General features: G+C 37.9%; 1 protein-coding gene across 4 annotated transcripts; it reads right to left on the bottom strand.

The window, feature by feature from the left end:
• Positions 1-16,835: 16,835 nt before the first annotated feature.
• On the bottom strand, positions 16,836-49,091 carry chst10 (carbohydrate sulfotransferase 10). Of its 4 annotated transcripts, none has more exons than XM_079863405.1 (7): positions 48,806-49,091; positions 35,317-35,496; positions 24,781-24,915; positions 24,527-24,633; positions 24,155-24,389; positions 23,881-23,986; positions 16,842-17,983 (listed from the first exon to the last, which is right to left on the bottom strand). In XM_079863405.1, exons 3-7 carry the CDS (start codon positions 24,878-24,880, stop codon positions 17,434-17,436), a joined length of 1,098 nt encoding a protein of 365 aa, XP_079719531.1. In that variant the 5' UTR covers positions 24,881-24,915; positions 35,317-35,496; positions 48,806-49,091; the 3' UTR covers positions 16,842-17,433. The 4 variants fall into 4 exon arrangements, with proteins under 4 accessions (XP_079719530.1, XP_079719531.1, XP_079719532.1 ...); XM_079863406.1 differs by having other exon boundaries at positions 24,784-24,915; positions 48,806-49,080; XM_079863404.1 differs by lacking the exon at positions 35,317-35,496 and having other exon boundaries at positions 16,836-17,983; positions 48,806-49,086.
• Positions 49,092-72,089: the final 22,998 nt, after the last annotated feature.

The following is a 72,089-nucleotide window of genomic DNA, read 5'->3' on the forward strand; positions in this document are numbered from 1 at the left end:
AATAATCCTTACGAAAACAATAGGGCCTTCGCCCTTTCAGGGCTTGGGCCCTAATAAATAATCCTACCGGAAACAATAGGGCCTTCGCCCTTTCAGGGCTTGGGCCCTAATAATAAAAATAATCCTAACGAAAACAATAGGGCCTTCGCCCTTTCAGGGCTTGGGCCCTAATAAATAATCCTAACGAAAACAATAGGGCCTTCGTCCTTTCAGGGCTTGGGCCCTAATAATCCTACCGAAAACAATAGGGCCTTCGCCCTTTCAGGGCTTGGGCCCTATTAATAATAATCCTTACGAAAACAATAGGGCCTTCGTCCTTTCAGGGCGAGGGCCCTAATAATCCTTATGAAAACAATAGGGCCTTCGCCCTTTCAGGGCTTGGGCCCTAATAATCCTTACGAAAACAATAGGGCCTTCGCCCTTTCAGGGCTTGGGCCTTAATAATAAAAATAATCCTTACGAAAACAATAGGGCCTTCGCCCTTTCAGGGCTTGGGCCTTAATAATAAAAATAATCCTTACGAAAACAATAGGGCCTTCGCCCTTTCAGGGCTTGGGCCCTAATAAATAATCCTACCGGAAACAATAGGGCCTTCGCCCTTTCAGGGCTTGGGCCCTAATAATAAAAATAATCCTAACGAAAACAATAGGGCCTTCGCCCTTTCAGGGCTTGGGCCCTAATAAATAATCCTAACGAAAACAATAGGGCCTTCGTCCTTTCAGGGCTTGGGCCCTAATAATCCTACCGAAAACAATAGGGCCTTCGCCCTTTCAGGGCTTGGGCCCTATTAATAATAATCCTTACGAAAACAATAGGGCCTTCGTCCTTTCAGGGCGAGGGCCCTAATAATCCTTATGAAAACAATAGGGCCTTCGCCCTTTCAGGGCTTGGGCCCTAATAAATAATCCTACCGGAAACAATAGGGCCTTCGCCCTTTCAGGGCTTGGGCCCTAATAATAAAAATAATCCTAACGAAAACAATAGGGCCTTCGCCCTTTCAGGGCTTGGGCCCTAATAATCCTACCGAAAACAATAGGGCCTTCGACCTTTCAGGGCTTGGGCCCTATTAATAATCCTTAGGAAAACAATAGGGCCTTCGCCCTTTCAGGGCTTGGGCCCTAATAAAAAAAAAAAAAAAAATCCTTCCGGAAACAATAGGGCCTTCGCCCTTTCAGGGCTTGGGCCCTAATAAACTAGAATATTTATGGAATAAACAACTTCATTAGTTAGTATACCATGATTGACAAGGTGTGGTATGATACCTTGTAGTTTTTGAAACCATTTTGTAAAATGAATTTTTCATGAAAATTGTCACTGGTGTTACTGTCACTGGTGTCTCTTTTTCTTATGGGAGAACCCCAGTGACACTATTATTATTTTCTGTAACTCTGACTACATATGCTGAAAAAATTAGAAATAATATTTCATAAAAACCTTTAATATTGCCAAAGAAGTATGGTAACAAGCGTCAAAATGGTAGGCCTACATGCAGTCTTTAAATAAACGCACAGAATATAAAAAATAATTAAGATGTAATTTTTGTGTATTCATAAAGTCAAAGGGTGTTCTAATACTGTGTTCTAAGTTTAAATGTTAGAAAAATATATCTGATCTTCAAAAGGCGTCAGAATTGAAGTGTAATTTTTGGGTTTCATCTTTCTTTCACGCGTTCTCCAAGAACAACAGGATGGGGGACAGCACCCCCAGGAAAGAAGGATTTAACCTGTCAGAACAATCACTGGATAAGAGTAGGCTATATCCTGGCTCTTTTGTTTTGATCCCCTGACTTTTTTCCTGAAGACACAGGTATAAACATCTAATTATATTGATCTTACAGCCTGGTCAGTGTAGAGGTGTCAGAATGGGCACATTTTGGGTCTCCCTGCCAGACAGGAAGGCTTCAGATAGGGGATTTTATGATAAGAGTCTGTGGCATCTTTGATTGTAAAACACCAGGTGACCAGCCTATCTTTTAATTGCTTGATGTTTTCTGAAACAAACTGCATATGCTAATACATAGCAACTACACAGAGAGGAAGGGGAGGGCCTGTGCCCCTGCCATGATGGAAACAATCTTCATTTTCAATTTAGCAAACGGAGAGCAACCATCTCTTCTGCTCAAGGATTCTAAATTCAAGGATCTATGATTTTAACCAGTGACAAAAAGACCTCCTAATTTCACAGATGGTAAGTTCACTTCAACATGTTTAAACCTACCTTTAAAATACTTGATAATTTAACGTCTTATTTCAAACAAAACAAACTATTATTTACTATTTTATGTTTTATTTGTCTATGCAAGTCAGTATATTGTGGTGTCTGCATGATGACTCTATATCACTGATGTAATGGATTAAAATACTTATACTTGATAATTTTACATCTTTAGTTTATTTTATGTTTTGTTTATCTGTGTAAAACGGTATATTGCAGCGTCCACATGATGATCCTAGATCACTGATGTAATTAGATTAAAATGCTTATACTTGATAATTCAACATATTATTTCAAATAATATGAACTAATATTCACTATTTCATGTTTTATTTATCTGCGTAAGTCAGTATATTGTGGCGTCCACATGATGACTCTATATCACTGATGTATTGGATTAAAATACTTATACTTGATAATTTAACATCTTATTTATTTTATTTTATATGTTTTGTCTATCTATTCGAGGCTTTTGGTCATACCTAGGATATCCAGATCCACCAAAGGAGGGAGAGCATTTTCACATTTAGCTCCAAAACTCTGGAATAGCCTTCTAGTCCATGAGCCAGGGGGGTCCATCGGTATCAACGGGGGGGCAAATGCTATCATTGTTTTTTGGCAAGGTATACACCCCTAGTATTAGAAAAATCACGATAGCAGTGCAGCGGTGGTAGCGAAATCACTTTTTTGAGCTCATGAAGTTACTAACCCCCTAAAATAAATTCCGTTTTTGAAATCTGGTGTATATCTGGTTTAGGCTCATGCTAGGGATATTATCAATATTCTATAATATGGTGCTTGGTATCGTTGGAAAGGGGACCTTTTAGGCTTTCATTTAAGCCCAGTACTGAATCTGTCTGACAAACACAGAGGTCACAAGACTTCTTTAAACCAGAAATAACACACATTTTTTCACAATTTCCGCCTAAATTGTATGCTTTCTTTTATCCCTGTGGCATGAAAGAACAACATGGACACAAAACTCAACAACTTCAATACTCAAGGCACTCTGATGACTCAGAAAATGTATAATATACCCATACTATTTATTTGTGAGAGCCTTAAATTAGACTTGTGCAGCCAGCACAAGTCTTCAAAATAGAATAGAGCCAATAGAATGGACAAATAGAATACCCTATTAGTCCAGGGCCAAATGGCCTATTTATTCATGTACAGTTGTAATAAAAAGTAATTGTTTCAATAGTGTAGTGGTCAATGGTGTTGTAAACATAACACTTGTAAATGGTTTAACAAAATGTTTCTATCATGTATTTTGATATTCAGATATGATGTCAGAAAGTAGCTCGTGCACGGAATGTTGATGGATTTTGACAGTTTGACGAGGTTTTGTCAGTTTTGTGAAAAGCTTGTTGGTTCAGTTGACTGGTTATAACAACACTACCAACTATGTCATCTTCAAACAACTTCCATTGAGTTCCAGGGGTATTAAATGTAAGTACAAAATACTTTTTCTCTTGTGCTTGTGAATTGGTGGGGAATAGTAGCAGTAGCTAATGTAAGCTTGGTGTTTTTAGCAGGCTAGCTATCTAGCAGGCTAGCTAGCTTGCAGGTTAAACAGTGTAACAGTAACTGCTACAGTGCAGTCAGGGCTCTCAAGTGTCACGTGACAGTCACTCATTTCGGTCTTTTGTCACGCCCTCTCGCCACACATTGTATTTCTAACGCGGAAAAACTATTTATAATATATTTAATATGCCGCAGTGCCCAAAATGTCTCTGGCCACGCCAGTCTCATTATGGAACCGGCAGGAATCAATCGCTGTAAAAATCTATTATTGTCTATCCATTATAAAAGTGCATCTATCCATTATCCATTATAAAAGTGCATCTATCCACTATAAAAGTGCATCTATCCATTATAAAAGTGCATCTATCCATTATAAAAGAGCATCTATCAATCATAAAAGTGCATCTATCCATCATAAAAGAGCATCTATCCATTATAAAAGAGCATGTATCCATTATAAAAGTGCATCTATCCATTATAAAAGTGCATCTATCCATTATAAAAGTCCATCTATCCATTATAAAAGTGCATCTATCATTATAAAAGTCCATCTATCCATTATAAAAGTGCATGTATCCATTATAAAAGTGCATCTATCCATTATAAAAGTGCATGTATCCATTATAAAAGTGCATCTATCCATTATAAAAGTCCATCTATCCATTATAAAAGTCCATCTATCCATTATAAAAGTCCATCTATCCATTATAAAAGTGCATCTATCCATTATAAAAGTGCATCTATCCATTATAAAAGTCCATCTATCCATTATAAAAGTCCATCTATCCATTATAAAAGTCCATCTATCCATTATAAAAGTGCATCTATCATTATAAAAGTCCATCTATCCATTATAAAAGTGCATGTATCCATTATAAAAGTGCATCTATCCATTATAAAAGTGCATCTATCCATCATAAGTGTATCTATCCATTATAAAAGAGCATCTGTCCATCATAAAAGTGCATCTATCCATTATAAAAGAGCATCTATCCGTCAAAAAAGGGCATCTATCCATCATAAAAGTGCATCTATCTATTATAAAAGAGCATCTATCCATCAAAAAAGGGCATCTATCCATCATAACAGTGCATCTATCCATTATAAAAGTGCATCTGTCCATCATAAAAGTACATCTGTCCATCATAAATGTGCATCTATCCATCATAAAAGTGCATCTATCCATCATAAGTGCATCTATCCATCATAAAAGTGCATGTCTTCATGTTCATTTTATGAAGTATACTTAAGTAATTTTCAAGTATATTTTTTAAGTATACTTTATGTTGTAAGTATACTAATAATGTGTACTTGTAGTAAACGTGTGTACTATTTCAATACTGCTTGGGACTAAATTGGCCCACTTTTAGTATTTTTAGTATTTGTAAGAGTAAACTAAGTACACAACTAGTTTTCTCATTTGTAATGCATCTGTACTACAAGTGAACTTATAAGTATACTAGTAGTTTACTATTTTAATACAAGTAGTACATTTTTTAGTTTATGAAAGTACAAACTGATGTGTGCTCTCAGTAAACTACTAGTTTCGTAGTTTATACTACAAGTATACTTGTAAGTTTTCTTTAATTGAACATAACATTATACTTATAGTTTACTATTTATATATTATTTTTGCACTTGAAAAATACCTTTAACTGTTCTTTAATTTTAAAAACATTTTATTAGCTTCATGCATCCTTTTTTAATCAACACTTGAATGTCAGTAAGTTTCATAAAGAAAGGCAACATTTTAAACAAAAAAGTAGAATTAGAGTAAATTGCTATACACTACCAGTGGACTAGCCTACACAAAAATTCAGATATGCAGAATTAGAAACATATCTGTTTTATATCAATATTCTAATCAATATTTTCAAACAATGTAAGTTTCATAAGACTGTATATGAAAAACTATGTAAAAAAAGTATATTTAATTGACTACTCAATCAAAAGAGTTAACACAACTACAAGACAAGTATACTTTGAATTCTTAATTATTCTTTTAAGTATATCTGGATCAAAAGATTGAGTTCAAGTACAGGCCAAATATACCTGGGCCCGTATTCATAAATAATCTAATGCAAAGAGTAGCTCCTAGTGACAAAATTCTAAGAAAATTCTTAGAAATGTGGGCGTTTACTCTTAAAATTAAAGAAAAAATCCCAGTAAAGAAAAAAGTAATTCAGAAAGCATCTTAACCCTTAAAAGAAGTCTTAAGGTCAAAATTGTAAGGAGTACGGACGAGGACTTTTCAGAGGCTGAAGAGATTCTTTAGCAGAGGAGAACATGGCAGAAAGACGAAGAGGGAGAAAAAATGTGTTGCAGACAATGGATGACAGTGAGTTAATAAGACGCTATAGATTAGATCGTGCAGGGATCATGTTTGTGACTGATCTTAGAGACGCGCTAACATCTCCGACACAGTGCAGAAATGCCATAGCGCCAGAAATGAAAGTAATCACTACATTACGATATTTGGCAACTGGGAAAATGCAACAATGCAGCAGTGTGTAATGTACACAGTCACATGTCATTTCAAAGTGAAGGCTTAGAATAGACCCTATACTTTTCACTCTTTTTTTCCTTCTTGGACAACCAGCCAATCACAGTCTTCAAAAGATTGTGTCATACATAGCAACGGGGTCAGCCCCGCCTCCTCACTAAGATGAAAGTTTTTGTCTTTTCCTTGCTCAGAGTTGCTCTCAGATTGGCCCCGAATCGCTCTTAAGCTAAGACTCTTATGTAAAAGTTTTTAAGCTAAATTAAAGGACAAGTTCGGTATTTTACACTTAAAGCCCTGTTTTCAGATCGTTTCTGATGAAATAGAACAGTTAAGATTTCGGTTTAAAATTTTAAAATGTAAAATTTTCGGTTTCTGGGGTAGCACCCCCCCACCTCCACAATGGCTGCATAGGTTCACTGGAACAATCCTTCCTAAAACGCATTAAACAAAAATTGCAGCAAAAGATGCATAGTGCACCTATGCAGCCATTGTGGAGGTGGGGGGGTGCTACCATAGAAACCGAAAATTCTCGGGACAGCAACATGTGTCCAAATTTCAATCTTAACCATTCTATTTCATCAGAAACGATCTGTAAACAGGGCTTTAAGTGTAAAATACCAAACTTGTCCTTTAAGAGTTTTCTGAGAGGATTCTTAGAATCTTTATGAATACAGGCCCTGGACTTTTCTCTCAGTATAAATCAAGTAGGCCTACACTGAGGTGTAATTTTAAGTCTATTTCTGAGAAGTACATAAAAAGTAGACTGAAAGTATACTTTCTTATTTTAAGTTTAAAAGAAGTATACTAAGTGTGAAAAACACCAAGCTTACATTAGCTACTTCTACTATTCCCCACCAATTCACAAGCACAAGAGAAAAAGTATTTTGTACTTACATTTAATACCCCTGGAACTCAATGGAAGTTGTTTGAAGATCATAGTTGGTAGTGTTGTCATAACCAGTCAACTGAACCAACAATCTTTTCACAAAACTGACAAAACCTCGTCAAACTGTCAAAATCCATCAACATTCCGTGCATGAGCTACTTTCTGACATCATATCTGAATATCAAAATACATGATAGAAACATTTTGTTAAACCACTTACAAGTGTTATGTTTACTACACCATTGACTACACTATTGAAACAATTACTTTTTATTACAACTGTACATGAATAAATAGGCCATTTGGCCCTGGACTAATAGGGTATTCTATTTGTCCATTCTATTGGCTCTATTCTATTTTGAAGACTTGTACTGGCTGCACAAGTCTAATTTAAGGCTCTCACAAATAAATAGTATGGGTATATTATACATTTTCTGAGTCATCAGAGTGCCTTGAGTATTGAAGTTGTTGAGTTTTGTGTCCATGTTGTTCTTTCTTGCCACAGGGATAAAAGAAAGCATACAGTTTAGGCGGAAATTGTGAAAAAATGTGTGTTATTTCTGGTTTAAAGAAGTCTTGTGACCTCTGTGTTTGTCAGACAGATTCAGTACTGGGCTTAAATGAAAGCCTAAAAGGTCCCCTTTCCAACGATACCAAGCACCATATTATAGAATATTGATAATATCCTTAGCATGAGCCTAAACCAGATATACACCAGATTTCAAAAACGGAATTTATTTTAGGGGGTTAGTAACTTCATGAGCTCAAAAAAGTGATTTCGCTACCACCGCTGCACTGCTATCGTGATTTTTCTAATACTAGGGGTGTATACCTTGCCAAAAAACAATGATAGCATTTGCCCCCCCGTTGATACCGATGGACCAAATTTGGGGCCCTGGCTCATGGACTATTCCTGATACTGTTCGTTGCTCAGACTCGCTCTCCCAGTTTAAAACTAGATTAAAGACGCATCTCTTCAGCCAGGCATTCATATAATACTTTTAATCTTACAGTTAAATCCGACCTCTAGTTCATAAACGCCAGAGGAGAACTGGCCCCCGACTGAGCCCGGGTTCTCCCAAGGTTTTTTTTTCTCCATTAGGTCACCTGATGGAGTTTTTCGGTTCCTTGCCACTGTTGCCTTTGGCTTGCTCAGTTGGGGATATTTGGGAATATTTAATTTAATTAATCAATCAACGATACTATTGATCAGCATTACCAAACGTGGACGTTCCACTAGAAACAAACATTGATGTATTGTTTTATTACTGTGAAGCTGCTTTGATACAACCTATGTTGTGAAAAGCGCTATATAAATAAACTTGACTTGACTTGACTATCTGTGTAAAACAGTATATTGTGGTGCCCTCATGATGACCCTATATCACTGATGTATTAGATTAAAATGCTTATACTTGATAATTTAACATTTCAAATAATATGAGCTATTATTCACTATTTTATGTTTTATTTATCTGCGTAAGACAGTATATTGTGGCGCCCACATGATGACCCTATATCACTGATGTATTAGGTTAAAATGCTTATACTTGATAATTTAACATTTCAAATAATATGAACTATTATTCACTATTTTATGTTTTATTTATCTGCGTAAGACAGTATATTGTGGCATCCACATGATGACCCTATATCACTGATGTAGTAGATTAAAATGCTTATACTTGATAATTTAACATTTCAAATAGTATGAACTATTATTCACTATTTTATGTTTTATTTATCTGCGTAAGACAGTATATTGTGGCATCCACATGATGACCCTATATCACTGATGTAGTAGATTAAAATGCTTATACTTGATAATTTAACATTTCAAATAGTATGAACTATTATTCACTATTTTATGTTTTATTTATTCATGTAAGTCAGTATTTCGTTGTGTATTAGATTAAAATACTTATACATGATAATTTAACATTTCAAATAATATGAACTATTATTCACTATTTTGTTTTATCTATGTAAGTCAGTGTTTTGCTGTGTATTAGATTAAAATGCTTATACTTGATCATTTAACATTTTAAAAATATGTACTATTATTCACTATTTTATGTTTTATTTATCTATGTAAGTCAGTATTTTGTTGTGTATTAGATTAAAATACTTATACATGATAATTTAACATTTCAAATAATATGAACTATTATTCACTATTTTGTTTTATCTATGTAAGTCAGTGTTTTGCTGTGTATTAGATTAAAATGCTTATACTTGATCATTTAACATTTTAAAAATATGTACTATTATTCACTATTTTATGTTTTATTTATCTATGTAAGTCAGTATTTTGTTGTGTATTAGATTAAAATACTTATACTTGATAATTTAACATTTCAAATAATATGCACTATTATTCACTATTTTATGTTTTAACTATTTCTTTGTGTATTAGATTAAATACTTATACTTGATAATTTAACATTACAAATAATATGAACTAATATTCACTATTTTATGTTTTATCTATGTAAGTCAGTGTTTTGTTGTGTATTAGATTAAAATACTTATACTTGATAATTTAACATCTTGTTTCATATAATCTCTATTGTTTATTTATGGACATGACTGTGTAATCTGAAAACAATCCACTCTAACATATTTCTTCGATGCAGAAAAAAATCCACGATCGGCTATTTATACGCTCCTGAGAGACTATCAGACAGACATTTGTATTCTTAACTCATATAATGTGGTGTTTAAAATGTTAAAACTTACTTTTAGAAATAGTTATACTTAAATAAATTTCATCTTATTTCACATATCTGTTATTTTATATGCTTTTTAATTTGTCAACGCTATTTCTTAATTTCATTCACCCCGTTTTTTATTCTCCCACAGACATTATGGACGCTGCATCGTCATCTGAAAAACAAATCCATGACAGATTTCTTCATGTTCATAATTTCACCAATCTGTGGACTTTATTATTAATTCCACCAATAATAAAAACATCCCTAAAAAAAAAATTCACCTTGTCACACCAAGCAGCTTACAGTCATAAAACACACACCCATAAACCCCCGGAACCACACAGGGTCAAATTTCACATACCATAGGGGCATCATAAAACCCCCATATATGGACATATCCTGTCATAAACATATGCCATAAAACTATAAATCAAGGGTCATAAATTAAAAGTGACAATGTCCCTTATATAGCTACTGATCTTCATTTGTGTTCCAAAGATGAACAAAAGTCTTACGGTTTTGGAACGATATGAGGGTGAGTAATTAATGAAAGAATTTTCATTTTTGGGTGAACTAACCCTTCAACATGTTCAAGCTAAAATTGTAGCAAAATGATAATTTAAATTAGGGGTGAAACGGTACATTTATTCATATTGAACTGAAACGGTATGGGCATCACGGTTCGGTGCATGAATATACACAGAGAATACACGGTATAAAATTAAATAAAACTTGCGTGCAAATTAATTAATGTAATGCAGAACTACTGTTAGATACGCGGGTACTTTAGGGACACCTAATCTGTAGCTCCGCCTTAGCTCTGAAGCTCCGTGGCATGAACAGGCTGCGATGTCAAGATTGCAATGCTGGAATATGTTGTGTGTGTTTGTGTGAGAGAGAGAGAGAGGCGCGGGCATGATCGAACAGTGGAAACATAAAAACATACTCCGTCATTTTGTTCATACAGGACATCATTCAAACTGCAAAGTGTTTACTTATATTTGTGTAGACTCGCAATAAAATATGGGAAGCCGGATGAGACGAAACACATTGAAACTCTCGCGCATGTGAAACACTTCCATGTACATGTGAAACATTTGCGCATACATGTGAAACACTCGGGCATACATGTGAAACGTCTCTGGTTACTCACGTAACCGTAGTTCCCTTTCAGTCGAGAACGTCAGACGTAGTCAACGTCAGACGTAGTCGATGTCGACTGAATGGGATCACACTAGGGAGCCAATTGTCTTCGAGCATGCGATCACAAGCAAATGAAATTTTGCGTGCGTGATTTGCATCTCACACACTCCGCCCCGCGGAGCGGGTATAAATACGGAAGTGGATGCACGCACTAGTTGCTTTTTGCTTCGGAGCCATTCGAATGTGTCTCTGAAGAGTGTTAAGTTTCAACGAGCGAGTGTGTCTGTGCTTCTTCAAGGAAGACTCTCCCAGCTGCTGGTCATTCTACAGCGTGAGTGCAGCAGTGATCGCGAGCTTTGAGCTCTCAACTGCTGTTTTAACAGCAACCAAATTTATCTTTGTGTTTGTTTGTCTGACGGCTGGTTAGAGGGCGGAAAAGTGAGTGCTTCACTGTTTCAGTTCCAGTTCACTGTTCAGTGTTGCCGCGGTCATTCCCCTGTGTTCTCCGGCACTGGTGAGATTTTTTCACTTCCTGAAAGAACAACACGGGTGTGTTTGCTTCTTTTTCAAGATGCCTTTCCACCCGTGGGTTTCTGGATGCGATCGTTTCCTGTCCCCCCATATGGACGGTCCTAATGTAGACGGCACCTTTCTCTGCCAGAAACTGCCTGAATAAGCTTTTCCCCCCTCACTACCCTTGACGGAGGAGCGGTGAAGGGTTGCGAGGCTGTCCCTCCAGTGGAGCGGTCTGGTGCGACACAGGTGCACCTGTGTCCGGCGGCCGCTGCTTTTTGGATGCGGCCCCTCGTCTCCCCCTAAGGCCTGTGAGTTCTCGCCCATTCCGACGTGCAGAGCTTAGAAAGCCTGTGGGCAAGCCGCCTCCTCTTTGCGTGCCATGGCGCTGCCATGGCGTGCCATGGCGCATCAGGCCAGGGCACTCATGGACATGCACGAGAGTATTCCAGACCGTGCGCTCATAGGTGAGCTCCGCACCGCATCTGACCTCGCCTTCCGGGGCATGAGTGTCGTGGCGTGCGTGATCGGTCTGGCGATGTCCACGTTAGTGGTCCAGGAGCGCCATCGTTGGCTTAGCCTGGTCGTATGGCGGATAAGGTTTGGTTCCTGGTCTCCCCAATTTCCCAGGTTGGGCTGCTCGGCGATGCGGTGGAGAGCTGCGCCCAGCAGTTTTCTGGCGCCCAAGCACAGACGGAGGTCATCTGGCACATCCTGCCCCGGCGGCCCGCTGCTTTCACCCCGCCACCAGTGGCAGTTTCTCGGCCTGCTCGTCGCCGAGGGTGTTCCCCTGCCGCCGCAATACTGGGCCTCCGCAGCAGTCTCCAATCAGGCCTCAGCATAGAGCCGACCGCAGTAGGGACGCCCAGCCCGCTCTAGGTGCTGCCAAACTAGGTGGCAAGCAACAGCAAAAGCGTTCCTGAGCGACCCGCTCAGGGATGGAGAAAGGGTGCTTTGGAGTTGGTCATCCACTCCCTCCCCCCCGTTGAGGGCCGGGTGGAGTCTTTGTGTGTGTGCCTGTTCCACCACTGGCTCCCAAAACGGAGCAGGCAGTACCCACACTTCAAAGAAGAGTAAATTCCTCTGTTCCTGGGCCCCAAGAGAGCTAGTCTGACGGTGTGTGACCCTGTAAAGCCTTACATCCCTCAGCCCCCTCTTGTTCGCCAGCTGGCAGCTGGGTGCATTTGAGGACTTAGTCATCCGCCTTCTTATGCTTCCCCTGCCACCCAGTGGAGTCAGGTAAGTGTTGCACCGCACACTCAGATCCCGCTTCGGGCTGCCTTCGGGCCTCTCGAGCTGGATTCCTGTCCTCCACCTCGCTGCTCCACCTCGGGTACGTCTGTGGTTCCTGGCCCTGGTCCGGTTTTGTTGAAGTCTAAAACGCTTCCAACCGATTCCCAGCCTGGCCTCATTTGGTACCTTCAGCTTGCAATTAATTTCACTTGGCTTCCGTCCGGGCTCAGTGATATTCATCATACCTAGGTGTTGAGCAGAAATGCTCCTAAAAGATTTTTAGTGAGATCCATCACACCTAGGTGTTGAGCAGAGCTCCTGTCGTGTGTGTGTGCGCCACAGTCCTACTGGCGGTATGGAGTTTGGCTTCAGAGCCTGTACTTCATTGTACCCTTATTATGTGGTGGGCTACGACCATCTTGGTTCTGTGTCAACTAAACGAGCCCTTTTTTGAAAGCCTCCATTCACCTGTAAACACAGAGTTGCATTCTCAATGCCCCGTCCCCAAGCTTGGTCTGCAGCGTTCCACCTGAAAGACGTGTACTTCAGATCTCTATCCTTCTGCTCCACAGGCTTACTGTGTTCTTGCGTTTGAAGATACGACGTATCAGTACATGGTCCTACCCTTCGAGTGCTCCATAGCCAGTTGGGTCTTCAGGTCAACTGGGAAAGAGTAATCTCGCCCCAATTCCGAGTTTCTCTTTTCAAGTATGGAAATTGTCTTGGTCTAGCGCATCTCTCAAGTGAGGTGTGCCAGCTCAGTGCTATTTAGAAGTGAGAAAGGGTCCCACTGAAACTTTCAGAGGCTCCTGGGGCATATGACAAATGCAGCCGCACGGCTTCCTCCATATGAGACCGCTTCAGCACTGGCTTGATGACCGAGTTCCTAAGGTGGCAGTGGCAGAGCGACACGCTCCACTGGCCTGTCGCCAATCCCTCAGCCCATAAGCAGACCTTCGTTTCCCCGGGCTAGTCACTCTGACTGCATTGGCATTCGTTGCCTCAAGTTGCGTACAGTCCCTCGCTTCGAGACACCGCTGCTCAGCGAGCTTGTACTGTTCTGACAACATTGCGACCGTCGAGCCGCGCTCCCCTCGCATGTTGCAACTCGCCCACCACCTCCTCCTTGGAGTCAGAAGCTTCTAAGGTCGCTTCATTCCACCTATTTTTTTCTGGCCTGCTCACTCGTGCTGCTCACAAACCTCACGACAGCCTCCGGTCCGGATATAGTGGAGACTCCATCCCCAGCTGGCCAGCTCTTCGGACCACTTCGGGGCCCCACAGCCACGTCTGCTGCCCCTCCAAACCCGTCCTACGCCAGTTGTTTCTTCTCTTGTATGAGCGGATATCCCTCGACAAAGACTCTGGCCACAGCTGGCCCTGGGCCCCGCAGAAATGCGTTCCCCAGTGAGCCTTCTTGCACTATGGTGCTTAAATCAGGAAGAGAACAAGTTCAGTGATCTTCATCACATCAGGTGTTGAGTAGAAATGATCCTGAAGCTCAGTGAATTCCATCACACTCACGTGTTGAGCAGAGATGCTCCTGATGCTCAGTGATCCCCTTTCACATCTGGTGTTGAGCATTGCTCCTGTCTTGTGCAATGGAGCAGGTCTTGTTAGTTGCCCCTTATTAGCCAACCAACCTCCTCCTCTCGACAGCCTTCCTAACACCTTCCTCTGAGCACATTCTCAGGGATTGGGCACGATGGCACCCGCGTCTAGACCTTGGAAAGTTCCAGGTCTGGGTCTAGTAAGAACGGGACGCGGAGGTTCTGGTCTACCACAAGAATTGTTATGCAGTAGAGACCATCACTTCTGTGAGCACGCTTGCTCCTCTAATAGAAGTCGAACCTGTTCGTTGAATTGAGTCTTCTCTCCGTGAGGAGATCCCGAAGGTGTTCAATCACTTCAGTGCTCCCTTAAAAAAAAAAAAAAAAAAAAACACTGCTTGTGGTTGGAGTTGGGCTGTCCCCTCCACCTCAAAATGTTGTGGCGTTTACTTTGGCGCACATCATGAGGCAGTGGATTCAAATCCAAGCAGAGTGCGATTTTATCGTAAGGTCCCTGAGGCAAGAGATAATTTTTTACAATGAGTGTTTTTAGGATTCAAGAGAGGCAACTTGCCTTTCTGAGGGTGACAGCCTCAGCACTTCATTGTTGTGTGCCGTTATGTACCGTTTCGTCACGTTACAACAAAGAAGTCAGCTTTCATGCTTTCCCCGTTGATGCTGCGGTACGGGCTGAGTGGATGCAGAAGATCCGGAGGGATGACTTCAACCCGACCAAATTTTTAAATGCATATAATTTTCAGTGTATTTCACCTGTGCGTTTCTATGCTTTCTATTATTGCATTTATTTTGTGCAAGTGAGATGAGTAAAGACCATCTGTTTTATAAATCATTATCTGTCTGGTGTTTATAAGCAGCACATACAGTATTTTACTACATGTAAAATATACACAAACTTATCTATATTAAATTATTTGTGGTACCTACAGTTAAAAATGTGTGATGATAATATTGATCGAGCAATTGATTTAAGTAAGTGAAAATATATGCGCAAATTTGAGAAAATAGTATTTATGGAGATAAATTGTAGCCTATCACAGGGCAAACGTGAATTTATCTGAGAATATTCTTAAATAAGGAAATCTATTCAGTGATTGGTCCATGCCTATGTCGACCTCCAAAATCCTGTTTGTGGCACAACAAAGTGTTGTGAATCATCAGCCTGACACTTAAGATTTAGTCCTACACTTCACTTAAATTACGACTGAGATGTTTGATAACTAACTTTTAAGTGCAGCTTTGAGGCAAGAATTTTTTTTACTCCATTCTTAGCAGTGTTCTTGTGAGTAATTCTCAGAGGCTTGATAAATACGGGCACAGGGCCCGTATTTAACAAGCTTCTCAAAGACTAAAATGGTTTAGTCTTAAGTGCTGAGAATTCATGAAATTTACCTCCTACTTTCAAACTTAAATATAAAAACAAGTTAGCAAATTTCTTAAAGCTAAGAATCACTCTTACTCCCCCAGTTATTTAAAGGGATAGTTCACTTTGAAATTAAATTTTGGCATGTTTTAGCTTACCTCAAGGGCATCCAAGATGTAGGTGTCTTTTTTTTCCGCAGTAGTTTCAATTTTGATATTTTTAGGTCAAACCGTTCTTGTCTGTCAGTCATTTCATGCAGGTCTGTGGTCACTGTCTCAAAGAGCATGCACAGAGTCGAAATTAAAACCATTCCCCATCGTAAGTACACATTGATGGCCTAAGACACGAAACGAGCGGCTTGTGTGAGAAAACGAACAGTATTTATATCGTTTTTACCACTTGTAACACAGCCACGTAGGGGAACTATAAGTTGTGTAAAGTTGAAGGCTTGATTTTGAAGCTGTAAAAAAATGTAAAGTTCCATTCTTGTGCATGATCAACATGTTGACCACAGGCCTCAGATAATTACAAAATCCATCTCTACAGTCAATTTTAAAAAAGGTTCATAAAGGAACCTTGACAGTATAGGCCAGGTTCTAATATGAAACCTTTTGACCACAAGAAAGGTTTTTTTTTTTTTTTTTTTAACTGCCAAATACCAAGGGATTTTTATAGAACCTGTAAGTTCAACTTTTACCTTTTATTGATAGGCAAAAGTTCATTAAAGTGCACTTTAAAATTATTTTTTCTTCTAAGATCACTATATCCCAAATCATAATGTATTGAACCTAGAATATTTGTCTAGTATCACTATATGCAAATATCGAGCACAAAATTCTCCACAGCAACAGTGCATTCCTATGGATCTACATATTCATACTGGGGATAAACATTTGCCCACCAAAAATTACTTTTATCATGGCGTTGAGCTATTCTGCAAGTCATAATCTGATTTAAAGGTAGCTTTGTAAAATAGAAACATATTGGAAGAGTATATTCCAACACTGATAGTGTATATAAGGTTAGTTTCTAGATAAAGGCTGATCTATTATAGAGAATGAAAATGAAACTGAACATTAAGATCAAAATTATAAAATTATAAGTACTACCATACTTTAAGAATAAAAAGGTTTGAACATTCTTGATGTTATTATTAATGATTATTCTTATTAATGGAGAAGTGATAGAGAGGACACTTTATTTTGGTATGTGAGTCCATAGGTAAACTGGTATTAAAAAAGAAAAAGAAAAAACTCACAAGTTGTCCAAAAATATGGTCAACATTTTAACTTAACTTTTTTAAATTCTATTTTATAATATAATAGTATATATTTTGTCTGAAATCAGTTAAAGAAATCCATAAAACTTTTCTGATTAATATTATGGCACTTAATTATATGGCAAATACAGAAATTACCATCAAGTTTAGACTCTAAAACCAGTGACAAGTAGTAAAAACATAAACTAAAGACAAAACAGAACAATAAACTTTACGGTTGCACTGTTGGATCCTAGTAATTTATGGTTGAAGTTACCCACTAGTGCAGATCCCTGACCAAGCCAAATCCAAACATCATGTAAATACATATATATTTGTATGTGTAAAGTAACCAATTATGTCTCAGATAAGTGCAAAAGAATAATATATACTCCATCATGTAGGGCAGGCAATTGAGTTCTATTTTTGAGGCAACCACATTTTTATCAGTAAGCTAAAAGGTCCAAGAGATCCATAAAAAATAGGCTTAAAATATCAGGACATCTCTACATCAGTCCAATAAGAAGGCAGGTCTCTGGTAATCAAACAGGCTGAAATCTCCCTGGTAGTGAGCATAGAGGCGATGAACATCTCGTTGGCTGATTCCAGTAAAATAGCGTTCCACCTTGGTGTGATTGTAGCGGGTTATCCCTGGTGGGATATTGGGGTATGACACCAGGTCAGCAATTCCAGCAGCTTTTAGAATATAAGGAGCATCAAACTCCAGAGTCTCATGATGTCCCACAACATTGTAGGAAATATCACAAGGAGCACACAGCTCAGCATATGTCAACCAGTGAATAATGTGGTCACCAAACTGCCTGTCCAAGTGCTGTCTTCCTGGCTTGTCACCTAAGTACCGAACAAAGTCTTCAAACTGAAGACCCACACTTTCACCATCATCATGGTGACTTTTGCGATATTTGCGAATGATGGCTGGGGCAATGTCATGTTTGTACCAGGGTTCAAATCTTGGGTTCTTCACAAACTTGTCCTTGAATGCAGATATGAGGCGCTCAAATGGGTCTCTGACAATAAAAAACTTGAAATAGGTATTCAATCTGTGAACCAAAAAATAACACAATTTCAGGATAACAGTATCTTATCAGACATGTAACAAAACATGCCACAATATTACTTGCCACAACCAGTGGTGTAATTTTGTTTTAAAAAGTGGGTGGGACAAGTGTGTGGGAGGGAGGAGGTTGCTATAGAATGCTAAGATATACTTTGTACAGTGGGGAGAACAAGTATTTGATACACTGCCGATTTTGCAGGTTTTCCTACTTACAAAGCATGTAGAGGTCTGTAACTTTTATCATAGGTACACTTCAACTGTGAGACGGAATCTAAAACAAAAATCCAGAAAATCACATTGTATGATTTTTAAATAATTAATTTGCATTTTATTGCATCACATAAGTATTTGATCACCTACCAACCAGTAAGAATTCCGGCTCTCGCAAACCTGTTAGTTTTTCTTTAAGAAGCCCTCCTGTTCTCCACTCATTACCTGTATTAACTGCACCTGTTTGAACTTGTTACCTGTATAAAAGACACCTGTCCACACACTCAATCAAACAGACTCCAACCTCTCCACAATGGCCAAGACCAGAGAGCTGTGTACGGAAATCAGGGATAAAATTGTAGACCTGCACAAGGCTGGGATGGGCTACAAGACAATAGGCAAGCAGCTTGGTGAGAAGGCAACAACTGTTGGCGCAATTATTAGAAAATGGAAGAAGTTCAAGATGATGGTCAATCTCCCTCGGTCTGGGGCACCATGCAAGATCTCACCTCATGGGACATCAATGATCATGAGGAAGGTGAGGGATCAGCCCAGAACTACACGGCAGGACCTGGTCAATGACCTGAAGAGAGCTGGGACCACAGTCTCAAAGAAAACCATTAGTAACACACTATGCCGTCATGGATTAAAATCCTGCAGCACATGCAAGGTCCCCCTGCTCAAGCCAGCGCATGTCCAGGCCCGTGCCGTGTTTGGAGGAAGAAGAAGGATGAGTACAACCCCAAGAACACCATCCCAACCGTGAAGCATGGAGGTGGAAACATCATTCTTTGGGGATGCTTTTCTGCAAAGGGGACAGGACGACTGCACCGTATTGAGGGGAGGATGGATGGGGCCATGTATCGCAAGATCTTGGCCAACAACCTCCTTCCCTCAGTAAGAGCATTGAAGATGGGTCGTGGCTGGGTCTTCCAGCATGACAACGACCCGAAACACACAGCCAGGGCAACTAAGGAGTGGCTCTGTAAAAAGCATCTCAAGGTCCTGGAGTGGCCTAGCCAGTCTCCAGACCTGAACCCAATAGAAAATCTTTGGAGGGAGCTGAAAGTCTGTATTGCCCAGCGACAGCCCCGAAACCTGAAGGATCTGGAGATGGTCTGTATGGAGGAGTGGGCCAAAATCCCTGCTGCAGTGTGTGCAAACCTGGTCAAGAACTACAGGAAACGTATGATCTCTGTAATTGCAAACAAAGGTTTCTGTACCAGATATTAAGTTCTGCTTTTCTGATGTATCAAATACTTATGTCATGCAATAAAATGCAAATTAATTACTTAAAAATCATACAATGTGATTTTCTGGATTTTTGTTTCAGATTCCGTCACTCACATTTGAAGAGTACCTATGATAAAAATCACAGACTTCTACATGCTTTGTAAGTGGGAAAAAGTGCAAAATCAGCAGTGTATCAAATACTTGTTCTCCCCACTGTATGTGTACAATAACAATTTTCAGGAAAAAAAAAATAACATTACAATGTCCAGAAATCAATTTCAATAGTACATTGGGTTTAATTTGCCATTTAATAAGATCTACTAATATATATTGTTAGTGCCTACTGATAATGTAATGTAATTCACAGTTCTGCGCATGCAGAAATCACTGACAGTCACTGTGCTACAGTCTGCAGGGCCCTCTTCAGCAAACACTGAATCAAATTTTAACTTTAAATGTGAGCTAGTATAGCTCATTGGCTGCAGATAGGTCAGAGGCAAATCAGCTTACACCATGCAGTATTCAATATAATTGCTAGCAAATTACATGTCAAAGACCAGCTTATGCCATTTAGAGTTTCCTGACTGAATTTTTTTTATATTTTGACAAATGTCTCAGTGTATTTTTATCCATACAATGAAAGTAAATGAGGTCCAATGTTGTTTGGATCCCAAACGTTCTTCAAAATATCATCTTTTGTGTTCTTCAAAAGAAAGTCTATATCAGCCTATTGTGGACAAATTGTACAGCTGATGAAGTTGACACAAGTCTAGTCATGCCACTATATCTGGCAGTGCATAATGAGAAAAAGAACACAAATCTGTGAGAAAAAGGTAGCAGCAGGATATTGCACCAAAATGTAGGTACCGGTAATTCATTTGTAAGTACACACAATTTATGTTTGCAGACCTGTATTTTGTTTTGTACCAATTGTTTTTCTTAGTTCAGTAAAGGGTAACACTTTAGAATAATGGTCCGTCATTAATAAGTAACTATGCAGGAAGTAATGAAGGACTTATGAGTAGTTCTACATTAACACTTCAGCTACTACTATTAACTAATATGGAAACAATATTAACTAATCAGTAAGTAATATCGAATTTAGGACTAAAATAGTTCCTTATTAGGTAATCAGTAGTTACTTAATGAGATTGGCATAATTAAGAACTAATAAGTAATTATGACAACTTATAAAGAATTACTAATTAAAGGTGCCCTAGAATGGATTGTTTTATTATTTTATAATGTTTCCTGGGGTGCCCTTATGTTAGTATGTTTTTTAGATCTAAAGTTGTTATAATTTAGAAATAAAAGGCATATTTCCTAGCCTGATTTCATCCTATGTTTTGAACACTCTGTTTGAAGGGGCGTGTCTGCTGAGAGACTTCAGAGTAAACGCCCTCTGCTGTGATTGGCTGACATGCTTGCATATGAAATATCTGGCATTACATGTAGAACTATCTGGAAAACTTTTACTATTACAGCTTTTATACGTTTTTACTATTACAGCTATCGAGATTAACGAATCGTGAGAAGTTTTTTAAGTATTTAGATCTATTCCCATTACATAAAAAGTTGCAGTGATGAGCATTGAGCAGATGACAGCCTGTTGATCGCGTGAATGAAGATCTTATCACTGCAACGCAGTTTCTGCGAGAAACGACGTGAAGTTGAGCGTTTAGTCACTGGCTTGATTTACCGATGCATAAACAGTATTGAAGGACTTTGAGAGAAAGATTATCTGTCTGAACTTGAACAATTACGCATCAGAAATTCACATAACCCACTGGTTCTCCAGAGGCTCGGATGAAGGAACTAAAAAAATACTTTTGTGTTCATTTGTACATCCAAACACTGAGCAACTGCCATGCTTCGCTCGCTCGTTTGCAAGCCATGATGTCTCTCGAGGAAAAAACAATATCGCGCTGGATCTAGATAACACAGTTTAAATTATCGTTAATAAAATCACTACTTACCGCTTGCGGGAATATAACGTTAGTTGAAATTGCCCCCTTCGTCAGTATGAGACGCTGAGAGAAGCCTGGCTGCTTGATATTGTTCCAGGTTAGAAAAACAGTCCGTGGTGAAATGGGCAGATCAAACTATCAACTTCGAATTAAACTGTAGCGGTATCCGATTATAGATAGATAGATAGATAGATTATAGACAGATCTGCCATTTTCCCTATGATCCTCGCTTGTTTCTTCACCTGCAGAACTTCCGATGATTCGGCTGCGCAGTTCCGCCTGGCATTGAACATGGGCTGGCATATGCAAATTTTTGGAGGCGTACATATTAATGATCCCGACTGTTGCGTCACAGTCGGTGTTATGTGGAGATTCGCCTGTTTTTCAGGGGTGTTTTACGAGAAACGAGAAACGAGATTTAAATAAGGAGAAAACTATGGTGTTTGAGACTCACTGTATGTCATGTCCATGTACTGAACTCTTGTTATTTAACTATGCCAAGATAAATTCAATTTCACATTCTAGGGCACCTTTAACACTAGAACGGCCATGGCGGTCATTTTGACCGTTTTGAATTTTATATCTGCAATAACTTTGTTGAAAAAATAAATACAATCCTGCTGGTACCTGACTTTTCCTAAAAGTGTCTGTATTTTCATTTAAAATGTTTTTCATATAAATTACACATAAGGCAAAAAAACAAATGAACATTTTTACCTATTTCGGCCATAGACGGTCATATTGACCGCACGGAATTTCGCGGTATTATTATAGGCTATACCAATATACACATTACACAACAATAAAATGTGGTTAAAAATACACTAAACATATTCAACAACAAATCATTTAAATGTAAAGATATTCAGAACAGAACAAGAATGAAAAAATAACTATAAACAAGCCAAAATGAAATGCGTTATAAGCGAAAGTGAAAGTAAGCGGCGTTAGGCTCACGTAACTTTCTAATTAGAATCAAAATGTTTCAACATTTGCGATGTATTTGGATGGTAAACTATTTCTTTATTATAGGCTTTGTACTTCACTCACGTTCCAATATCGACGGAAAAAATCATCCTCTTCACATGCGCAAAATGGTACGAATTGTAGGCTACTATGCTACAAACAGAGCAGTGGAATTTTTATATGTTAGGTTGACTATTTTATTATTATATTTTATTGTGGCTATAATGAACAGGCTGCAATGTCAAGATTGCAATACTGGAATATGGTTGGTGTGTGTGTGTGTGTGTGTGTGTGTGCCGGCGGAAGCGGACGCGATCAAACTGTGTAAACAAATATGGGCTACTCCGTCATTTTGTTCAGGACATCTACGGATATTATTTATTTATAAATGTATAATTAAACTTGTTTAAATGTACAGTTTGGTGTTGTTTTGTTTTTTAAAGACATATTAATACAATAAATGCATTAATCTCTCAATTGGGTATTTATCATTAAAGATATAGAGTTTGGAATATAGCGGTCAAAATGACCGTTTGCGGCAGTTCTAGTAGTTATGGAATTCTGGCACTTCTAGTGTTAATTACTAATCACAACATTATCGTGTCTGAGACGTTAGCAATTATCTTTTTTTACCTTCAACGTGGTCATAAAATTCATCACTGCTTACTCAAGTGTTACCTAGTCACTCTTCAAGGACTACTTGTAATCTGGACCATTATTTTAAAGTAAATAGTGATGTATTTTATGACTATTTTCATAGTAAAAATTATGACTGATTACGTCTCAGACACACAATAATGTTCTTTATAATTTGTCAGTTAGTTAATAGTTATTAATGAAGCTAATCTCATTAAGTAATTATTGATTACCTAATAAGGAATAATCTCCTAAATTTTATATTACTTACTGATTAGTTAAGCTTGTTTCTTTATTAGTTAATAGTAGTAGCTGAAGTGTTGATGTAGAACTACTCATTAGTCCTTCATTATTTCCTGCATAGTTACTTATTAATGACGGACCATTATTATAAAGTGTTACCCGGTAAAGTTTAGTAGGGCTCAACAATAAGGACTGCCCACTGGTCTGGAGCCAGTGTAAGAAACAGACAGTTTCAGGCTAGTTGGATGCATCAGTAAAAATGTGTTAAAAAATACACAGCCTTTTTCAGAAAAAGTGTGAGAAATTTATGTGGCTACATTTTAGCCATCTTGTTGAAAATGTTCTTTTCTTAGACAACTAAAATATATTTTGTTAAATGAACAAACATTGTAATGAAAACGTAGCATAAAAATATTTCTAGAAAAAAATAGCTAAAAATGAAAACTGATGATTCTTTTTTGCCAAGCCCACTGAAAATGTTGGAATCTAAACTACTAACCCGACTGGCCAGCTAATCAGTCAATCAATAATAATGTTGATTGTTGATCCCTGTTTAGTAAAAAAAAACAAAAAAAAAACAGGGATCAAGAAACAATAATTTTTTGTAAGGTGAACTTATGTAAACCTTTGATGGATTTCTGTGTCAGTCATAGAGGACAGGCGAGGTAAGCCATTTCTTTCATGGTCATGAACCATGTTCTCTGGAATAGCTTCAACCTTCGAGAACTTTCCTGAAACACAAAAAAAAATGTTGAAGTTCAAGAAAGATATACAGTTTTTCCAATATGCCTAAAATAGGATGCTGAATTAGGGTAATTTTACAAGTCTAATTTGGTTTATTATGGTTAATTTTTGATTTATCAAATGTACAAGTTACTTAACCTGAAGACATTTCTCACCATTGAGGACAATTAGAACCTTCTTCCACTGTGTGTTTCCAACTTTCGGTGTCTGACAGAAGAGAATCTTGTGCTTGTCACACACAAAAATGCGGTCCAAGACAAACTTGCCCACAGTTGTGTGGGTGAGGTTCCAAAGAGATGAATTTCTGCAAACAGTTGTTAACAGCTCCAAACGCTTCTCATTCACTGACTGCCAGTCTATGGGCTCCACCACAGAGGGACTAACTGAGGACTAAGTCACAACACAATCAACACACATGCACATATACATGACACCCAAAAACAGATCATATATAACAATGAACAATTCAAGTTGTTTTTGAATAAAGCAAATAAGTGAACCCAATGTACACAGACAAACTGATTCACCAATATATATGGCTGTGATGCACCCTTGTCTGGCCACTGGACAGAAGGGAGTTTCGTCGTAACAGAAGGCATGGTCCAAACAAACATGTCTGTCCTCCCCGCAAAGTCTGAAAATATATTAAGGGGAAACTGTCAGAGTGCCTTATGGGCAGTGAACATAACAGTGACTTTTTAAATGACAAATGCAACAAAGGTAGACACTTTAAACCAATTTATCTACACAGAAATGCTGACATAATGTGATAAACACATACCACCTGGTATTCTGAAACTGAAGTTGATGAACTTGCTGACGAACATAAGGATGAGTAGCACCCAGCCACAAGCACCAACCAGCAACCAATGACGACGCATTATTGGCACATGGACAGGCAAAAAAAAAAAAAGTCCTACAATAAAAACATATTTCAGATGAGAAAATAATGAGTTAATATTTATGATTACTATTTGGCATTGAACATATTAAAAATAATTAACGTAATTAACACAGCATCCATCTTTTCAATTCCTAAAACATGCTAAAGTATTTTAAGTAGTGATGGGCAACGATTAACTGCATCCAAAATAAAAGTTTGTGTTTACATAATATATGTGTGTGTGTACTGTGTATAATTATATATATATATATATATATATATATATATATATATATATATATATAATTTTTTATATTATATATAAATATTTTATATATAAATAACACATTTTTCTTAAATATATACATGCATGTGTGTGTATTTATATACAAAATAATTATACACAGTACACACACATATAATGGTAAATGGTAAATGGACTGCATTTATATTCACCTCACATTCACCCATTCACTCATTCATACACCGACAGCGGTGTCAGCCATGCAAGGCGCCATCCAGCTTGTCGGGAGCAGCTGGGGTTAGGTGTCTTGCTCATGGACACCTCGACACTTGGTCAGGTGGAACCGGGGATTGAACCACCAACCTTCCGGTTTGTAGACAACCTACATGAACCACTGACTTACAGTATATCACGCTATTAACTAATTTAATAATTGATGATCTTTACAAGGAAACTGAATCAACACTGAACTGACTTCAGCTGAACAATGACACTGTTTTCTTTTAGAGCTGCTGTACAGTCAAAATGAACTGTTTTTTTATCATTGAATCATTTTCCTGTTATCACTGTAAAGCTGCTTTGAAACAATCTGTATGTATAAAGTGCTATATAAATAAAGGTGATTTGACTTTTGAATACTACAGGGAAAAGTGAACTAACATTCAAAAAGGTAGATCTGACAGAATACTGACTAAGAAAAAAGACAATAAAAGGCACAGCTTAATGTCACATTTATTATAATTAAGTTTACTTAAATTAAAAGTTGTTTTAACATTTTAATGTTCTGTAATTATTAAATGATAAAAACAATTTGACATTTTGCATTTCAGGCCTGGCTTTCAATAATACTGCAATTGTGGCTTTAATTGGCCATTTTATCTCTCTCTCTCTCTCTCTCTATATATATATATATATATATATATATATATATATATATATATATATATATATATATATATATATATATATATATATATATATATATATATATATATATATATATATATATATATAAAAAAAATTTTAATAGAAGCATTAGTATAAGTATTGGTATCAGTGATACTGCCCTTCATTCAAAGTACTTCACGGTAAAAAAAAAAAAAATGCAATTAAACATATATTTAAATGATCAAATATTTAAAATAAAAGCCCACATGTCTGAAACACTTTTATGAGTGTATCAGATTAACCATTCCTCCTTTCACATCATGGCATAAAAAACACTTCCAAAGGGCTTTTCAATCAATTAGAATTCATTTAAATTGGAGGGAGTTCGTCAGCAGATTTATCTAAAGGTTTTATGAGAATTCGGTTAACTAGAGCCAGTGATCATCAACACAAAGAAGACATGGTTATAATAAAATTAATTATTTTATTTTTTAACAATAGATATGTAAGCGTAAATATCACAACTAATAAATAAATATACACTGCTAATCAATAACTAATGCCCAAAAAGTAAGATACTAAAGAAGAGAAGAGAAGGCAACAGCAGGTGGATAATTGTTTGATTCCCTGTCCATTGTGCATGCCCTGTAGGGTTTAAGTTTTTAGACTTTTGACTTGACTTGAGGTGCAGCTATTAAAGACCGATACTCTGGGTTCTGTTTTCCGTGTACTTGTGTATAGACCTCCCAGATTTAATAAGGACTTCATCCAACAATGTTCTGATTTTCTCTCTAGACTAGTATCTCATTGTAATATAATTAAAGGTCCCGTTCTATGTGATCCCATGTTTCAAACTTTAGTTAGTGTGTAATGTTGTTGTTAGAGTATAAATAATATCTGTAAAATTATAAAGCTCAAAGTTCAATGCCAAGCGAGATATTTTATTTAACAGAAGTTGACTACAAAAAACGGCTGGATTGGACTACACCCCTCTACTTCCTTCTTTAGTGATGTCACTTGAACCGTAACCTCCGCCCACAGGAACACAGGCGTATTGATGGCGAAATGTCAACAGACGTGGTTGATGTTTATCTATAATCGGATACCGCAAAAGTTTAATTCGAAGTTGTTAGTTTGCTCTGTCCATTTCACCACGGACTGTTTTTCTAACCTGGAATAATATCAAGCAGACTTCTCTCAGCGTTTCATACTGACGAAGGGGACTATTTCAACTATATTCCAGCAAGCGGTAAGTAGTGATTTAATATGGAAGTAGCGATCACTCTTCACATCGTTCGTTTCTCTTAGTAGGATGAAAATAATCTTACTTAAACTGTGATTAATATACAGAAAGCGATCAAAGAACAATCCCTTTCCAATCGCCCAAGCTGTTAATCACACAGCGCGAGTTTATCTGGACTCTTGCCAAAACTCGTTATGAAATCAATGACGCTGTTACACTGCACAACAAAGCTCTTACTGTATTTATATGCCTCATGTTTGCATTGGTGAAATCATTAGTGAGAGTGCAGAAACTGCGTTGCAATGATAAGATCTTTCACGCGATCAACAGACTGTCATCTGCTCAATGCTCATAACTGCAACCTTTTATGTGATGGTAATAGATCTAAATACTTAAAAAACTTCTCATGATTTGTTAATCCCGATAGCTGTAATAGTAAAAACGTATAATAGCTGTAATAGTAAAAGTTTTCCAGACAGTTCCACATGTAATGCCAGATATTTCATATGCAAGCATGTCAGCCAATCACAGCAGAGGGCGTTTACACTGAAGTCTCACAGCAGACACGCCCCTTCAAACAGAGTGTTCAAACCAGGGAATGAAATCAGGCTAGGAAAAATGCCTTTTATTTCTAAATTATAACAATTTTTGATCTAAAAAACATACTAACATTATAAGGGCACCCCTGGAAACATTATAAAATAATAAAAATAATCCATGGAATGGGACCTTTAATAAAGGATATTACAATGATAATGCAAATAATGCAACGATAATGAAAATCACCCAAAAGAGACCTATGAGATCTGAGTTTTTTTATTTTTTCCTTAAAGTTGAGCAGATCAGATGTGCTATTGTACGTGTTTCATCTGCCACCAAATCCTTCACAGCCTAATTTCCTGACTCATTTTGAAACAGCCACACCAACAGTTCTGCAAACTGGATATTCTCTCTACACATTTTTGTAAAGATGTTTTTACTACAGTGAGTTCCAGTGTGTCAGATAAAATTAACAGCTCCTTGATGAACAGAGGTGTTCCAAGCAATTTTAAACATGTGATCCTTCATCCCTTATAAAAAAAAGCTCTACTCGCATTTTAATAATTTTAATACCTTAGACACATTCCATCCGTGTTTTAGAACCAGTAAGTCTCCTTACAGTAAAGTCGATCTTTAACAGTTTACACGTTTTCGTTTGTTTTTTTTCTATGGAGAACATGAAATATTATTAAAATAGTTTAAGTTGACACTAACATGAAATTTTTTTTTCCATCTGATTTAGTATAATTCGTTTTTTTGTTTTTTTTTGTTAAATAAAATATGATTTATGGTGATCGAGATTTGCCAGCAACAGCACATTTTCCCACTTGGGCGAACAATTCACGAACAGCTTTCCTTGCGCATGAAATCGCTCTCGGTTACTAACCTCACTTCTCTCTAGATGAGGGAACGAGTGTTGCTTAAGCTAGTTTACGGTACGGGAAAATCCCTTTTCTCGAGAATACTGAAGCCAAAAAATTATCCTTAATTTTTGCATTAATTTAAAATGCATTGCTGCACAGGCAGACCTACGCGAAGCAGCTCGCGCGCCTATTGGTTGTTCTGCAGCAACTGCTGCAACCTATCGAGGGACTGCTCGTGACGTAAGCACCAATGAGGGCGCGGGCGCCCGTGCACGTCACGTCCCGCCAGAATGGCTGTGGCTATGACTATATAAGCTGAGTCCAGATAGGTTGTTCTTTGGTTTTTCATACTGAAGCGAAACCAGAACGTAGCACAAGCACGGCAGGGTTACGCAACACCCGTTCCCTCATCTAGAGAGAACCGAGGTTACGTTAGTAACTGAGAGCGTTCTCTTACAAGAGTACTCTCGTGTTGCGTAAGATAACTTACGCTACGGGAACCCAATGTAAAACGCCGTGCATGCTAGTGTCGTCCACACATATATTCCCAAGGGCATGTGCCCAGGGTACACATAATAGTGGGTAATATCTAGGCCAACAGAACGTGGGCCTAGGAATATAACATAACCATCCCTGAGTTGAAGGAATGGGTGCTTAGCACAGTATAACAGTCAGGATCGACATCAGTCGGCCTGAACCTCATAAAAGAATGATTTAATAACTCTTTTGTCAGTCAGTAGACATCTGCGCCGGAGGGACAGATGTGAGTGTAGAATTACAGTCAGGAGGACCTAAGTCAACCTGATCTGTCGATCTTAGTTTTCGTGCTGGCAGCACGCTCATAATATACAGTCTGCGCAGATCTGAGTCGAGCAGAGCCGTATGTATTACGTTTAGACTGACAACAGCTTAGCCTGTAAGGCAGGAACTTCCAGGTTGTAAAGCCTCATAAATGTAGACGGAGAGGCCCAGCCTGCCGCCATACAAATATCCTGGAGTGAAACTCCACTGGACCATGCCCATGAAGAGGCCATGCCTCTGGTGGAATGAGCTCTGACGCACAGAGGACAGCGAAGGCCCTTAGACTTATAAGCTAGAGCGATAGCATCAACTATCCACCTGGAGAGGCTCTGTTTCGACGTGGCTAGCCCCTTAGTGCGGCCACCAAAAGAAACAAAGAGCTGTTCTGACTGCCTGAAAGCAGCAGACCGTTCAACATATATTCTTAACGCCCTGACCGGGCAGAGAAGATTCACATCGCCCTCACTATCAGATCTTGGGAGAGCTGACAGTGAAATGACTTGTGCTCTGAACGGAGTGGAAAGCACTTTGGGGACATAACCGTGTCTTGGTTTGAGAATGACTTTGGAGTCGTTAGGCCCAAACTCAATACATGTAGCGCTCACAGAGAGCGCGTGGAGGTCACCCACTCGCTTAACTGAGGCGAGAGCCACGAGGAAAGCGGTCTTAAATGAGAGATACCGCAGATCCACGGACTGTAGTGGTTCGAAGGGTTCGCCCTTCATAGCGTCTAGGACCGTGGAGAGGTCCCAGACCGGAACCAGAGGGGGCCGGGGAGGGTTTAGTCTCCTAGCTCCTCTCAGGAAGTGGATGATGAGATCGTTCCTTCCCAGTGACTGGCCATGCATAGGTTTAGTAAACGCTGCTATGACTGCCACATATACTTTGAGCGTGGAGGGGGACCTGCCTTCATCCAAAAGCTCCTGTAGGAAGGAGAGAATCTCCGTAACGCTACAGTGTTGTGGATTTATGTTTTGAGCCGAGCACCAGCCGGAAAACACTGACCACTTGGAAGCGTAGAGCCGTCTAGTAGCTCTAGCCTGTGTAATTGTGTTTAGCAGTCCCGCTGGGAGATCAGCGGGTACCCGTTGATGGGCCATACATGCAGGGCCCATAAGTCGGGGCGCGGGTGCCAAGTCGTGCCCCTGGCCTGGGAGAGGAGATCCTTCCTCACCGGAATCGGCCATGGGGTCGTGCTCACTAGCTGCATCAGCTCTGGGAACTAGACTTGGTTCCTCCAGAGCGGCACCACGAGGAGCACAGAGCATTCGTTCTCCCGATCGCTTGATCACCTGTGGTAACAGCGCGATCGGGGGAAACGCATAGAGCGGGCGGCTGGGCCAGTTGTGGGCCAGCGCGTCCCTGTCTTACATGAAAAATGTTGGGCAGTGCGCGTTCTCTGACGACGCAAAGAGATCGATTTCCGCTCTGCCGAAGGTGTCCCATAGTAACTGGACTACCTGAGAGTGCAGGGACCATTCCCCCGGGGGAACATTGTCTCTGGACAGCATGTCCGGACCCACATTCCGACAGCCTGGCACGTGCGCTGCTATTAGCGAGCGCAGATTGTGCTGAGACCACACAAGGAGGCGTTCTGCCAGTGTGTGGAGGCTCCGTGATCTGAGACCACCCTGGCGGTTTATGTAAGACACCACCACCATGTTGTCTGTGCGGACTAAGACATTGTGGCCCTTTAAGAAGGGGAGAAAATGTCCCAAGGCGTTCTCGACCGCTTTCATCTCCAGACAGTTCATGTGTAAGCGCCCTTCCTGGGCTGCCCACAGGCCAAAAACCGGCCTGCCCTCATAGAGGGCGCCCCAACCCGAGTTGGAGGCGTCTGTCGAGATTACTTTTCGTTTCGAGACCGTTCCACGCCTGACTGATACCAGTCTGCCACCTTCCAGGGCTCCAGTGCTGTAACACAGTTCTGAGTCACCCTGAGGCGAGTACGGCCGGAGGTCCATGCTCGAAGCGGGACCCGCGTTTTCAGCCAGATTATTTGTCCTAAAAACGTTTTAAGACATTTTTGTTATCTTGATGTCAAGAGAATTATTCCTCCAAACTGTGCTTTTCTAATAAAAAGATATATTTTCTGCCCAGTGTTTTACTTAATCTTCTCAATCTGAAATTCTGTTTCAATGAAAGTGTCACAGCCAGTATGTGTTTCTTAACTAGGCTGATTGTGCTATTAGCTGCTACTAAATCTGCAAGCAAACCTTCTCTGTGACAAACTTCAATAAATCCATGATTCTTGACCATATTGTGTGTGTAAGAATTGAGAAATTAGGAAATGCCGGACAGTCTGGTTGAAGAGCGACCAGACCCTGAGAGGACAGAGGACCTCTCTGCAAATTACCATTTGAACTCACCATTTGAGAGGCAAAGTCTCACCTCAGAACACATCTCTCCCCCTCTTCCCCACTCCCCCTCTCTCATGCTGAGACCACATGTAAATCACCCAAAAATCCATATGGTTTAATGTTTTTTTTTTTTTTTTTTTAACCTTTATTTAACCAGAAAAGAGCTCTCTGAGATTAAAAATCTCTTTCACAGGAGTGTCCTGGCCAAAATGTGCAGCAATACATTCAGTTCCATCACAGATAAACATCACACAAACAGATTAGAGAAAAAAAATAAAAAATAAAAAAAAAAACACTTAAAAGCAATTGCATAATGTTAGATCAACTTCCATTTGCCGGATAACTGATTTGAAACGGTCCAGAGTCAGCAGATTTTCTAATTTTAATTTAGATTGGAGGAGATTCCAATCAAACGGCGCTGCATACATAAAAGACTTCTTACCAAACTCAGTTCGAGTAAAAGGAACAGAAAGAGTATAAAAGTTTTGCGAACGAAGAGAATAGTTCTTGATCATTTTCTGCTGCACAAAACAACAGAGATAAGAAGGCAACAACCCCAAGATGGCTTTGTAAATAATTAAGTACCAGTGCGTTTTTCTTCTGGTAGACAAAGAAGGCCAACCTACTCTATGGTACAAGGTGCAGTGATGAGTTGAAGATTTACAATTTGATATAAACCTTAGAGCGCCATGATAAACGGCATCTAAGGAAGAAAGAAGATAATAAGGTGCAAATTGATATACAACATCACCATAATCGAGAACAGGGAGAAAAGTAGCAGAGACTAATTTCTTTTTTACATTAAAAGAGAAGCAAAACTTGTTCCTGAAATAAAACCCAAGCTTGATTTTCAACTTATTCTTCAGTTGAGTGATATGAGAACTAAAAGATAGGGCATCATCAACTATGATGCCTAGATATTTGTACTCTTTTACTGATTCAATCACTGTACCTTCAAAGGTCTGAAGAGATACTAAATTATTTTCAAGTTTTTTTGATTTGGTGAATAACATATACTTGGTTTTATCAGTATTCAGAACAAGTTTTAAACTGTGAAGCCTTAACTGAATAATATCAAAGGCTGACTGAAGCTTAGACAAGGCTTGCTGTCCAGAGGAAGCGCTGCTATACACAACAGAATCATCGGCATAGAAATGAAAGTTGGCATCCTGAATGTCATAATCAAGGCTATTTATATAAATGGTAAATAAAAGGGGCCCCAACACCGATCCTTGGGGAACACCTTTGGAAATCTCTAATATATCAGATTGTTTACCTTCGGCTTGAACACACTGGGTTCTTCCACTCAGATAATTTTTAAACCAAGGAATAACGTGACTTGATAAACCAACCACCTTCAATCTGTGCAGCAAGATTCCGTGATCCACTGTATCGAAGGCCTTTGATAAATCAATAAAAAGCGAGGCACAAAATTTACCATTATCCATTGACTCTACAATATCATTTAAAACTTTCAAAATAGCCGTTGTAGTACTATGTTTTTTGCGAAACCCTGATTGATTAATAGACAATACTTTGTTTGCGTTCAAATAGCATGTCAACTGTTCACTAATAAGGCTTTCTAATATCTTTGATAAAACGCAGAGCTTTGAGATTGGTCTGTAATTATTCATTATAGTGGGATCCCCCCCTTTTAGTAAAGGAACAACAAATGCTGATTTCCAAATTTCTGGAATAACACCAGTATTTAAAGAAAGATTAAAGATATAAGTTAAAGCAGGTATAATATAATCTGCTGCCAGTTTCAAATACACAGGCTCCACACAATCAGGACCTGAAGATTTGTTTATATCAAGCAGACAGAGTGCTTTATAAACGTCAGTGCTCTTAATTTGTTTAAATCTAAACTCTTCCTTTTCTAGATGACTTTCTGCATTAATAAAATCAGAATCAGAGCCTGTAAGATTTAGTGGTTGAAATAGAAACCCAGAGGCAACAAAATGCTTATTAAAGCAATTGAGCATATGTTCTTTATCTGATATGCTAGTGGAATTCATTTTTATACATGATGGGAAGCTAGACTTGTTTTTACTACCTGATATCAGTTTTATATTCTGCCAGAATTTCTTGGGATTATTTGAATTAATAGTGGTTTTTTCAATAAAATAATCAGCCTTTGCTTTTCTAATAGCCACTGTACATTTATTCCGGAGCTGCCTAAAACGGATCCAATCGGAGCCAACATCAGATTGTCTAGCTTTTGCCCAAGCCACATCCCGCTCACGAATTTGAACAGAAAGGGCTTCAGAAAACCAGGGATTATCCCTACCTTTAACACGGAATTTTTTAAAAGGTGCATGCCTGTTGATGATTGATAAGAATCCATTATAAAAGTAATTCCAGGCAGACTCAACATCGGGAATAAGAAAAATCCTGTCCCAATCATAGCGTGCTACATCAAAAAGAAAGGCTTGTTTATTAAAGTGCCGTGTACATCGTCTAGTGATAATACGTGGTTTGTGCTTGGGTAATTTGGTATCTCTGACTACAGCAACGACGCAGTGATCACTAACATCATTAGCAAATACAGAGGCCAAAGAGTACTTATGAGGCAAATTACTGAAAATAAGATCAATTAATGTGGACTTTTTGTGATCCTTCGAATTGGGTCTAGTAGGTGTCTCAACTAGCTGAAAGAGATTTAAAGAGTCACAAATTGCTTTGAAACAATCAGATACTGACTGTAGCCAGTTCACATTAAAATCACCGAGGAGAACAAGCTCCTTATAATTCAAAGAAGTCACAGAGTGCATCAGAGAGGAAATGGCATCAGTACTAGCTGATGGGGGTCTGTAGCAACCAACAACAGTAAGATGTAAAGTCTTGGAAACGATAAGATTTAAAGCTAATAATTCATACTTTTTAACTACTGACTCAGAGAGCAACACAGAAACTTCAAAACTGTCCTTAACATAAATTGCTATCCCCCCTCCCCTTTTTGGTCTATCAGTCCTATAAACGGTATAACCATCAATGTCTATGGCATTATCTGAAACTGTTTTTTTAAGCCATGTTTCAGATATTACTATAACATCAGCACTGGTATTTTTTGCCCAGATACGCACCAAGTCCAACTTAGGAAGCAGGCTTCTCACATTCAAATGAATAAGACCTAGTCCTGATCTAGATTTAAAATCTGCAGGAACTTTAAACGTTAGGGAAGTGTCATTAAAAGGACCAGGATTTGGTAATACATTTCCTGATATCAGTAACATAAGAATTATAAAACTCCGACGCCTTACTGTTTCACTTACATTTCCAACAGAAAGATTCAAACAAATGGAACATTTGATACTGGGCTCCTTATTTGTTTGAGCAAAAACTATGGAATCCTCGTACACAAAGTTTGAAAGTAGTGACTTCAAACGGCAGTCCGAGAGAACGTTGAAGTTTGTACATATACCAATCCCCGTCAAATTTGTCCATTTTAAAATTGAGAATGTATCGTTATGTAACGAAAAGTCTGAGTCATACCTGTAGCCGATGTTTCCCTGGTAGAGTATCACAACCAGAAATGCCACCAGAGCTGCGCGATTAGAAGAAACAAACCACATAGTCCTTTCAAAGTCCAGCTGAGCCGACAACCAAAATAAAATATGAAGGTTTCTTTGCAGACGTGTAGACTTGTGGTACTCCAACTCTTTTCACAGAGTGCTGCCCGACACCACGAAGCAGAAAGAGGGATCCACGCAACATCAAACCGCGTCCCGCACCGAGAGAAAATCAAAAACAAAACAAACAGAAAAGGATCAGTGCCAGATCAACAAACAGCGACCGATTTCTCAAAACGCTAGTTTGTGGACAAGGCCACACGCGTTAATGAAATAAGCACTTTCCTTAACGAAATAGAGCCTAATACATTAATCCAGTGGGTCGGCGTCTTCCCTCCGTTAGTAAAGAAATCGCAGCACGATCGGCAGATCAGCTCTTCTCTTCCGTTGGTGGAGGTAAAAGACCACACACGATCAATAAACAATCCCCGGCTTGTCTTAACATAAGACGGCGAACTCCATAGGTAAAAGTCGATAAACAAAAACAAATAAAATTATCTTTGACATAAAATTAAGACAAACTGAGACATGCTGCACACAAACGCGGACATGCTGCCATCTTGGAAGTGCATCTAACAATTATCATCCAGTTTTATACATGTTTGGTATCATTTAAAATGTCACAGTGCAACTGGTACAAATGTCTCATTTCCAAATAAGTAAAACAAAAGGTAATAAGGTTTTTAAGAGTTTGGGGATAACTGGCACACAAAGGAAGGTGGTCTCTAGACAAATGGTCTCCTACCCCCCCAAAAGGTGTAACTTCTGAATGTAAATTTCCATTGTTAAAAGATGTTTCCAAGTGAAAGAGGTCCTGACTATATAATGAAATGCAACAGGGGATTCTGGGTCTTTTTGTAACTGGGCCCATGATGCTAAGAGTGACTCTTACTTAAGAGTAAATTCTTAACATCATGTATCATCATGTTGGGTTTGCATCTATTCTCTTTATTCCAGAGCATTTGATGTTTTGTATCGATTATCTTTATATTGATTATGAAATTGGCATGATACATTTACCTGACATAATAAATTGTTACATTTGATTATTCTAACTGACTTTGTGATTATTTTCATTAAAGAGTTAAAAGGAATAGTCAAACATTCGCTCACATTTAATGATGCACAGATATCATTAAAACCTTTTCATTTATGGATTCAGATGAAATAATGAGAAAATACATATTCAAATGAATTACATTTAATCAAAAAATACTTTGCCTCGAGAAAAGACAGTAACACGTTAAGACCTTCCGCGCTGGTCGGATGCCGGACTTTGGGCCGATCGAGCGTGAGTTTACATGTGTGATCATTGTTGGTGAATAAATGTGGTCCATGCAACCTTCTACAATACAAAGTAAAAATTTAACAATTTGGAATTTTTGGAATTAATATTAGGAATTTCACTATTCAAGTTTCGAATTTCGCTGCGTTCCAAAGTTCAAGTTTGGTGAACTCTGACCTGCAAAATCATGTGAAGACGTGTGACCAGTAGAAGATCCTCGTCTGAATTAAAAGAACACATATTTGTAGTTGAGTAGATTGTATATTTGTACATTTTGAATGTATTACTATTTGTTATATGTTGAATTCATGTTTATAAAAAAGATGATAATTATTTTTTTATTTTTTTGGGGACTCTGTGCCAAGCTGCTGGCTTATGAGCCTTCCTAGACGAAATGCTTTAAAGAGGTGGTATAATGCCCTTTTCACAAGATATAAAATAAGTCTTTGATGCCCCCAGAGTGTGTATGTGAAGTTTTAGCTCAAAATACCCAACAGATATTTTTATATAGCATGTTAAAATTGTAACTTTTTGAGAGTGAGCAAAAACGCACCGTTTTTGTGTCTGTCCCCATAAATTCAAATGAGCTGCTGCTCCTGGCACAGAGGGCGGAGCTACAACAGCAGGTCCTTTTACCTCACACAAACAAGCACTGAAAATTTCAAAAACTTTTAGCCTTTTATGTTTAAACTGGAGTTAGACCATGATGGAGAGACTCAAGAAGACATGTAAAATGCAACAGGACATTTCTGAATGGTTAGTAGATGAATTTATGTAGCTTATGTGTATTTATCTTCTAGTCATTGATTAGCATATTCTGTCATGATAATCTATAAATCTCATTCCTGGAGGGCGGGGTTTACATAAATTTTAGGGTTAGAGATGTCACTAACCCGGGAGGAAGCTTGTGTAGCCTAGTCCTTACCAGCCGTTTGTTGTAGTCCTTAAAAAGCAATTTCTTTAAAAGCTTTGTAACTTTGCAGATCAACTCAAACAGCAACATTACACACTAACTAAGGTTAGAAAAGTAAAATCATAATCAACCACCCCTTTAAAATTACTAGTGGAGTTGTATGGCTCTCACTGAGCCTCCTTGACAAACCTATTCGGTAAATAGAATGTATACGGTCTGTTACCTTATATCAGGTGGATTGGTTCTAAGTTAGCCTCCCAGACAGAGAATGTTGCTAGGTCTCCTCTCATTTTGTTGAGAGTTACCCTAGCTGAGACCTCCGCTTTCTAGTTCCGCATGGTTAGACATTAGAATGAACTACTCCTACTATAGTTGTTTTGCTGAGGCTCATCAGAGCTTCTTCATGTGGGCCTTAACCTGAAATCACTCTGCTTGTCTGACAAAATGTATTTTTTAGAAATGATTAATTTTATATTTTAGAAATCTGAATAGGGGAAATAGTCTAAACAAATATTTTTCCATACTCTTTTCTTTTTTCTCCATACTTTTCCAGACCTGGAAATAAATCAAAATGTATACAGTGAGGAAAATAAGTATTTGAACACCCTGCTATTTTGCAAGTTCTCCCACTTGGAAATCATGGAGGGGTCTGAAATTGTCATCGTAGGTGCATGTCCACTGTGAGAGACATAATCTAAAAAAAAAAATCCAGAAATCACAATATATGATTTTTTAACTATTTATTTGTATGATACAGCTGCAACTAAGTATTTGAACACCTGTTTATCAGGTAGAATTCTGACCCTCAAAGACCTGTTATTCTGCCTTTAAAATGTCCACCTCCACTCCATTTATTATCCTAAATTAGATGCACCTGTTTGAGGTCGTTAGCTGCATAAAGACACCTGTCCACCCCATACAATCAGTAAGAATCAAACTACTAACATGGCCAAGACCAAAGAGCTGTCCAAAGACACTAGAGACAAAATTGTACACCTCCACAAGGCTAGAAAGGGCTACGGGGAAATTGCCAAGCAGCTTGGTGAAAAAAGGTCCACTGTTGGAGCAATCATTAGAAAATGGAAGAAGCTAAACATGACTGTCAATCTCCCTCGGACTGGGGCTCCATGCAAGAGCTCACCTCGTGGGGTCTCAATGATCCTAAGAAAGGTGAGAAATCAGCCCAGAACTACACGGGAGGAGCTGGTCAATGACCTGAAAAGAGCTGGGACCACCGTTTCCAAGGTTACTGTTGGTAATACACTAAGACGTCATGGTTTGAGATCATGCATTGCACGGAAGGTTCCCCTGCTTAAACCAGCACATGTCAAGGCCCGTCTTAAGTTTGCCAATGACCATTTGGATGATCCAGAGGAGTCATGGGAGAAAGTCATGTGGTCAGATGAGACCAAAATAGAACTTTTTGGTCATAATTCCACTAAACGTGTTTGGAGGAAGAAGAATGATGAGTACCATCCCAAGAACACCATCCCTACTGTGAAGCATGGGGGTGGTAGCATCATGCTTTGGGGGTGTTTTTCTGCACATGGGACAGGGCGACTGCACTGTATTAAGGAGAGGATGACCGGGGCCATGTATTGCGAGATTTTGGGGAACAACCTCCTTCCCTCAGTTAGAGCATTGAAGATGGGTCGAGGCTGGGTCTTCCAACATGACAATGACCCGAAGCACACAGCCAGTATAACCAAGGAGTGGCTCTGTAAGAAGCATATCAAGGTTCTGGCGTGGCCTAGCCAGTCTCCAGACCTAAACCCAATAGAGAATCTTTGGAGGGAGCTCAAACTCTGTGTTTCTCAGCGACAGCCCAGAAACCTGACTGATCTAGAGAAGATCTGTGTGGAGGAGTGGGCCAAAATCCCTCCTGCAGTGTGTGCAAACCTGGTGAAAAACTACAGGAAACGTTTGACCTCTGTAATTGCAAACAAAGGCTACTGTACCAAATATTAACATTGATTTTCTCAGGTGTTCAAATACTTATTTGCAGCTGTATCATACAAATAAATAGTTAAAAAATCATACATTGTGATTTCTGGATTTTTTTTTTTTAGATTATGTCTCTCACAGTGGACATGCACCTACGATGACAATTTCAGACCCTTCCATGATTTCTAAGTGGGAGAACTTGCAAAATAGCAGGGTGTTCAAATACTTATTTTCCTCACTGTATATATATATATATATATATATATATATATATATATATATATATAAATGTAACAAAAAAATATATATACATTATATTTATATATGTAAAAAAATAATAATAATAATAATAAAAAAAAATAAAAAAAAAAATAAAAAAAAATAAAAAAATATATATATATATATATAGTGTGCGTCCACGGCGAGGAACGTGCAGAGAAGAGCAAACATTTTTTAGTTCATTCCTACTTCCATAGGAATTCATTGAAAACGCTCGCTCTGCACCATTATCCATGTCAGTGCGGACGAACATATTTTACTTTCGTTTTTAAGTTAGCAATTCAAAAGCCCCCAGCGGTGTCACACGTTGATTAACCGGTGGTAAAATATTCCTCACCGTCACATACCTAGTACATTTTTATATAGATACAATAGGCCTACCTGACTTTGAACACAAGAGGGCAGTATAGCACTATGAATGATATAATGTATTTATTTTTTGGAATAAAAAACATTCTGGATGTTTTTAAACTTAAACAATTATTAAATTGAAAAAAAAAAAAAGAATAAAATGGGTTTAGTTCTGATATTTGTATAATTTTATATAGAAATAAATGGTGTATAATTCAATTTTTAGAAGATAGGAGGTTTTTAGTGTTTCCTTTTTTGACATTACTTTAATCCCTCGCCATAGCAAAACCGTTTGAGATATTTATTATCTGTTTACAATTTAGCATCTTTAATGTATTTTCATCATGTTGAAAAAGTTAGGTGGGAATAAAATAAACCACTTAAGAGGAGTGGGTAAAAATTGAGAGGCTGATTTTGCAAAGAAATCCACATTCAAACCAAAATATCTGACTTCCTGTTGCTCTGAGCTAATTACTGTAAATTAGAAAATTGTCCGGATCGATGAGACCAATATGTGTACTGATTTTTGTGACTGTACATAAAATTAATCCCCTCACTTTTGTCAAAAGCATTTAGAAAGTGACATACTTCCTGCTGCCAGTTGGTGGCGCTATAACTTTGACGCACAATAGTTACATACATGTGATCGGCCTCTTACCATGAACACACTGCTGAAGTTTCATCAAGATCAGTTAAGGTGTGCAGAAGTTATACCACTTCGTGTTTCTCGTTTCTCGCCATAAATTCATTTCCTTGTCACGGCCAAACCATTGGAGTAGGGCTGCACGTTTTCAAGTTTTTCATTAACCGTTAACCGAGGCCCTTAGCGGTTAATACTCGGTTAACCATAGTGTGCGCAGCCCCAACCCCGAGATAGGCGTAATTTGCGGGTGGGACATGTCCCCACCACTATTTTCTAAGGTCGATATTGTCCCCACCACTTTTGAAACATCTCGCGGCACATCTCCAGTTAACTAGCAGAGCATTCATTTCGTTCGGTTTTTTTTTAGGCGATCTAGCGCTGAAATGTTTTGTTTTTAAATCAAGTGATCAAAGTGCTCGTTGCCGCTGCGATCGAGAAGGGTCTTGTAAAACGTGCTGAGGTATTATTAATTCGTGGCCACGAAACAATTCACCTGAATATTCACCAATTCACAAAAAAAAAAAAAGGAATAAAAAGCTGTACGAGAATACCCGGCCTTCACTGAAGAGCTATCTTCACAGGTAAGAAAAACAGTTTAATAATTATTATTAATTCGTGGCCACGAAATAATTTACCTGAATATTCACCAATTCACAAAAAATAGGTCTTTAGCATTCACTAATTAATAGTATCAAACTGTTTTTGGCCACGTTGTAATTCGTTAAATCAAAATGAGGGAGGGAATTAGTTCAACGTGTCCACGATAAAACGAGGGAACAAATAAGTCGTCGTAACAACTAATTATTTAGATCAGTGGACAGGGCGCATAAGAACAAACAGTGAGAGAGCCCCGGCCGCGCGCGCGCGCCTTCAAAGAACACGAGCGCTGTATTGCTCTCTCTCCCTCGCGCATATCAACACAATAGTAAAAGGTCGGAAGACCGATTGTGTTTTATAGATTAGTAGTTTGTTCATACAAAGTGTTTGATTAGCAAGTACATGTTTAGGAAATGCATAATACAAATTGTATGGGTTAATGTAACGGTAAACGGACTCTGCGGGTAAAACTGTTGTGATGAAACTGCGCATGCGCGGGGTAAAACTGCTGGGGTAAAGCTGTGGCTCTGCGGCTCTGCAGACAGATATTATTGTGCTGCGATCAGTGGCGCGGATACTATGTTTGTTTCTGGCTCGCGCACAGCCTTCACTCTCGGACGCGCGCTTTCTTTGCCCGCTTCATATTAGAAAACTGGTCTAGCGGTCTCTGGTGGTGCAAAAATGTATTACAACTAAATTCAATTCACGCCATTGACGCCACTTAACCGAGCAAAATGTTTCACTCGGTTACGCAATTTTTAACGGTTAATCGGTTAATCGGTTAACCATGGACACCCCTACATTGGAGATATCAAAAATACGTCCGCAATTTAGCATCCTCAATGTCTTGACTTCATGCTGACCGAGTTTGGAGGCGATTGGATGAATTCTCTAGGAGGAGTACATCAAATTCCACAGCATGCGTTTTTCAAACAACCCATAATAGTCGACTTCCTGTTGGGCTGGCGTAAAACTTGACCATGGAAAGTTGTTCGGTCCGATGAGATCTATATGTGTACCGAGTTTCATATTAATTCATGCAAGCGTGTTTGATATATGGACCAAGTTTTCAGACCCCGTTCAAGGGGGGGCGCTATTGAGCACCCCTGCCACGCCCGTTTCTGAAACTTTTCACATGTCTACTGGCTAATAAGTGTGATGTGTCTGTTGAGTTTCATCCAATTTGAAATATGCTAAGAGTCTCAAAAGCATCTGAAAAGAATATTAAAGTTTGATGTGTTGCCACGGCAACAGTATCTAAGATATCAATTATCCTTTCACAGGTCTACATCTGCCGTGTGTTTACATTATACACATAAAGTTTGAAGCAAATCGGGTAAAAATAATTTGAGTGATTTCAAAGCATTTTGAAAGTGACAAACTTCCTGCAGCCAGTTGGTGGCGCTATAAATTTGACTCACAATAGTCACATCCATGTGATCGGCCTCTTACAACGAACATACTGCTGAAGTTTCATCAAGATCAGTTAATGTATGCAGAAGTTATAACACACTTCCTGTGTCCCATTATTCGCCATAAATTTGTTTCCTCGCCACGGCCAAACCGTTCGAGATTTTAAAAATCCGCAAGAATTCATCAATGTCTTGACTTCATTTTGTTTCTCAGTTTGCTTCTTTCAGTTTGGTGGCGATCGGATGAATTCCCTAGGAGGAGTATTTCACATTCCATTGTATGCGTTTTCCAAACAACGTATAATAACCGACTTCCTGTTGGGCTTTTGTAAAACTTAGAGCACGAAAGTTGTTCGGCCTGATGAGATCTATATGTGTACTGAGTTGCATACTGTGTACTATATGTGTACTGATCTATATGTGTACTGAGTTTTACAAGTTTTTGGACACCATTCCAGGGGGCGCTGTCGAGCCCCCCTGCCACGCCCGGGTACCAGCTTCTGACGTGTGTGCAAAATTTCAAGAGTTTTTGAGCATGTTAAGGGCCCCAAAAGTGGCAAAAAGGCAGAAAAAAAATAATGAAAAAAAAAAAAAAAAAAAAAAAAATCCTTCCGGAAACAATAGGGCCTTCGCCCTTTCAGGGCTTGGGCCATAATTAAATTCCATGCTTTTCCAAACTCTGTAGGAACTAGTACATGATGGATCGTGGTTATATCTGTGGACGCTGCGGATTAATCCACTGGTCGGGTGGGTCAAGTAATAAAACATACCATTCCATAAATTGCAGGTGGGTCATGGGTGGATGAGAGATAAATCATTATAGACCCTTTTACAGTTGGTAAACATGGTGACGTATTTGCGTGGGCGGAGCTTAGCTGGAGGCAGAAAGATCCCTCTGGCCGCTTCACTAACGCTAGTTTGCAAGTTTTGTTAGCTTGTTTTTTAACAATGACTGGAGAAAATCCGATTTTGTCTTAATGTGCAAGGTTACTCACTGTCCAGGACCGCGATTGTTATTTATTAATTTTAACGGACGGAACCAGATGACCATACACGCTCAGTCAATGGACGATCTGACAGGATTAACGTTAACGCTACCTCCGGTTGAGTGGCCTGACTTCTACACCTACCCGATAGAGAAACCGAGGGTAAAGAGAAACTGAGGGCATATATATATATATATATATATATATATATATATTTAGATGCCTATAACTATGTGCTGAATGGTCATGTAAAGACTTGTGTGGTACGATCCGCAGTTCTGCCTAGCCAGCGCCAAGAAGACGACAATGTAAAGACTAGTGACACTACGGTGCAATTTTAATGATATGAATATTTTCTAGAAATAAAAATTCCAGATACAGCATACTCATTTTTCATCGATTCTTGCACCCAACAACACAACAAGATGACATTTAATAATACAAATAATAATTTAAGCTCCTTATTATGTAACCGAATCTGTGCTGGTTTGTATTGGCCGCCTCCAGTTTTCCGTTTGTTTTGCCTCCAGCTAGCGCCGTGACGTAGCCTAACTGTGACGTCGGCGTAAAAGGGGTCTATTGTGTTGATTTTAATAGACACGGAACTCTCAATTCACGGTAAAACTCCAAAAACGTGCGTCAGTCTTTTACTTTCGTTTTCAACAATATCTCTTCAGGGAAAACCAATCAAGGAAATCATATGCCTAGAGAACATCCCAGTGGTCATTATATAGCCTAAAACACAAAGGAACCTACAAGAGACACTGCTTAATAACTTAATAACTAAAAATACAGTACATGAGCTTCAGATACATTTTGGTAACACTTTAGTTTAGGGTCCAATTCTCACTATTTAACTAGTTGATAATTAGCATGCATATTGAGTGTTTATTTGTACTTTATATAGCCTACCACATATATGCCTTATTCTGCATGACCATAATCTATAGCCTATCCTTAATGCTACCTAATTCCTACCCAATACCTAAACTTAACAACTACCTTATAACTATTAATAAGCAGTAATTAGGAGTTTATTGAGGTAAAAGTCATAGTTAGCCTAATGAGAATTGGACCCTAATCTAAAGTGTGACCAATTTTCTTCTGATAAGACCGTTTTCCAACATAATTATGGAAGCAATTTTCATGGACTTCACGTCAACGAAAGCAACAGAATAGGCTTAATTTTCTTTATCATCTGCTAATTTCAAAATCAAAGACCGCAATGGGAGAGAGAGCGGCATAAGCACTGATAATATAATTTAGTCTCACTCACTAGCCTGTTTTTAATGAAGACTACTGTGTGTTGATCTTCAGGATGCAACGCTGAACATTTAAGTTTCGTTTGCAGCAGTTTGCACGTCAGCATGCTGAAGAGATACTGAGCTACGCGAAACACATGAAGCGACCAGCAACAGAGTTTGCATATGTATCACCGTTATTGTGATGTGTGTGGAATGTTTAATTAATGTGACTTTATACTTGATATCTCCTAAATGTATACCATTAACTTTGTTTTTTCTCAGCTAAGTGCAACAAATAGAGGAACAAGCTGTAAGCTGTCAGTCAGTAACTTTTGTGTGCAATGTAAAAATTCGTAAAAGGGTCAATGACGTATAAGGATTTTCAACAGGCCAATTTTAAAATACGAAAATTAACAATATATATTGCAATTGTTCAATCATTAAGAATGTTGTGTACATATAAATTCAAATAAAAATTTTAAATTAAGTGATTTTAGTGTTTTTTCATCTAGATGAATTGTCCATAGGCTTAAAAATGAATTGTCCATAGGCTTAAAAAATGTCATGTGGGGCGACCGTGATTCATCTTAAAATGAATTAATTTCCTCAACATAAATGTATTTTTTTTATACATGTTCTCAGTAATTAAAGTTTATTAAAAACAGAGTATTTGAATTTCTTTTGAGTTTTTGTATATAATGATCTCATATTTTTTTTCTGCAATTTCAGTCGCCTTCTAAAATGCAATTAACAGACTTATTTTTCCTGTAAATCGCATAAAACTGATAGAAATGTTTTAAAAATATAATTTACAAAAGCATACTGTATCAGTGATTCATATTTCAGCCACAGAAATAAGATATTTTATTTTAAATTTAATACAGTGATAGCTTTTATTGGTCGCACCACATGATAAGTGGTCGCTCCAAATGACACGAAAACCTTATATGGTTAAAAATCTAAAGAGATCAATGAACAATACATTTTATACAATTTTTTTTATTTAAACCAGATTTTATACAAATTTCACAGAATTTTCCTGAACATAAACATTTTATAAACTCACTTTTATAAAAAAAAAAAAATCACTTCACAAACACAAGTGCACTATTTAATTTAACTTGACTTAGAATTTCTTTCTAACAAATAATAATGTTATAGATATAAATTATTTCATAAAAGTATTGTATACAGGTAACATTTGGGGTCAATAGTTTTTTAAAGTAATTAATACTTTATTAATCAAGGACACATTCAGTGTCACATTCAGGCGCAGGCTATAATGTTCCGAAAGATTCTATTTCAAATAAATGCTGTTCTTTTGAACTTTATATTCATCAAATAATCCTGACATATAAAATGTATCACAGTTTCCAAAAAAAATATGAACATTGATAATAATCAGAAATGTTTCTTGAGCAGCAAATCATTAGTGACCCTGGATCACAAAACCAGTCACAAGTCGCACAGGGTATTTGTGGCAATAGCCAACAATACATTGTATGGGTCAAAATTATCGATTTTTCTTTTATTCCAAAAAATCATTAGGATATTAAATAAAGATCATGTTTTATATTTTGTAAATGTCCTACCATAAATTTATAAACATTTATTTTTGTGAGTGAATATAGCAATATTGCAAACATAAATGGACAACTTTAAAGGCGATTTTCTCAATGTTTCGATTTTGTAGCACCCTCAGATTCCAGATTTTCAGTTGTATCGGCCAAATATTGTTCTATCTTAACAAATCATACATCAATGGAAAGCTTATTTATTCAGCTTTCATGTGATGTATAAATCTCAATTTCAAAAAATGTACCCATGTGACATTGACCCATTGAGTGGTTTTGTGGTCTAGGGTTACATATTAGAATTATTTCTGAAGGATCATGTGACACTGAAAACTGGAGTAACGATGCTGAAAATTCAGCTTTGATCATAGGAATAAATTACAGTTTACTATATATTCACATAGAAAACAGATATTTTAAAGTGTAATAATATTTCACTCTTCTCCTATCAAGGTACTCTGCTCTTGCTGCAGGGTTAGAATTTTTTCGCTTGGCAGTGGCATCTGGTAAAATAGATTAAAATAGTTTTAAATAAATAAATAGGCAATAATAAATACACTACTAATAAATGCATTACTACTAAACTGAAATTACATGCTCTAATTTTTTTTGTTGCATTTTTCTCATATTGTACAAAGAGTAAACACAAACTGTCTGAAATCTATAAAAAAGATCCCAAATTGCATAAAAATCTATTACAAATGATACTAAAGTAAAGTACTTTTTTTATATAAACCGTCAATTGAATATAAAAGCATAAAACTGCCAATCTAGGACATATATCTATCATGGAAAACAGTCTGCAGTGGTCGCACCACATGATATTTGGTCGCACCACATGATATTTTCAAATTCAGTCATAATTTACAGGCACAGAATTGGCCACCTAAACAAAACAAGCTAGCTTGCCAAAAAAGGTCACTATGAAATTTATAATAAAATATATATTTGTAGAAATAACTTCAATATTAATATTTTTTTGAGGTCATACCACATGACATTCAAATGTGGCAACTACATGCCAACCATTACAAAGGTTTTTTTTTTTTTTTCAATTTGAGAGATTTTTTTTTTTTTTTTCCAATTTGAGAGAATTACAAACCTGCTTGCTACTTCCATGGGTCCTTGGTAAATTGGTTTATGATGTAACTTCCTGTGTTTGAATAGTTTTCAACATATAAGTCCCAAAATGGTAGTTCCTTGAAGGTCGCACCACATGATATTTCATAAAATGGACATCATCGGACAAAGTTTGTTTGTATATTATGATGGAAATATAAATACAAATGCTTTGAATTTTTTTAAAGGATTACAAAACATTTTGGAAATCATGCCAAATAGTGCAGAAAATAAATTTGAATAAATTCAGAGTAATTTCAAAGACGTTTTCAAAACAGAAGTTATGGCCGGACGGTCACACCACATGATGTTTTGACACTTTAAATAACAAAAAAAAAAAAAAAAAAAATAAGTAAAGGTTTTTTAAAAGTTAAAGTGAGTACATACATGGGAGAGGTACTATAAATATGCAGTATCTTTTTATGCATTTAAACCCATTTTTGCCTGAAAAAATGCAATCGGACAGAAAATTTAGGCGTCACGTCATTGACCCAAAAACACTAACGTGATGAAATTAGGCTAATACTTGATTTTAATAAATAGAACCTTACATAGTTTATGTAAAAATACAAAATATAATTGTATGGTCTCTCTATTTATGTAATGTTTAGTTTACCAGGAATTAAGTGTAACAGTCATAAATTTACATTTGATGTGTATAAAAAATGTGAGGACTTTGCCTCCTCGTTTTAAAACACTACCACACCACTGATTTTGTTAACAATTCATAATATTTTTTAGACAGTATTCTATATAGTACATGTAAACCATGGTAAACACTTCATTCATTCATCCATCCATCCATTTATCAGCTTGAAACTTTGACAAAAACAGCTTTCATTACGAAACCCGGGCTAATGAAATGGCTAACAGCTCAAATGACTCGCTAACTAACGTTAACCATCAGTGAGTTAATGTAACTAATATCAGTGTTGTTGTTTTTTTGTTTTTTTTAGATTAAATCAGAGAAACTGAAAAAGGAACGATAAATAGGGACGCATAAGCGTCCCACCTCACACAGAGTCATTGACTGCCTGTATGTCTACACATTCTAAACAACCAAACCTTTTCAATTGCACATCTTCTGTCTTCTGTCATCTCCTGTTGTCGGGGTTCCCAGTGTAATTCGGATGCTGTATTCTGCTGAACATTAGCTGCGTCCGTAATCAGTCACTCGTTAACATTAACTGTGCTCTGTAGCAATGGCACTTAATGTCCTAAATGATGAATGAGGGAATGAAAACAAAACAGATGAGAGAATTCTGGACGCTGACGTAGTAACAGTGCGCCAGAGCGCTCTGACACGGAAACAACTTCGGCGCCGATCGATAGACTTCTTCTTCTTCTTCTTTCGTTTTTTGGCGCATTGCATTCCCAGTGCATACCGCCACCTACCTTTGCTGTTATGCAGTCATGATTTCTTATGATCAGTTTTTCCTTTTTTCCTTTTTTTTCTTTTTTCTTTTCTTTTTTCTTTTTTTTTCTTTCCTTTTTTTCATTCTCACTTGCCTCTTCCTCACATATCAATCCTTATATATAATTATTTGATGCTCCATCTCATTCTAACTCCCATATCCGATCTGGCGCTGCGTGTTCAGCTCCTCCAGACCGGCCTATGAAATCTGGAATAGACCAAAGCATCCTTATATTAAATCCTTTCACTTAATCCTGTAGTATGTATTCTATTAACATTCTGTATCCTACTCTATCTCTATTAAAATCATAACCTAACAAATATGCCAAATCCTTATTAACCTTCCCTCTTTCGTTTAAATATGATATCAACTCCTTCCTTTCCTCATCATACCTTTTACAATCATATATCACATGTTCTACTGTTTCTTTCTCCCCACAATTCTCACATAAACCAGTCTCATGAACTCCAATTATAAAGAGCGATGCGTTCAGTCTTGAGTGTCCAAGTCTCATCCTAGTCATTATAACCTCTTCTTTTCTATTTCTACCATTTATACATTTCTTACCTATCATTTTTTTTATATTATATAAATGCCGCCCCTTATTATCTGTATTCCAGTTTTCCTGCCACTCTTTAATAATATTTTCCTTAATAATAGATTTGATTTCGCATTTACTTAATGGAACATTAAAATCTATTTCTTCCCTTTTTAAAGCATTTTTTGCTAATTCATCAGCAGATTCATTACCAGCTATTCCTGCATGCGCTGGCACCCAGCAGAATCCAACTTCTATTCCTATCCTTTGTATTCTCCATAATAATGAAAATACAATAAGTAAACAGTGATGTTAAGACAGAAGCAGAGTCAGAGTATGACTACTCTGTCCGGTTTTACCTCCTCTACCCATGTTAATCCTATTATAATAGCAACCATTTCAACAGTATAAATTGACAATTTAGATGTTAATCGTTTAGTTATTGATATTTTAAACTCTGGAATATACACTCCTATTCCTGTAATTCCTGATCTTGGTTCTTTAGATCCATCAGTATAGATGTGCATACTTGCATAGAATCTTTCCTGTATGTATTTATTAACTTGGTACTTAATCATACCCATTTCCTCCCATTCCCGTTTCTTATCTAATATTCCTAAATCAATTTTAACCTCAGAAATAATCCATTTCGGAACCTCTCCCCATACAGGTGACACACTACATTCCATATTAGCAATCTGATATTTCTCTGCTAACTGATTTATCTTCCATCCACACTGAAAAAAATGATTCATTGACTTAGTTGAATTTACTAAAAAAAATTATGTTAATTGGTTCCACATAATTCATTTTAGCTACATTTAAACAAATGCATTACGTTGAACTAAGTTCAACGTAATGCATTTGAAATCAATTGTGTGGAACCACTTACGATAAAAACATTTAGTAAATTCAATGAATTTACTAAAAAAAATTATCGTAAGTGGTTCCACACAATTGATTTTAGCTACATTTAAACAAATGCATTAAGCTGAACTTAGTTCAACGTAATGCATTTGTTTAAATGTAGCTAAAATCAATTATGTGGATCCAATTAACATAATTTTTTTTAGTAAATTCAACTAGCCGACTTCTTTCCTTTCCCACTAATATTCCTTAACATATTCCATATTTTATCCATAGGAGTATCTTTTCCTATGGTAGAACAAAATTCTCTCCATCCTTCTCTCTTTGCATTCTTAATTATTCTTCTTGTTTTAGCTCTTGCTTTCTTATACTCTACCAAATTCCTCATACTCATATTTTCCCTGAGTTGTTTAAATGCTTTATTTCTTTCTTTAATTGCATTACTGCATTCTTCCTTCCACCATGAAATATTTCTGTTTTTCTGACCTGCTATTCTTTGTGGTATAAATAATGTTGCAGCTTCCATTATTAGATTTGTAACTGAATCACAAAAAGTTTCTACTGTATCTTCAGCCACTAGTCTTTATTATCTTCACAATGCTTACTAAAGGAATTCCAATCTGCCTTCTCATACAACCATTTCTTTTGTAGTAAACATTCTGGATTATTATTTACATTTATTTTACAAATAATTGGGAAATGATCACTCCCAACTGTGTTCTCGCTAATTACTTTCCTTTCACATAAATCAGCCATACCATTTGATATTAATGTTAAATCTATATTTGATACCGTATTCTCTGTTAAATTATACCTAGTTCCTTGTCCTGTGTTTAAACATACTAATGATCTATCATCCATGAGCTGTTCAATTACTTCCCCATTATAATCTATATTTTTACTTCCCCATAGCCAATTATGTGCATTAAAATCACCACACCATAATTCCTTTGTCTCTTTCCTAATCTTTTCAAACAACTTTATTGAAATCTTCTTACACGGGTTATAAAAATTATATATTACAATTGATTCTTCTCTAAAATATATTTCAACTACAACACATTCCATATCTTTAACCTCACTTAATTCCCTATAAATAGTTCCTTCTTTTATAAAAGTTACCACCCCTCCCCCTTGTTTCCCAACCCTATCCTTTCGAACAGACTTATATCCTGGTATAATGCAAATTGCAGATTTGGCTTGAACCAAAAGTCTTTAACACAAATTACACTTGGTTTATGTTCCAAATCGAGTACATATTTTTTTAATTCTTGACCATTTGCCACAAGGCTCCTTGCGTTCCATTGCATTACATTTATCACCATTGATCTACTCCGATCCCTGTGAACCTTCTACTATTGTTGCTCTAGTTAGAATTTCATGTATTGCGCTTACTGAAATCCCAGATATCCCTAGGAATTCTGATGCAGCTTCAAGAATTGTTTTAATCTTTGCCGATCTGCTTGGCAACATAGCAGTGACATTACAGTTTTTCTCGATTGCTTAAACACGTTTCTTGAAATTATGCCTCGTATTCTCAAAACAGTAAACACAAATCCATAACGTCTCACCCAGTTCCCCAAACATCCTATTTTCAGGTCAAAATGAAGCTCTACACTCAAAACCATTCACTCTTGCTGAAAAACCAAACTTTGCCCTCAGACAGGACACACAAGCTCTCAAAATCACACACACTACAACATAGTCTAACACACTGGTGCAATAAATTCAAAACAATATTTCCAAAACTGGTAAGTTATGTTGCTTGTGGTTCCCCCATCACAAACCTTTTCACATGATGAACACAACCAATGGATACATTGGCACATTTTTATTCATTCATGTACTACACAGTACAACACACACACACACACACACACACACACACACACACACACACACACAAAACAAAAAAAACATTTTTTTTCCTGTTTTACTCTTCTTCTTTTTTTTTTACTCTCTCCTCTAATTTTTTTTTTTTTTTCATATTTACTTAAGATGTGTGTGACCATCATATGACAGTAAAAGAGCACACACAAACCTTATTCTAATATGGAATTGTATTAATGGTAAAGAATGTTGGTACGTGACAGGAGGGCCTCCACTCAAGGATACAATATGATGAACAAGTCTAAGAATGTTCCACATATGGTTGAAATACCATCATTGGCCTAGAAAGATAACATTCTGGGAGTCAAGGCTATAAAGGATGAATGATGCCCTCCCTTCAATGTCACTCTCTGCAGCCACTCTGTGTGACTGTATGACTGCTGGCCTTTTCTTGCAAGAAAAAAAACCTCATCAAAAGCCGCTTTCCGACCAAGTAGTTCTAGGAACTTAGTTCTAGGAACTGTCCACTTCTAAACAGTTCTAAGAACTACTCTCCCCCAAACTCGGTTTTGCTGTTTGCGTTCGCACTGGCCAAGTGGCCATAGGAACTGGTAGGAGGGGTAAGGGAGTGACGCAAGCACGGTGACTTTTATTTTGACGGCGCAACGGACCTTTATTTTGGCGGCGCTGAGAACGCCAGAGCAAACAATGCTCGCATTCTCTGTGTTTATTAGTTAGCAATCTGTCTAACAGTACTGTTTACAGTTTTTCTCGATTGCTTAAACACATTTCTTGAAACTATGCCTCGTATTCTCAAAACTATAAACACAAATCCATAACGTCTCACCCAATTCCCCAAACATCCTATTTTCAGGTCAAAATGAAGCTCTACACTCAAAACCATTCACTCTCGCTGAAAAACCAAACTTTGCCCTCAGACAGGACACACAAGCCATCAAAATCACACACACTACAACATAGTCTAAGACACTGGTGCAATAAATTCAAAACAACATTTCCAAAACTGGTAAGTTATGTTGCGTGTGGTTCCCCCCTCACAAACCTTTTCACATGATGAACACAAAAGACACAACCAGTGGATACATTGGCACATTTTTATTCATACACAGAAAACACACACACACAAAAATAAATTTTTTTCCTGTTTTACTCTTTTTTTTTTTTACTCTCTCCTCAAATTTTTTTTTTTTTTTTATATTTACTTACAGTAAGATGTGTGTGACCAACATATGACAGTAAAAGAGCACACACAAACCATATTCTAATATGGAATTCGAATTGTATTGGAATGGTAAAGAGTGTTGGGACGTGACAGGAGGGCCTCCACTCAAGGATACAATATGATGGACACGTCTAAGAATGTTCCACATATGGTTGAAATACCATCATTTGCCTAGAAAAGATAACATTCTGGGAGTCCAGACTATAAAGGAGAAAGGATGCTCTCCCTTCACTGTCACACTCTGTGTTACTCTGTGTGACTGTACGACTGCTGGCCTTTTCTTGCAAGAAAATAAACCTCATCAAAGACTATTGGAAATGTTTGTCTCTTATTCAGTGATAGAATTTTGTTTGTCACCACACCTCCCTGAAGGCTCTCAAGGCGACGGTAAAGCGACTCAAATTTGGCCTTACTCGTAGCCCAGCCTCCCTCATAATCACACCATTGACTAACACATGGGCAACTAGAGTGGCTTGAATTTCATCTGAGACTGCTTGTCTTCTTATCCTTGCCCTTCCTCCTCCTCATTCTTATCCCTCCTCGATCTCTTCCTTCATGTCTTTCTGGATCCATTGTTCCAAAACGCAATAAACTGATTTGGGCCCTTTTATATATCTATTGAAGGTTCTAATTGATGTGTGTTAAATTTTGACTCTTAGTGTTTCCACCTGGATAATTGTGTGCTAACTGAGCTGAAGCTGTGCTGATTGAGTGAACAATTTTGAATGCTAGTGCTTTCTATATGACAACATGGTCTAAGCCAGGGGTCACCAACCTTTTTGAAACTGAGAGCTACTTCATGGTTACTGAGTCATACGAAGGGCTACCAGTTTGATACGCTCTTCTGAAATAACAAATTTGCTCAGTTTGCCTTTAGTTATACATTATTAATAATACTCATCTATGTGAAGAAACTAATCACGTAAATGATTTCTCACAATAATTAGCAACAATGACAATAAGGAGGGAAACAGATATCAATATTCAGCACTTTAATCTTAGTAATTGTTAACTTTTTAGATGATCACTTACATCACTACATTTCATAGGAAAAATGTCCCATTTTCACTAGCCACTGATATATTGATTGTCATATTTTGTACTAATGACCAAATCAGCAGCATTTTCTTAACACACTTTTAAATTGAACAATTCTTCATTATTTTAATTCAACTTTCCCATGGCACTGCCATGTTGCCACTGACAACATCTGGTATCTGTTTCTTTTTTAGTGGGAAGACTGGCATTGCATGCTGTTCACCAGTGTATTGTAATCTGGTGTGTAACTTGACACTGCAACTGTGAGTGAGTCTTTCAGATGTGCATCAGTGAGGCGTGTTCTGTGTTTGTTCTTGATGAAGTTCATGTCAGAAAACGCTGATTCGCAGAGATAGGTTGAACCAAACAGGCTAGCAACCTTCATAGCTGCTGTGCAGACTCCACTGTACTTCTCTGTGTCAACAAGGGACCAAAAGTTTGGTGCAGCCTGGTAGGCTTTGAGGTGGAGGTCATTTTGCAGTGTTATGATTTCAATCTCCACCTGTCCAGCATCCAAGTTGAACGTTGCACTTAGTTGCTCAGCAAACCATGTTGTGTCCACATTCATGAAAGGATTGGAAATGAACGATACACATGGCTCAAGCTGATGAAGGTCACAAAACCTATTCTCAAACTCTTGCCCAAGTCTGTTTATGACTTCACAGTACTTTTCTGCAACTTTGTCAAATGTCTCAGATGCAGAAGCATTGTCTTTCAGCACCGACTGCACAGAGGGAAAGTGTAGCACCTTTTTTCTCTGTAAATCCACAGAGAAAATGTTCATCTTGGTTTTAAATGTATTTAAAGCACTTATCATATCAACAACAGTCTTACCTTTGCCTTGCAGCTGGCAGTTCAAGTCGTTTAGTTTCCCAGTAATGTCCGTCAAAAATGCAAGGTCAAGTGTCCACTCTGTGTCCTCTAGCAGTGAGATGTCTTCGCCTTTGGACTGCTTGAACTCTTTTATTTCACCCAAAAGTGACAAAAAACGAAGTAAAACTCGTCCTCTGCTGAGCCATCGGATTTCTGTGTGCAGCAGCAGGTCACCATATTCAGCTGACATCTCCTCCAATAGCACCTTGAAAATCCGGTGTTGTTTTGCTTTGGAGCGGATGTCGTTTATGATTTTTACAACGGGAGTCATCACGTGTCCAAAGCCGATCACTTTTGCACATAACGCCTGCTGGTGAATGATGCAGTGATAATGCAGAAATTTTGAGAAGTCTGGGTCACTTTTACAGTGAGCAATGAAACCTGCATGTCGGCCGATCATAGCAGGAGCCCCGTCTGTAGTCACCGCTACCAGCTTTTCCAATGGTACCTTTTTCTGCACAAAAAACTCCTTCAACGTGTTATAAATGTCAACTCCCCTCGTAGTTGTCTTTAATGGCAGTAGTGTCAGCAGTTCTTCTCTTGTGGAGAAATCTTCAAACACCATCCGGATAAAAACTAACAGCTGCGCTGTACTGCTGCTGTCCACGGACTCGTCGCACTGGATGCTAAACCAGCTGCACTTTGCCAGATCCCGGTCCAGCTGATCGGCCAAATTACCAGACATATCTGACACTCGTCTAGCCATCGTAGATGCACCCAGTTGGACGTCAGAGAGAGTTGAGATTAGATCAGTTCCATTTTTCTCGTCTTTAAGTACAGTGTTAGCAATTATCATCATTGCTTCTTTGAAAACTTCTCCGTCTGAAAATGCCTTCTTCTTCTTGATCAGAAAATGTGTAGCTCTAAACGAGGCTTCGGTTGCTTTTTGTGACTTTTTCGCCGGCCTCGTGAAAAAAGACTGTTGCTTACCCAAAGCTGCCTTTAGCTCACGGGCTTTTTCTGTCCGTAGTGCACTTCCCGCTGGGTAGTTAGCATGGTAGCTTTTGTGACACGTAGTGAAGTGTCTCTCCACATTGTGCCGCTTTGCCGTCGCCACAGTCGCCCCGCAAATGAGACACACGCAGGTTTCTTTCACAGTCGTAAAAAATAATTCCTCCTCCCATTCGTTGTGAAAGTGGTAAGTTTTCTTCCTTTTTTCTGCCATGTTTTTGGGGCAAGAATCTGCATTCAGCTACCATCTTCGTCGGTCGGTCGCGCGCGCGCTAGCTTAACTTACTTCTTCTTCTTCTTCTTCTTCTTCTTCTTTGGTGTTTATTGGCGGTTGGCAAACCAACTTGTAGGTGCATTACCGCCACCGACTGGACTGGAGTAGCTTAACTTACTCTCCACGAGCACTGGTTTTGTCTCGCGTAAAACACTTTTGAAATAGAGTAGGTCAGAGTTTACCCAAACTTATCTAAACTCATGTTTAATGAACATATTTTTAAGTTATTGTCATTTTAAAATATATATAAATGCAAGTGTGATTAAAAAAGAATAGCAACAGAATAAAATTGAATTTCAGACGCAGCTCACAAGTGCTATTTTTAGAACAGGCCTGCGGGCGACTCGTGTGGTCCTTGGGGGCGACCTGGTGCCCGCGGGCACCGTGTTGGTGACCCCTGGTCTAAGCAATGAGAAATGAAGGGATTTGTGTGTAGAGTTTTGCAGTGACAGTTCAACCAATCTGACTCATGTGTCAAAACAGGGAATAGTGTTTATAGTTTAGTGAAATGGGTGTGCTTTTTGATAAATGGCATTATGGTTTTGAAATTTTAGTTCAAAAGCCTGGTTATAGTGTTTAAGCAATCGAGAAAAACTGTAATATCTTATTAGATAGAACTGTTATAGAAAGTAGACAGTATATGAAAAAAGGTTATTAGCCTATGCCGTGTGGTTGATGTCCAGTGTTGCTAGCTGGGCAGATAAACATAATCATGTTTGACTTGGTCCCCTCAAAGTTGCGTTGGATTTTCTCTTCAGCATAAAGGTTTAGAGACCCATCTTTCTCTGTTTTCCATGTTTGTATAGTTAGTTTATGGAGTAAATATATAGGCTATAATCTGTGTGTTTACATATAGCTGTTTTAAAAATGGCGGGTGCTGGTGTTTTGCGTGCGTTCGGTTATCAGCGTACACTAAACGTCACGGATAGTTCCTATAGTGCTGGTTTAGACCCTACTCTGAAGTAGGACCTAAATTAGTTCCTACAAATGGAGTTCCTAGAACTAAAATCGTTCCTAGTTCCTGCGGTGCGAACACGCCGACATCCGGGTACTTTAGCCAATAGTTCTAGGAACTGTGAAAAGGTTCCTCCGGTAGGAAAGCGGCTAAAGACTATTGGAAATGTTTGTCTCTTATTCAGTGATAGAATTTTGTTTGCCACCACACCTCCCTGAAGGCTCTCGAGGCGACGGTAAAGCAACTCAAATTTGGCCTTACGTAGCCCAGCCTCCCTCATATCATACCATTGACTAAGACATGGGCAACTAGAGTGGCTTGAATTTCATCTGAGACTGCTTGTCTTCTTGCCCTTCCTCCTCCTCCTTATCCCTCCTCGATTTCTTCCTTCATGTCTTTCTGGATCCATTGTTCCAAAACTCAATAAACTGATTTGGACCCTTTTATCTATCTATTGAAGGATCTGATTGATGTGTGTTAAATTTTGACTCTTAGTGTTTCCACTTGGGTAATTGTGTGCTAACTGAACTGAAGCTGTGCTGACTTGAGTGAACAATATTGAATGCTAGTGCTTTCTAAATGACAACATGGTCTAGGCAATGAGAAATGAAGGGATTTGTGTGTAGAGTTTTGCAGTGACAGTTCAACAAATCTGACTCATGTGTCAAAACAGGGAATAGTGTTTATAGTTTAGTGAAATGGGTATGCTTTTTGATAAATGGCATTATGGTTTTGAAATTTTAATTCAAAAGCCTGGTTATAGTGTTTACGCAATTGAGAAAAACTGTAATTACCTTAACAATAAAGGCTAGAAAGTTCTCTTTAGTCATTATTAAAGTATTTTCTTTTATATCACACTGTTGTTCTGATTCTTTAGTTTGAACCTTTCTCTTGTCCCTTGCTTCTTGGTTGAGATTATCCCTCATCTCATCCCTCCTGTCCTCCTTACCTTTACAAACCTTCACTGCTTCCGCATAAGTGACTTTATGCTCAGTCTTGTATTTTTGGACTTCTCTTGCTTTAATTTGTACCTCACATCCTCCATATGCAGCACTGTGAGCTCCTCCACAGTTGCAGCATTTTAATCCATTCACCTCTGTGCATTGATCATAATCATGCTCACCTCCGCATTTTGCACATCTTACCTTCCCCCGACACACTGCAGCCACATGTCCTATTCGTTGACATTTAAATCATCTCAATGGCATTGGTACAAACACTCTTACAGGGTAACTTATGTATCCCATTTGTACCTTTTCAGGCATTTTCCCTTCAAATGTCAACAAGACACTCAAGCTTTCCTGTCGTTGTCCTTCTATCGTCTTATACAGTCTTCTCACATAACTAATCTTACCTCCTCTTATATTTTCATGCATTTCGTCAGTGGATATTTATGTTGGAATTCCATATATTACACCTTTTTCCCCCTTTTCTACTCCAACCTCTTTGGTTGTGAACTTTTCTCCGTTCATTTCTTTTATCTTGAGTAGTTTGTTTTTCTGCCCAATATCTTTCACTATGATCAGAACTCTCCCTTGCCCCAAACACTTAGCCAAAACAACTGCCCCAATGATTTTATCGATCGCCTTGGATAGTCCTATTGGATGTAAATGTGTTCCTGTACTCTTTTCAAATGTCAGCATAATTTTGTGTCCATTTTGTAAATTTTGTTCTCTTATTATTTCTTGATTTTCTTTTGTCTTTTTTTTATTTTTTTTATCTTGCATTGATTCTATCATATCTTCACTATCCTCCTGATCCTTAGATTTCTTACGTTTAGCATTTTTTTTTTATTACTTTTCCCCGAATATATCTCCGTAAATCCTTCCCTGTCCTCCATTATCGATTCCTCAGAATCTTCCTCCATGACTGCACAACAGCAACACCAGCCTCTCCTTCTCCCCACTCGTTCATTTCTCTTCAAGAATAATCTTCAAAAGCCACAAGCGGACCTCGCTGCACCCTTCGCTAACCCGTCATCCATTCACTTCGTATCCCGGTAAGCAAATCAACCATTGGTATCAACGGCAATCTCGATCGATAGACTTGAGCATAGACTATTGTATTAATACATGTATAATTCTGGAAATATTTATTTTTATTTTTTTAACCACACGAATGATAAAAAAAAAAGGCTTGAGCATAGACATAATAAATACAGACCGCTTTGGAACGTTGCTGCGATACGTCAACGCATCCGCCATATTGCTCAGGGCAAGACTGCGCTGTAAACAAATGCAAGTAAGCGGGGGAGCTGCGGTTTTTCTGGATAAAAACAAGATAACGTTTACATTTTTCAACCGATTTCAGTGGTTTATGATGTACATGTTGTACAAAAAAGTTCAGTCTCTAGTTACTTAAAATCTCGATAGTTAGACTTATTTTAATAAGGAATTGTCAAAGCTCACGAAAAAAGCTTGTCATGTATATATTTGGCTTTTTATTATTTGATAATTATTGTGAAGACACCCATACTGAGATATTATTTAATTTTCACATTGAGTCTTCTTATTGTGGAAAAAGCTTTTTCTGTCTTTAAAGCTTTAATATGTATTTCTTTTTTCGCTGCTAGGAGTCGCTAACCTCTTACAATAACAAAGGTGTTGGTTGATGACTCAGTGATAAGCGGAATGATGGGACTTGCTGTCATGCTGATTGATCTAATAAAGTTTATGGATGAGTGATAACATTCATTAACATGACTGTGGTATGAAGCAGGTTGCGATTGGAGACAGATATCAGCGCCACACGCGAGTCCCGCGGATATAAAGGAATAATTAAGGACATTTAATTCTACCGAACTACCCGCAAGTGCTGAATTACTACTCACACAGATCAGTTTATTTGACGAATTAAACTTGTGAGGTACCACAGTGATGTCTAACATTTGTGTGCATGGTAATGCATTTGGTCTAACGATACACTATCATACCAAATGTCATTTGAGTGTGTTGAAAGTTATAATGTTATTCTGTGTGTTAGTTTGTTTGCTATATGAGACAGGCAGTAAGCTAGATCAACATTAGAATAACATACTAATCATATTCTAACATTTCATCATGTTGAGCTATAACATTGATTTGTTTTATGTACATTTGCTCACCTGTCTAAAAAAGTATACAAGAGCGGCGTCCCTGTCAAGTCGTGACTCGTGAAGCTCTGTCAAGTTCAAGTTAGTCACGGACGTGGAGCTCTCGGCATCTTGAAAACGCCATGCTGATTTTGATCCTCGTTTTAGTTCTCCTTTTGTCCCAAAGTCTGCTTGCCATGGTCCATAATGTTTGAACGAAACAACAACAGCTTGCCGCTAGACGTTATGCACTACACAGTTGTCCAGTCCACATCTGTCGCCATGTATGGCAGTACAAGCGGAAACCAGGGATAACGTGGATATTATGTCATTGACAGGCGACAAGTGAACAGGGACGGGCACTTTTTAAAATTGTGAATTTCTCTGAATTTACAAATTCTTGGAAACATTTAGGATAATGGAAGTACACAATTGAAAGAAATATATAACACTGTGCAATTGGTTTTTGGATATTTTTATATAAATTCTTACATATTGTAGGCTACCTTTAATGACGTTAGACAGTATGGGAATAAAAGGGAAAATGTATAATTGAATCTTACATTTTCTGTTTGGGAGAACAATTCAAGTAAGAGTGGGGTCTACTTATTCTCAGATTTATATAGAGAATGGTACCCCCCAAGGAAGTGTAAGTCCTGTTCTTTTTAACTTAAAGATAAATTACAGTTTTACTAATATTGATGTGGGAGTAATAGGTCATTGTATGCGGATGATGGAGCACTATGGATAAGGGGACGAAATGTTCCTTATGTAGAAAAGAAAATGCAAAAGGGTGTAAATGAGGTTAAGAAATGGGCTAAAAAATGGGGTTTTAGATTTTCCCTTTCTTCAAAAACCCCTTTCTGAATATTAAAATGTATGGGCATGAGTTGGATAAGTAAATGTAGTCAGATTTCTTGGAATGTGGATGGACTCAAAATTAAACTTCAGAATACATATTCAGAAACTGATAGAAAAATGTATAAAAACAAAAAAACAATAGGGATAATCATTAAGGTGCTTATCATGAGTTGTATGGGGGAGTAAGTAGTCAGTCTCAGAAAAGAATATATAAAGCAGGTATAAGATCTAACATTGATTATGGCAGTCTGGTGTACCTAAAGCCCCGCGAATAAAACATGTATTAAAAAGATTAAGATGATACAAACACAGGCAATGAGAATATGTTGCGGAGCAGTTAGATCATCGCCAGTGGTATCATTACAGGTTGAAAGAGGAGAAATGCCTGTATAATTTTGTAGATTTCTGTTGAGGATGAGATAATGGACTGGAGTAAAGGGTCATTTAGAATGTCATCCAGTTAAGAAATTTTTTAAAGAATGTTGGGAATATGAATAGAAAGAAATAGAAAGTTTTGGTTGAACTGTTGGAAAGGATGCACAGAGTATGGGACTGAATGATTTTGACATTGCACCCTCAGTGGTGATTCCAGCAATACCTCCCCGGTTGTTCCCAATGCCACTATTTGATCTATATATCCATAAAGAGATAAGTAACAAGAAATATTAACATACCAACAGTTACAGCAGTACAACAATATATAAATCAATCATATTATTAAGTATTGCAGATATACAAAGGTGAATCTAAAAATCCAGAATCCGGAAGAACAGCAGCAGTGGTGTATACCTATGTAAACTCGCACTCGATTGGTCCAAAGTCCGGCATCTGACCAGCGGGAAAGGTCTCTACATGTTACTGTCTTTTCTCGTGGCAAAGTATTTTTGATTAAATGCAATACATTTACTCTTATGTATTTTCGCGTTATTTCATCTGACTCCATAAATGAAAAGGTTTTAATGATATCCATGCATCATTAAATGTGAGCGAATGTTTGACTATTCTTTTTAACTCCTTAATGAAAATAATGTCAGGGTCAGTTAGAATAATCAAATGTAACAATTTATTATGTTAATAATATGAAGTACAGAATCGCGCCGAGCCCTTTGCTACATTTCATTATATAGACAGAACCACTTTCACATGGACACATCTGCTAACAATGGGAATTCACATTCAGAGTTGACACCTTTTGGGGGAAGGAGACCATTTGTCTAGAGACCACCTTCCTTTGTGTGCCAGTTATCTCTAAACTCTTAAAAACCTTATTACCTTTTGTTTTACTTATTTGGAAATGAGATGTGTACCAGTCACACTGAGACATTTCAAATGATACCAAACATGTATAATACTCGATGATAATTATTCATATTAAAACTATGGAATTTTGGGTGAATTCAGGTGATCTTAGCATGAGAGAGAAGGAGTGGGGGATGAGGAGAAGGAATGTAGATTAGGATGATTCGGAGGTGAGACTTTCGTCTCGATAGTGCACAAGGGTGAGTTCAAATGTTAATTTAATTAAAAGTTGATTTTTGGTGACTAATCTTATTTTGACACATATTTTGTGAAAATGCTTTGACATTTTTCAAAAACTCAACAGTACACTGTGGGCAAATTCACTACCCTTTCATTATGTTCGTGGCTGAAAACAGCCACTACTTTAAACTGCTGTAAAAATGTATCAGATAAATATTTTTTTCAAAATTTTCTGCATAAATCTATTAATCAACCTCAGTCCTGATCAAAACTACTAAATGTTTAAAAAAAAAATCAATCAGGATTTTAACTCTTTAATTGCCAAATTCATAAATGATGTCACTGATTTGGGAAAAAAAAAAACACACAAAATGACTTATTTTCAATATAAAATGTGATTGTGGACTGGATTTTTTTTTACCTTTTATCACAGTCTTGGACATGTCAAAGATTAGAAACAACATTGGTTTTGATGCATTGTTAGTTTTTGTGCAGCATCAGATTTGAACTTTTTCTCCCTCATTTACTGTTCGTGGCTGTTTTTGCCCCATTGACTTCCATTATAACCACATTTTTTGATTGCAAAGCCATGATACCATATAATCATGCATTTTTGATTGTTGGTGGTTTTCCCTGTTGGGAAGAGGTAAAATTTGTAATTTTTACTGTTGATAACCAGGTGGCACCATTAACCCTTTAGATAGGCCTGTGCAAAAAAAAAGCTTAGTTTCTGGCTTTTACATGGAGTTATATGGAGTATAATAGCATATTTGTGTGTGCGTGCGTGTGTGTGTGTGTGTGTGTGTGTGTGTGTGTGTGTGTGTGTGTGTGTGTGTGTGTGTGTGTGTGTGTGAGTGAGAGAGAGAGAGAGTATGAGAACTCACCTTGATGCATCTGAGAAAATCAAAATATGCACCTCAGCTCTCAGAACTACATGGAGTAAACAAAAACAAAGTAAGTGTATTTATGCATCTGCTGCCTTTTGATGGTGAGAAATGCAGACTAAACAAAGCAAGTGGATTTAAACACTTGCATGCAAGCCTGCTGGTCATTTGATGGTGAGAAGAGCAGCAAGCAACATGAGAAAGGGCTTGACTTGTAGTGAAGTTTTAGAGATGATTATGCAGCCTGACCCCTCCAGCGAGCTGCAGGATGTATCGTCTTCTCCCTCTGACACCACAGACTCAGGAGAGTCAGATCCTGATTTGGATGTGGCACCCTCATCATCCTCTCTAGCTTCCACTGAAGGCGAGGAGGATTCGGAGGATCCTGGATCTGGGTGGATTGGGAGAAACGGCAAATTGTGGTTTTCCACCAACGCGGAGACAACTCCCTTTCTTCAGCCTGCCAGAGGCGTGACTCCAGGGCCGACGCGCTATGCCATCGCAAGGGTCCAGAACATGGATTCTGTGTTCAACGGATTCTGTTTTTTACAGAGGAGATGATTGACCTCATTGTCAGCATGACCAACCTCCATGGGCGCCGCACAATGAGAAACTGGACCGGGGTGGACTCCACAGATCTCCGTGCCTACATGGGGCTACTGATTTTGGCCGGCGTCTACAGGTCCAGAGGGGAGTCCACACGTTGCCTGTGGGATCATCGCCTTCCCCTCCTATTTTTACTCCGTAAAAAACAGATTGAACACAGAATCCATGTTCTGGACCCTTGTGATGGCATAGCACGTCGGCCCTGGAGTCACGGGAGTTGGCAGGCTGAAGAAAGGGAGTTGTCTCTGCGTTGGTGGAAAACCACACTTTGCCGTTTCTCCCAATCCACCCAGATCCAGGATCCTCCGAATCCTCCTCGCCTTCAGTGGAAGCTAGAGAGGATGATGAGTGTGCCACATCCAAATCAGGATCTGAATCTCCTGAGTCTGTGGTGTCAAAGGGAGAAGACGATACATCCTGCAGCTTGCTGGAGGGGTCAGGCTGCATAATCATCTCTAAAACCTCACTACAAGCCCTTTCTCATGTTGCTTGCTGCTCTTCTCACCATCAAATGACCAGCAGGCTTGCATGCAAGTGTTTAAATCCACTTGCTTTGTTTAGTCTGCATTTCTCACCATCAAAAGGCAGCAGATGCATAAATACACTTACTTTGTTTTTGTTTACTCCATGTAGTTCTGAGAGCTGAGGTGCATATTTTGATTTTCTCAGATGCATCAAGGTGAGTTCTCATACTCTCTCTCTCTCACACACACACACACACACAGACACACACACACACACACACACACACACACACACACACACACACACACACACACACACACACACACACACACACACACACACACACACACACACACACACACACGCACACGCTATTATACTCCATATAACTCAATGTAAAAGCCAGAAACTAAGCTTTTTTTGCACAGGCCTATCTAAAGGGTTAATGGTGCCACCTGGTTATCAACAGTAAAAATTACAAATGTTACCTCTTCCCAACAGGGAAAACCACCAACAATCAAAAATGCATGATTATATGGTGTCATGGCTTTGCAATCAAAAAATGTGGTTATAATGGAAGTCAATGGGGCAAAAACAGCCACGAACAGTAAATGAGGGAGAAAAAGTTCAAATCTGATGCTGCACAAAAACTAACAATGCATCAAAACCAATGTTGTTTCTAATCTTTGACATGTCCAAGACTGTGATAAAAGGTAAAAAAAAATCCAGTCCACAATCACATTTTATATTGAAAATAAGTCATTTTGTGGTTCCCCCCCCCCCCCCCCCCCCCCAAATCAGTGACATCATTTATGAATTTGGCAATTAAAGAGTTTAAATCCTGAATATTTTTTTAACATTTAGTAGTTTTGATCAGGACTGAGGTTGATTAATAGATTTATGCAAAAAAAATTGAAAATAATATTTATCTGATACATTTTTACAGCAGTTTAATGTAGTGGCTGTTTTCAGCCACGAACATAACGAAAGGGTAGTGAATTTGAACAATGCACAAGGGTTAAGTGGTACAACCTAATACATCAGTGATATGTACAGATACCATGGCTGCCCTTACAAGTTTACAGAGTGGAAAATCTATATATATATATCAGGTTCAGGAAAATATATTAGGTTCAGAAGTGTGTTGGTGCTGAGAGAATAAGGTATGGAAATAGAAGAAAGGCTGAGAATAGGGCATACAGCATCAATTTACAGTTTTAGTATAATAGGGAAATATGAGAATGGTAATTGTGAAAAATGTGTCGGTAGAGAACATTCTTCTAAAATGTGTTGCAAATGACAGAGAAAGATTTCAGCTATCTCAAGAATTAGAAATGATGGGAATTAATAATATATCTCTGCAGATGCTATTAGGAAAGGGGTTAATGCAATCAAAAGTATATGAGGAATTGTTTAAGTATCTAAAAAAGACAGGAGTAATGGATAGAATATAAGCATTTTTTCCTCCCCCATTTCCTATTCCTCTTATCCCTTGTCATATTCTTAGATACTAGTGCAGTTCCCTTCCCGTGCTAAATCAGTTTTTGTGTGTGTTTTTAGTAATTGTTGGTTTGGTGTGTTTGAGTGCTCATTGTTACAGTTACACAGCAAAAGTTCAGTGACATTTTTATTTGTGCCTGGTAGAAAGCAAATACTGATACTGACATAATGACATACAATAAATATGGAAAATTGAACTACATGATTCAGAGAGCAGGCTACACAGTTAACTCCGAGAAAACGCTACGCTTGAGCAAACAGTTTGTGAATAGTCTACTACAAATGATGGCCGTCAAGTCAAGACCTTTATTTATATAGTGCTTTTTACAATACAGATTGTATCAAAGCAGCTTCACAGTAATAACATGAAAATAATACAACAAAGTTTGTTTCTAGAAGAAAATTGCATCATCGTCCACCTTAATAGTAGATACGGCCTGGATCCGGCGGACTGCGGTAAACCTCGGATAAACAGAGAGACTAATATTAGCGTAGACGCCATCCTTCTTATGATGTAACAAGTACAACAGGATTTACGGGGAGCGTTCCCGGTTCCATCTGACCTAAACTATGCAGCCTAACATTGAATTATAGAAGTCTATAATGTGTTATGTGTATGCTAGACCAAAAAGATGTGTTTTAGTCTAGCACACGATTTTGATATTCTAGGTGTTATCAACTGGCCGGAATTTTGAGATCTCAATAGACGTGAAGGACTATAATGCGTTAAGAGCTTGCTCAAATATTGGGTACTGCGTTTTGGACCAGCTGTAGTTTGTTTATTAAGCATGCAGTGCAACCACCCATAATAGCATTACAATAATCTAGCCTTGATGTCATGAACGCATGAACTAATTGTTCTGCATTTTTCATTGCAGAATGACGTAATTTAGATATATTTTTAAGATGGAAAAATGTGGTTTTACAGATGCTAGACACATGACTTTCAAATGAAAGAGTGGTATCAAAGAGCACACCCAGGTTCCTAACCGACGACAAAGACTTGACAGAGCAGCCATCAAGTGTTAGACAGTATTCTAGATTATTATGTGAGGAAGTTTTTTGTCCAATAATTAGAATCTCTGTTTTTTTCAGAATTAAGTAGTAGGAAGTTGCTAGTCATCAAGTTTTTTATATGAGCTATGCATTCCGTTAATTTTGTGAATTGGTAAGTTTCGTCAGGGTGTGAAGAAATATAGTTCTACCAGAAAGACTCGGGAGAATAAATACTGTGACAATTATACATTTTTTAACAGCCCAGCAAGCAATATTATGATATATAGTTCTTTGGCGTAGGCCCCGTCCGTAGCTCGCAATCCGAGGGTCCGGACTCAGCATTTCCTGCCTGAAGACGAAGGCAGGGGCGCAGCTGACCCCCTGTGAGGTGTGGGAAGGGACCATCCTGGTGGTGGTGGGGAGGATGGAGGGGAAGAACCCGTCTAGGTGGTGGTGGGGAGGATGGAGGTGAATGGAAGCGTCAGCATCTGCGAACTCAGACGTGTGTAAGTACCGATCTTTTATACCACAAGTATTAGAACACAATTGGGTAGATGAGAAGGTAATAAGTGACGTAACAATTGAGTCTTCCTGATAGAACTTATGCTAAAGTTTTCATAGCTGCGTATCATCAGCATAACAGTGAAAACTAATGCCATGCTTCCTAATGATATCTCCCAAGGGTAGCATGTACAGAGTGAACAGCAACGGTCCTAGTACTGAGCCTTGTGGTACACCATACTGAACTTGTGATCGATAAGACATCTCTTCATTTACTGCTACACACTGATAACGGTCAGATAAGTATGATTTAAACCATGCTAATGCAATTCCACTAATGCCAACATCATTTTCGAGTCTATTTAAAAGAATGTTGTGGTCGATAGTGTCAAATGCAGCACTAAGATCGAGTAACACTAATAGAGAGATACAACCACGATCGGTTGATAAGAGCAAATCATTTGTGACTCTAATGAGAGCTGTCTCAGTACTATGGTACGGTCTAAATCCTGATTGAAAATCCTCGCAGATATCATTTCTTTCTAAAAAGGAACATAGTTGTAGATTCGGGGGTGGTGTGGCGCAATGGATAAGACACTTGCCTTTGGTGTGAGAGACCCGGGTTCGAATCCACTGTGAGACACCAATGTGTCCCTGAGCAAGACACTTAACCCCTAGTTGCTCCAGAGGCGTGCGACCTCTGACATATATATAGCAATTGTAAGTCGCTTTGGATAAAAGCGTCAGCTAAATGAATAAATGTAAATGTTGTTAAGATACTGCCTTTTCTAGTATCTTTGACAGAAAAGGTAGATTCGAGATCGGCCTGTAATTGACTAATTTTGTAGGATCAAGTTGTGTTTTTTTCACAAGCGGTTTAATCATAGTCAGTTTAAAAGTTTTTGGTACGTATCCTAATGACAAAGATGAATTAATGATATTAAGAAGAGGATCTGTGACCTCTGGAAGCATCTCTTTCAGTAGCTTAGTCGGTATAGGGTCTAACATACATGTTGTCGATTTAGATGATTTAACAAATCTAGAAAATTCTTCCTCTCCTACAGTAATGAATGAATCGATTTTTTTCTTAGGGAGACTACAATGCACTCCCTGATGCGATACTGTAGTAGACAGTTGCATAGTTATTATTTTCTCCTTTGTATTATCAATCTTATAAGTGAAGAAGTTCATAAAGTCATTACTGCTGTGCTGCTTGGAAACTTCTGGGCTTGAAGCTTTATTTTTCATTAGTTTAGCCACTGTTTCAAATAAATACACAGGGTTTTGTTTATTTTCTTCTAATATGATTGAAAAATAAGCAGATCTAGCAGCTTTTAAAGCCTATCTGTATGCAATCGAGCTCTCTTTCCATGAAATGCGAAATACTTCTAATTTTGTTTTCTTCCAGTTGCGCTCAATTTTTCTGGCTGCTCTCTTAAGGGCCCGAGTGTGCTCGTTGTACCACGGCGTTGGACTATTTTCTTTAATCTTCTTTAAGAAGATCCATACAGGAATTAAAATCCAAAATGGTGCATCACATGAAACTGTTCGGTAATCAATTGATGAACGTGACAATAAAGACTACTAAACATGACTGAACTGTTAAAAAACTCCGCTCTTACTACAGAGGAAAGAGATGACGCGGAACACGATCAATTCGAATCATCCGACAACGCTGCGATGAATGATATACGCAGCATGAACATGAAATGCTTTGAGTTTACTGATCACAAAAATTATGATATGGAGAATGAAATAGATCCAGAGAACCACTTCTATACAAACAATTGCCACTGTGAGTATTATAAGAATGAACAATTCAAATCCAGTGTAAGAATGAACAATGCTTTATCAATAATACACTTCAACAGTCGAAGTCTGTATACTAACTTTGAAGAAATTAAGGACTACTTAAGACAATTTCCTAACTTTCATATCATTGCCTTATCAGAGACTTGGCTAAATGTGAATAGAGAATGTGACACCAAACTCGATGGGTATGACTTATTTAATGTGAATAGAACTAACAAAAAAGGAGGTGGTGTAGCTTTAAATGTATGTAGTGGGTTTAACTGTAAATTAGTAAAACATATGACAACCAAAATAGATAATATGATGGAATGTGTTACAGTTGAAATAATGGTTAAAAAATCACAAACGATCCTGGTAAGCTGTATACAGGGTCATGTATTGATGCATTTAACAGCAGAATTGTGGAAATGTTTGACATCTCAAAGGTAACCTTTGTTTGTGGAGACTTTAACATTGACCTATTGAATGTGCACAATTTACAAAAGCACAGAAATGTTATGGATACTATGTTTAGTTTAGGTCTTTTTCCCACTATCATAAAACCATCAAGAATCACAGCCAATCGACAATATCTTTACAAATGCAGTTGACAGCAGAATAGAAAGTGGCCTCCTTATAAACGATATAAGTGATCATCTACCTGTCTTTAGTACACTGCAACATTTTTTTCAGAATCAAAATACAAAGAAACAAGGAGTATATAGTTTAAAAAGACTCAAAACCGCAGTATCCATTAAAGCCTTTAAACAAGAATTAAGTATACAGACTTGGAATGAAGTCTATTTAATTACATTTACATTTATTCATTTAGCTGACGCTTTTATCCAAAGCGACTTACAATTGCTATATATGTCAGAGGTCGCACGCCTCTGGAGCAACTAGGGATTAAGTGTCTTGCTCAGGGACACATTGGTGTCTCACAGTGGATTCGAACCCGGGTCTCTCACACCAAAGGCATGTGTCTTATCCATTGCGCCACACCAGCCACAATTAATGATCCAAATGAATCTTATAATAAATTCTTGTCTATTTTTACCCACTTATTCAACAAACATTGTCCTATGTGCATGCAAAAACAGTCAAACTATGAAGCCAAACCCTGGATCACCAAAGGACCTCAAAATGCATGTAACAAGAAAAATCTCCTATATAAACTTTTTCTAGAAAAGAGAACAAAGGAAGCCGAACTCAAATATAAACTATATAAAAACAAGCTAGTAAATATATTAAGGAAAACTAAAAAGGCCTATTATAATAATCTACTTGAGCAACACAGAAGCAACATTAAAGAGACTTGGAAGGTATTAAATAGTGCAATCAAAGGAAACACTAAGAAAAGTGAATATCCAAAGTACTTCACAAACCAATTGAAAACTATAACCAAGACAATCGATATTGCTAATGAATTTAATAATTATTTTGTAAATGTAGGTCCTAATCTAGCAAACAATATTGTGCAACCAGAATTAAAAGTAGGTGTGGATGCTGACATAATTAAATCAAATACAAACTCAATATTTCTAAAGTCAGTAGATGAAAATGAAATAATAAATACAATAAATAAATTTAAAAATAAAAAATCAACAGATTTTAATGATATAGACATGGCACTAGTTAAGGATGTTATGACATTTGTTGTTAAACCATTAACCTATATTTTCAACTTATCTCTCCAAACTGGTGTTTTTCCGGACAACATGAAAATAGCTAAAGTCATCCCCATTTACAAAAATGGTGACAGCCATTTACTCTCAAATTATAGACCAATTTCCCTCCTTCCACAATTTTCAAAAATAATTGAAAAACTATTTGAAACAAGATTAGACAGTTTCATTAAAAAATATAAACTATTAAACGATCATCAATATGGCTTCCAAGCAAATCGATCCACAGAAATGGCTGTAATAGAGCTGGTTGAAAAACTGACCTCGGCAATAGAAAATAAAAATTACTCAGTTGGAATTTTTATAGACTTAAAAAAAGCATTCGATATTATTGATCATAAAATATTGTTAAAAAAACCTTGAAATATATGGCATCAGGGGCATTGCACAAAGATGGATTAGTGACTATCTTAGGAATAGATTTCAGTTTGTGCAATTCATCAATGGCAGGTCTAAGCTACAGAGGGCTACTTGTGGGGTTCCACAAGGATCAGTCCTTGGACCAAAGCTATTTTTATTATATATCA

This window comes from Squalius cephalus (genome assembly GCF_949319135.1).
Source record: "Squalius cephalus genome assembly, chromosome: 2".
NCBI lineage: Eukaryota > Metazoa > Chordata > Actinopteri > Cypriniformes > Leuciscidae > Squalius > Squalius cephalus.

Bases quoted from the DNA above. Each gene is read 5' to 3' on its own strand.
- chst10 (XM_079863404.1), bottom strand. From the start codon at position 24,880: ATGCGTCGTCATTGGTTGCTGGTTGGTGCTTGTGGCTGGGTGCTACTC. The intron at 24,390-24,526 runs GTGAATCAGTTT...GTTGTGACTTAG, and splicing joins CATCACAGCCATATATATTG to TCCTCAGTTAGTCCCTCTGT. The intron at 23,987-24,154 runs GTGAGAAATGTC...TTTGTGTTTCAG, and splicing joins GGTTCTAATTGTCCTCAATG to GAAAGTTCTCGAAGGTTGAA.